This window comes from Thermothelomyces thermophilus, chromosome 4, assembly GCF_000226095.1.
Source record: "Thermothelomyces thermophilus ATCC 42464 chromosome 4, complete sequence".
Lineage (NCBI taxonomy): Eukaryota > Fungi > Ascomycota > Sordariomycetes > Sordariales > Chaetomiaceae > Thermothelomyces > Thermothelomyces thermophilus.
This window is the reverse complement of record NC_016475.1, coordinates 948,244-1,013,101: the sequence shown is the minus strand read 5'-3', so window position 1 is coordinate 1,013,101 and position 64,858 is coordinate 948,244. Positions and strand designations below refer to the sequence as shown.

General features: G+C 44.7%; 10 protein-coding genes across 10 annotated transcripts; 5 read left to right on the top strand and 5 right to left on the bottom strand.

Moving 5' to 3' along the window:
* The first annotated feature begins 25,917 nt into the window (after positions 1–25,917).
* On the top strand, positions 25,918–28,128 carry MYCTH_2306081 (uncharacterized protein). Its single transcript, XM_003663816.1, has one exon. The coding sequence runs from the start codon at positions 26,163–26,165 to the stop codon at positions 27,750–27,752; it is 1,590 nt and encodes a 529-aa protein (XP_003663864.1). The 5' UTR covers positions 25,918–26,162; the 3' UTR covers positions 27,753–28,128.
* Positions 28,129–28,421: 293 nt separating this feature from the next.
* MYCTH_2127665 (uncharacterized protein) lies at positions 28,422–28,962 on the bottom strand (the record flags this gene model as incomplete). Its single annotated transcript, XM_003663815.1, has 4 exons — positions 28,422–28,600; positions 28,656–28,726; positions 28,843–28,864; positions 28,926–28,962. 4 exons carry the CDS (start codon positions 28,960–28,962, stop codon positions 28,422–28,424), a joined length of 309 nt encoding a protein of 102 aa, XP_003663863.1.
* Positions 28,963–30,062: 1,100 nt separating this feature from the next.
* MYCTH_2065658 (uncharacterized protein) lies at positions 30,063–31,884 on the top strand (the record flags this gene model as incomplete). Its single annotated transcript, XM_003663814.1, has 4 exons — positions 30,063–30,436; positions 30,460–30,631; positions 30,881–31,011; positions 31,131–31,884. 4 exons carry the CDS (start codon positions 30,063–30,065, stop codon positions 31,882–31,884), a joined length of 1,431 nt encoding a protein of 476 aa, XP_003663862.1.
* A 161-nt stretch (positions 31,885–32,045) lies between these two features.
* MYCTH_2306078 (uncharacterized protein) lies at positions 32,046–33,903 on the bottom strand. Its single transcript, XM_003663813.1, has 4 exons — positions 33,686–33,903; positions 33,574–33,625; positions 33,228–33,495; positions 32,046–33,111 (listed from the first exon to the last, which is right to left on the bottom strand). The coding sequence occupies exons 2-4, from the start codon at positions 33,593–33,595 to the stop codon at positions 32,382–32,384; spliced, it is 1,020 nt and encodes a 339-aa protein (XP_003663861.1). The 5' UTR covers positions 33,596–33,625; positions 33,686–33,903; the 3' UTR covers positions 32,046–32,381.
* Positions 33,904–37,591: 3,688 nt separating this feature from the next.
* MYCTH_2080893 (uncharacterized protein) lies at positions 37,592–39,918 on the top strand. Its single transcript, XM_003663812.1, has 4 exons — positions 37,592–37,914; positions 38,001–38,537; positions 38,641–38,728; positions 38,790–39,918. Exons 1-4 carry the CDS (start codon positions 37,720–37,722, stop codon positions 39,710–39,712), a joined length of 1,743 nt encoding a protein of 580 aa, XP_003663860.1. The 5' UTR covers positions 37,592–37,719; the 3' UTR covers positions 39,713–39,918.
* Positions 39,919–42,111: 2,193 nt separating this feature from the next.
* On the top strand, positions 42,112–43,097 carry MYCTH_2306072 (uncharacterized protein). The gene is made up of 3 exons (XM_003663811.1): positions 42,112–42,280; positions 42,452–42,594; positions 42,751–43,097. The coding sequence occupies exons 1-3, from the start codon at positions 42,244–42,246 to the stop codon at positions 43,006–43,008; spliced, it is 438 nt and encodes a 145-aa protein (XP_003663859.1). The 5' UTR covers positions 42,112–42,243; the 3' UTR covers positions 43,009–43,097.
* MYCTH_2306070 (uncharacterized protein) lies at positions 43,097–45,281 on the bottom strand. Its single transcript, XM_003663810.1, has 3 exons — positions 45,069–45,281; positions 43,470–45,002; positions 43,097–43,359 (listed from the first exon to the last, which is right to left on the bottom strand). The coding sequence occupies exons 1-3, from the start codon at positions 45,242–45,244 to the stop codon at positions 43,185–43,187; spliced, it is 1,884 nt and encodes a 627-aa protein (XP_003663858.1). The 5' UTR covers positions 45,245–45,281; the 3' UTR covers positions 43,097–43,184.
* Positions 45,282–46,976: 1,695 nt separating this feature from the next.
* MYCTH_2306068 (uncharacterized protein) lies at positions 46,977–49,079 on the top strand. The gene is made up of 4 exons (XM_003663809.1): positions 46,977–46,994; positions 47,071–47,143; positions 47,237–47,579; positions 47,759–49,079. The coding sequence occupies exons 3-4, from the start codon at positions 47,303–47,305 to the stop codon at positions 48,673–48,675; spliced, it is 1,194 nt and encodes a 397-aa protein (XP_003663857.1). The 5' UTR covers positions 46,977–46,994; positions 47,071–47,143; positions 47,237–47,302; the 3' UTR covers positions 48,676–49,079.
* A 98-nt stretch (positions 49,080–49,177) lies between these two features.
* On the bottom strand, positions 49,178–50,812 carry MYCTH_2127657 (uncharacterized protein; the record flags this gene model as incomplete). Its single annotated transcript, XM_003663808.1, has 4 exons — positions 49,178–49,261; positions 49,350–49,555; positions 50,531–50,633; positions 50,717–50,812. The coding sequence occupies 4 exons, from the start codon at positions 50,810–50,812 to the stop codon at positions 49,178–49,180; spliced, it is 489 nt and encodes a 162-aa protein (XP_003663856.1).
* Positions 50,813–51,376: 564 nt separating this feature from the next.
* On the bottom strand, positions 51,377–53,682 carry MYCTH_2306064 (glycosyltransferase family 1 protein). Its single transcript, XM_003663807.1, has 4 exons — positions 53,467–53,682; positions 52,711–53,324; positions 51,849–52,595; positions 51,377–51,762 (listed from the first exon to the last, which is right to left on the bottom strand). Exons 2-4 carry the CDS (start codon positions 53,268–53,270, stop codon positions 51,465–51,467), a joined length of 1,605 nt encoding a protein of 534 aa, XP_003663855.1. The 5' UTR covers positions 53,271–53,324; positions 53,467–53,682; the 3' UTR covers positions 51,377–51,464.
* Between the last annotated feature and the right edge of the window lie 11,176 nt (positions 53,683–64,858).

Sequence of the window (64,858 nt, the reverse complement as noted above, 5' to 3'; positions counted from 1 at the left end):
CTTTAATATATATAGCAACCTTAGCGTTCTTTAATACTAGTTCGAGAAGTAAAATATAAAAAACATCTGTCTATAGTTATATAGATAATGGTAACGATAGTTAGTAGTTAGATATCGAAATTCGTTCTTTAATAATAAAGGGTCTGACCTTCCTAAAGTCTAGCTTTATACTTAGTCGTTTAGTTTATAAGTTTTGTACAATTAGGTAGACTTTATTTCCCCTCTCTAGGTAAGGTCCCTTAAGCCTATATTTGTTATAGTAGTTCTTTATTCTAGTCTTGATAAACTCGAGTTCCTTTTTAAGCTTCTTATATAGTATGTACATTTGTTCTACTTTGACTGCTGCTCTTGGCACTATAACCTCTAATCCTTACCTAAGGTCTACTTTATATCTATAGTTCGCGAAGAACGGTGTGACTTTAATCGTTTCTATTAGTGTTATATTATAAGCGAGTTATACTATTAGTAATAGTATGACCTAGTCGTCTTATTAGTAGTTAACATAAGAGTAGAGGTACTGCTTAATAACTTAGTTTAGTCACTCCGTTTGTCTATTAGTCTGTAGGTAATATCCTATTAATAGCTTACTATTGACCCCTAATCGTTATATTAACGCTTTCTAGAACTTTAATACAAACTTAGTGTCTCTGTCAGTGATCTATTCTTATAGCTAAGCGTATACTAATGTAACTTGCCGATAGATCACTGTCACGAGCTAACCATATACCGCGACCCGGTAGGGCACAGAAGGCTAAATGAGCCACTAATCAAGAAGGGCACAAAGCGAGGCTAACATAGGATCGCCAGGGAGCGCAGGCTACCACGGGCAAACGATTGCCAAAAAGGGAAAGATAGCAGAGGATAGCTAGCTACCAAAGGCGATCTAAGGACAGGATAGAAGGGGACTATAAGCGATCGGCAGAAGTATATATACATGTAAATAGTCACTCGTTATAGTAGACTCTAGGAGTTCACTAGTGATAGTAACCTAACCTATAATTATAAGTACTTATACCAAGCATCACTAACTATTATAGGAGATAACTCTAGTGTTATTATAAACCCTTTGGCTTTACCAAATCCCTTAGACAACCTATACGCTTGTCCTGCTTAATTTACCTCCGTCTAAACCCTTTCAGAAGAAGTCTAAGTTAGGTTCGTTACACGTTACTATCACTCCCTTTGTTCTATTATAGCTCAGAACGGAGGTGATTTCGACCTCGATATCGACATAACTACTAACGTCACGGCCAAACAGCTACTTGCCTAGCTTGGTCAACTCTAGCAGCAGATTTAGGAGTTAGACTAGAGAGACAAGGTTGCTTAAGCTCGGATCAAGGAACTCGAAAACGGCGAAAAGCACTTGTAGAAGCTGGTTAACGAGGCCTACACTAAAATCAAGGCACTCGAGGGCGCTAAAGCGAGCTGTATTAAGATCGAACTACCTAGCAAATACGGAAGAACTAAGGAGGATCTTATAGGATTCCTAACAAACCTCTGATCCTACTTCCGGCTTAATGACGACAAGTTTCTAGACGATAAAGCTAAAGTCCTCTATATAGCTATAAGACTAGAGGGTAAGGTACTTAGATAGTTCGAGCCTATATAGAATAACTATCTTATTAAGGAAGATAAAGACGACCGAGATATATTTATATAGGTAGTCTTTCGATCCTATAACTATTTTAAAGAAGAGCTTTGGAAGGTTTTTAATAATAAAGATAAGAAGATTTATATGTAAGAAAGACTTACTAATCTCCGAAAGACTAAGTTAGTAGCCTCTTATATTATATAGTTTAGATAGGACATGCTTAAGTCTTAGCTTAATAACAAGGTATTAATATAACTATTTTATAATAGCTTAAAGGAAAAGGTCAAAGACAAGCTATATAAGTATAACTAGTCTAAGACCTTAGAGAAATATATCGTATAGGCCATTAGAATTAATAATCGACTCTATATACAAGAGTAATAAAAACAAGGTCAGATAAACAGAACCATAGTCAAGGCTAATAATAAGAAAAAACAAGTATATATTAGCACCTTATATAGGATATATCCTAGAGCTATAGATATAGATATAGCATAGAAGTAAGACTAGAAGAAGACGGCCAAAGACAAGTCTAATATTACCTACTATAACTATAGAAAGAAAGGACACTATAAACAAGAATATTAAAGCCTAAAGAAAGACTAGAAACTAGTCTCTAGAAAGGAAATTATAGCTATTAATAAAACCGCTAAAGATATTATCGAAGTAGCGGCTACGAGCTACAAAGATAGGGATAGTAATATAGACAGTCTTGGACACGACGGCGACGGTAAAGATAAACAAGCACCGTACTCCAAACTGGTCACGGTAGACCTAGAGATAGGTCTTGCCGAATAGGACACGGTAGGAGAGTATATACTACTAATTTCGATTCTCCCAGCCCTAAGGCAGTAGGGTTTCATAGTTATACAGAGGCAGGATAGATTATAGACGACTAATACCTAAGGAATCGAAAGACCCGGACCTAATATTCTATTCCTCTAGGAACGAATCGAATAGTATCGTAACGAAGTTTTCTGGCTTAATACGGAACTACGCGAACGGGATAGACGCTTGATTCGACTTGCCTAGTAGAGCGATAAGATAAGGGATAAGATAAGGAAACTCCGATATATCGTAGAAACTATTAAAGGGGAATAGCCTGTGACATATAATAGGCCCGATAGCTACACCAAGCATTTTGATGATTAGCAACTTAGCTATGACGTACGGAACCCTAAGTACCAGTTTATATATACGAACCATAGAAAAGATAAGCGTACGTAGGGAAGCTACTAGAAGAAATACTCCTACCTTAGCATTAGAGTATCTATAGTCTATATATAGTAAGAAGGATTTGGAAAAGAATTCTAATACCTTCTAGGCAACGCCACGTAACTACACCCGCGACACGAGGCATATATACAAGTGCCCTAGTTCTAGTATATAGTATATAAATGCTAATACTATTTTCATAACAAATTTAAAAATAATTACTAGCCGACCTGACAAGGAAATGAGGATAGGAGCCTCCGCCCTATGGAATAGGTCTATAATATAGGAAATAGAGCGGCCAAATTGCTCTAGAAGATCAAAGCCTGTAATCTAAAAGGCATTACGGTAGTACTAAAACGAGCCTGGCCTAGGTATTATAGAATAGGATAAGACATATAGGACTTGTGCCGAAGTAACGACTGCCTCTACCACGCGGACGAAAAGAAATCACGGATCTAGGAGCTTCAGATGAAGCTATAGCACGTATGACAAAAAACAGAACAGACCTAATAGTAGGAAGCTATAGGCACTTAGTGGCTTATAGAAATAAGCACAATCGACGAAGCCGCTATTAGCCGAATAACCAAAGAGGTCAGTACTAACCTAGGAAATAGGTTAAGGCCCTTCGAGAGGCCCGAAAACCATTAACGCCTATATAGCGGCAAGTAGTAGCGTAGTATAGGAGGAACTAGCATAAGAGACCACTATATCAAGACCTCCTAGCAGAAACATAGAAAATTGCTACAATCTTTGGATAATGGTGGCAAGACAAGCGATTATAGACAATAGCACAATAGAAATAGCATGAAATACTCGTACTAGTAGATAGTAGAGCAGAGAAAAACCTAATTTTGCTGACACTTATAAATTAGCTATAGATACCCTAGAGAATGAAGCGGAAGTATAGCATAGTCAAAGGGCCATTTCCGATATAATAGGTACGTAGGGAGACTAAACCGATTAATATCACTATAGTAGGGAAAACCACAGTAGTTATATTTAGTATTGTAGATATAGGCGATGACAAAGATATAATATTAGGATTACCATGGTATGAAGATTATAACCTAGACATTAGCTAGAAGAATAGTAGCTACCTACAACCCCGAACGGAGTTATATTCGACTAGCAAGATAGGGAGCGCGTAAGGATCGCGAGCAGACGATGCTCAGGGGAAGGCATATCCTACGGATCTACTACAAGAGATGGACAGTGGCAGGCAGACCACTACAGACTCTAGAAGAAGCGGTATAACGATACTAACGTTACGATAGAAGAAACGAGCTAAACCGTTAATAGCTATTCTCTTTATTAACGAATGTAAAGCACTATAACTAGAGTAGTAGGTTAAGATAGGAGAAATCGCTAGTATCGCTATAGACGGAACCAAGTTCGTATACTATTAGAAAATCGAGAAATAAGATGAGACTAGGAAAGTACCGAAGGAATATAAAGGACACCTAGCATTCGAACCAAAGTATCTAGAAGGATTATTAGAATACGGCCTATAGGATTATAAGATTAAGCTTAAAGAAGGAGCATAACTAAAGTTCTTTAAGATTTACTATACAAGCTAGATATAGAACGAAGAACTTAAGCGATATTTAAAGGAGAACCTTCGAAGAGGATATATCTGCCTATCGACATCGCTAGTAGGCTACCTAATCCTATTTGTACCTAAGAAAGACAGAAAGCTATAGTTATACGTCGACTATCGGTAACTTAACGAACAGACCGTGAAAAACCGATACCCGTTACCGTTAATCTCACGGCTCTAAGATCAGTTAGCAGGAGCCTAATATTTCACGCGTCTTGACTTGCTATTGGCCTATAACTATATATAGATTAAAGAAGGCGACAAGTGGAAAACGGCCTTTAAGACACCCTATAGCTACTACAAGTACCTTGTCATGCTATTTAGACTTACGAACGTGCTGGTAACGTTCTAAGCCCTAATTGATTAAGCTATCTAATCCTTTTTCGACAAATTTACGGTATGTTATCTCGACGATATACTTATCTTCTCTAAAACGATAGATGAACACCAGAAGCACGTAAGAGTAGTGCTAGATATATTATATACGTATAAGCTATTAGTTAACAAGGAAAAGAGCAAATTCCACGTTAGGAAGACGGTATTTTTAGGATACGAGATATCCCTAGGACAAATCCAGATAGAACCTTTAAAAGTCGAAGCCATTAAGGATTGGCTACGACCGACGTTAGTCACGGAAGTACGAAGTTTTATCGGGTTTACGAACTTCTACCGGATGTTTATCAGGAACTTTAGAGCGATCGTACGACCTTTATACGAACTTACCAAGAAGAACGCTAAATTCCAATGGGAAGAGTAATACGAGTAAGCATTTACGTAGATCTGTGACGCCATTACTAAAGATCTAATACTAGTGCTACTAGACCCTAAGAAGCCATTTGAGGTAGAAACGGACGCTTTAGACTACGCCATCGGAGGATAGTTAGGATAACAAGATAAACAAGGGAAGCTATATCTTATAGCCTTCTTTTTAAAGAAGCTCGATAGATTATGTCTTAATTATCCGATCTATAATAAGGAACTACTTATAATTGTTAAAGCTTTTAAGGAATAGCGACTATACCTTAGCAGTATAATTAAACTAATACGAGTATATATAGATTATAAGAATTTACGATACTTTATAATAATAAAGGAGCTTAACAGACGACAAATATAGTAGGCAGAATTCCTTACGGAATTCAATTTTGAGATCTGCTATAAGAAGGGTAAAGAGAACGTACGAGCGGACGCCCTAAGCTGACAAACGGATCATATAGAAGGACGAACGGAAATAACGCTACCATTATTTAAGGAACGAACAGACAGAATGCTATATTACAAAACGTAAATACCTATAGAAGACAATCTACTTAACTCGTTCCTAGAATGCTATACAATCTTTCGAGAAGAAAGGATTGACAAGGCATAGTATTAAGTAATACCTAGACTAGCGGTACCTGACAAAATAGAAGAAAAAATAGGAAACTCTAGTACCGAGGCAAAGCGTATATCTATAATAAAGACCAATAGCTATGAATGATTTAAAAACTCTATAAGTCGAAACTCGGAGGATATAAAGGAGTTATAAAGACTATCGTATAAGTTAAGAAACACTACGACTTTCTATAGTTAATGATACAAGTTAAGGAAGTCGTACGGAGCTACGACATCTGCAATCGAAGCAAAACGGTACGATATAAGCCGTATAGGCTACTTTAGCCACTACCAATAGCCGACAAACTATAGAGTTTAGTTATAATAGACTTTATTACGAAACTACTAGAATCTAAGGACACGGCTATAGGGGTAATCTACGATAATATTCTCACTATAGTAGACTGCCTAACTAAATAGGCATATTTCTTTCCCTACAAGGAGTCCTAGATAGCGGAACAGTTAGCAGACGTAATCTATCGGCAAGTCATATTAATATACGCTTAGCCATAGGAATAGATTACCAACAGAGACACCAAGTTCGTATCGAAGTTCTAGCAAGTGTTAATGCAACGATTAGGCGTTAATAGCAAGCTATCAACGGCATATTACCTACAAACCGACAGACAAACAGAGCGACTAAACCAAGTTATCAAGCAGTACCTTCGTTCTTACGTTAACTATCAGCAGGACAACTAGGTCATGCTATTGCTAATAGCATAACTTGCCTATAATATAACGCTAACAAAAGCGACTAAAGTTATACCGTTCTTTACAAACTACAGATACGAAGCAGACCTTAGGCAAGGACTAGAGGTCATAGTGCCGAGAGCAGCAGTCAAAGCGAAACAAATACACGTATTATACGAGAAGCTTAAAAACGAACTTAAGTTTATTAGAACTAGAATAAAGAACTACTATGACAAATATAGGCTCGAGGGACCTTGCCTAGAGAGGGGAGACAAAGTCTACCTAATTATACAAAACTTACAAACCAAACAACCAAGTATAAAGCTAGACTTTAAGAAGGTTAGACCCTTTATTATCAAGGAATGAATTTCGATATCTAACTACCGACTATCGTTACCGTTATCTATATAACTATAGATAGATGTTTTTTATATTTCACTTCTCGAACTAGTACTAAAGAACGCTAAGGTTGCTACACACATTAAAGCAAAGGACGAAGAGGAAGAATAGGACGTCAAAGAAATTCTAGATTTACGTATTATTAATAGGGAACTATAGTATCTGGTCAAATAGCTTGATTTTGGACTAGAAGACAACTTATAGGAACCTATTAAGAACCTAAATTGCCTTAAGAAACTAGAGTAGTTCTACTAATAGAATCCTAACTAGCTATAAGAACCGGCTCTAAAGCCTATTCCCTAACAGAAAAAGAGGGGAACCCGCCAGAATTAAGACCGGGATCTAACCTAATCGACTCCCAATCGAACACGTCAAAAGCACCTAACGCCTAAGCCTGACCCGCGAGGGTCTGCGTCTCTAACATCGGCGGAGGAGTATTTGGTTCTTCCTCCTCCTCCAGACGAGCTACGCCACGACGAAAAACTTCGGTACCACGGTCACGTAGGGATTGCTATAAACAACGTAATCGACTTAAACGGCTTAGCGTCTAAGCAAGCAGCGCCTTGGTCTTAGTAATCTCCCTCGAAACCTTTTCCTGCTCTGATAAATTCGAAAGGACTAAGACAGTTAGTAACCTAAGACTACAAAAAAAAAAAAACGAACAAGGAACCTATAGGCATCTATAATGTTCAGACTACTATACTTCTTGCCTATGTAAACACAGTTTTAACACTTGTTTAAACCCTCTATTATTATATAATGCTTTCGCGGCTTCGCATTCTAATAATACTCACAAGGTATAGTAACCTTGTAACCCTCTTGCTTAATCTTAATTATAATAGTATATCGTTCGCGTTTAAGATCACGATAATTCCTAAGAACACGATCAGCTATAACGAAAGAAAGTTAGTAGAAGAAGGACGTTACCTACTAGAAAAAGGGGGTATTAGTAATATTTAAAACAAGCTATAAGAAGCTTTCGGGTCAAAAGCCCTAAAGAGGGGGCATCGTGTCACGAGCCAACCATATACCACGACCCGGTAGGGCACAGAAGGCTAAATAAGCTACTAATCAAGAAGGGCACGAAGCGAGGCTGACATGGGATCACCAGGGAGCGCGGGCTACCACAGGCGAACGATTGCCAAAAAGGGAAAGATAGCAGAGGATAGCTAGCTACCAAAGGCGATCTAAGGACAGGATAAAAGGGGACTATAAGCGATCGGCAGAAGTATATATACATATAAATAGTCACTCGTTATGGTGGACTCTAGGAGTTCACTAGTAATAGCAACCTAACCTATAATTACAAGTACTTATACCGAGCATTACTGACTGTTGTGGGAGACAACTCTAGTGTTGTTGTAAACCCTTTGGCTTCACTGAATCCCTTAGACGACCTATATGCTTGTCCCGCTTAATTTACCTCCGTCTGAACCCTTTCAGAAGAAGTCTGAGTTGGGTTCGTCACAATCATGTCTACTAGCTATTTAGCTATCTAGGACTCCTTATAGGGAAAGAAGTATACCTATTTAGTCAGGCGATTTACTATAGTAAGAATACTATTATAGGTTACTCCTATAGCTATATCCTTAGATTCTAGTAGCTTCGTAATAAAGTCTATTATAACTAAGCTCTATAGTTTATCAGCTGTTAGCGGTGGCTAAAGTAGCCTATATAGCTTGTATTATGCCGTTTTGCTTCGATTACAAATATCGTAGTTCTATACGACTTCCTTAACTCGTACTATTAACTGTAGAAGGTCATAGTGTTTCTTAACTTATACGATAGTCTTCGTAACTCCTTTATATCCTCCGAGTTTCAACTTATAGAGTTCTCGAATCATTCGTAGCTATTAATCCCTATTGTAAATATATACTTTGCCTCGGTACTAGAGTTTCCTATTTCTTTCTTCTACTCTATCAGGTACTAGTGGTCCGGGTGCTGTTTAATACTATGCCTCGTTAATCCTTTCTTTTTAAAAGATTATATAATATTCTAAGAATAAGTTGAGTAGATCATCTTCTATAGATATCTACGTTTTATAATATAGCGTTCTGTCTATTCGTTCCTTAAACAACAGTAATGTTATTTCCGTTCGTCCTTCTATATAATCCGTTCGTTAGCTTAAGATGTCCGCTCGTACGTTCTCTTTGCCCTTCTTATAGCAGATCTCAAAATTAAATTCTACAAGGAATTCTGCCTATTGTATTTATCGTCTATTAAGCTCCTTTATCATTATAAAGTATCGTAAATTCTTATAATCTATATATACTTATACTAGTTTAATTGTACTATTAAGGTATAGTTACTATTCCTTGAAAGCGTTAATAATTGTAAGTAGTTCCTTGTTATAAATTAGATAATTAAGATATAGTCTATCAAGCTTCTTTAAAAAGAAGGCTATAGGATATAGCTTTCCTTGTTTGTCTCGTTATCCTAATTATCCTCCGATAGCATAGTCTAAAGTGTCTGTTTCTACCTCGAATAGCTTCTTAGGGTCTAGTAATACTAGTATTAGATCTTCGGTAATGGCGTTACAGATCTACGTAAATGCTTGCTCATACTGTTCTTTCTATTAGAATTTAGCGTTCTTCTTAGTAAGTTTGTACAAAGGTCGTATAATCGCTCTAAAGTTTCTAATGAATATCTAGTAGAAGTTTGTAAATCCGATAAAGCTTTGTACTTCCGTACCTGATGTCGGTCGTAGCTAATTCTTAATAGCTTTAACCTTTAAAGATTCTATCCGAATTTATCCTAGGGATATTTTATATCCCAAAAACACCGTTTTCCTAACATAGAATTTACTCTTTTCCTTATTAACTAATAGTTTATATATATATAGTATATCTAGTACTACTTTTACATGCTTCTAATGTTTATCTATTATCTTAGAGAAGATAAGTATATTATTAGGATAATATACTATAAATTTATCGAGAAAGGGTTAGATAGCTTGATTAATTAGGGCTTAAAACGTTGCTAATGCGTTTATAAGTCTAAATAGTATAACGAGGTACTTATAGTAGCTAAAGGGTATCCTAAAGGCCGTTTTCCACTCGTCGCCTTCTTTAATCTATATATAGTTATAGGCTGATAGCAAGTCAAGACACGTAAAATATTAGGCTCCTACTAACTAATCTCGGAGCCATAAGATTAGTAGTAATAGGTATCGGTTTTTTACGGTCTATTCGTTAAGTTACTAATAGTTAATATATAACTATAGCTTTCTATCTTTCTTAGGCATAAATAGGATTAGGTAGCCTACTAGTAATATCGATAGACAGATATATCCTCTTCAAAGGTTCTCCTCCAAATATCGCTTAAGTTCTTCGTTCTATATCTAGCTTATATAATAAATCTTAAAGAACTTTAGTTATACTCCTTCCTTAAGCTTAATCTTATAATCCTATAGGCCGTATTCTAGTAACCCTTCTAAATACTTCGGTTCAAATGCTAGGTATCCTTTATATTCTTTCGGTACTTCCCTAGTCTTGTCTTATCTTTCGGTTTTCTAATAGTATACGAACTTGGTTCCGTCCATAGCGATACTAGCGATTTCTCCTATCTTAGCCTACTACTCCAATTACAATGCTCCGTATTCGTTAACAGAGAGAACAGCTATCAGCGGTTTAGCTTGTTCCTCCTATTGCAATATCGATATCGTTATACCGCCTTTTCTAGAGTCCGTAGTGGTCTATCTACTACTATCTGTCTCTTACGGTAGATCCGTAAGACATGCCTTCCCTTAAGCATTGTCCGCTCGCGATCCTTATATACTCTCTATCTTGCTAGTCAAATATAACTCTATTTAGGGTTATAGGTAGCTACTATTCTTCTAGCTAATGTCCGGGTCGTAATCTTTATATTATAGTAACCCTAATATTATATCTTTATTGTTACCTATATCTATAATACTAAATATAATTACTATAGTCTTCCTTACTATAGTAATATCGATTAGTTTAGTTTCCTTATATACCCATTACGTCAAGAATAGCCCTTTAACTATACCATACTTCCGCTTTATTCTCTAGGGTATCTATAGCTAATTTATAAGTATTAGCGAAATTAGGTTTATCTCTGCTTTACTATCCACTAGTACGAGCATTTCGTACTATTTCTATTATACTATTATCTATAGTCGTTTATCTTACTACTATCGTTTAAAGATTATGGCGATTTCCTATATTTCTACTAGGAGGTCTCGATATAGTAGTCTCTTACACTAGTTCCTCCTATATTACGCTACTACTCGCCGCTATACAGGCGTTAATGGTTTCTAGGCCCCTCGAAGGGCCCTGACCCGTTTCCTAGGTTAGTACTAACCTCTTCGATTATTTAGCTAATAGTGGCTTCGTCAATCGTACTTATTTCTGTAAGCTATTGAGTGCTTACAGCTTCCTACTATTAAGTCCGTTTTGCTTTTTGTCGTATATACTATAGCTTCATCTAAAGCTCCCGAATTCGCGATTTCTTTTCGTCTATATAATAGAGACAATCGTTACTCTAGTATAAGTCCTATATATCTCGTCCTGTTCCGTAGTGCCTAGGCTAGGCTCGTTTTAGAACTATCGTAATGCCTTCTAGATCGCGGGCTTCGATCTTCTAGAGCAATTCGGCTGCTCTATTTCCTATATCGTGGACCTATTCTATAGGGTAGAGGCTTCTATCTTCATTTTCCTATTAGGTCAGCTAGTAATTATTTTCGAATTTGTCATAGAAGTAATATTGGCATTTGTATACTATACACTAGAACTAGGGTACTTATATATATACCTCGTGTTAAGGGTATAGTTATATAGCGTTGCCTAGGAGGTATTAGAATTCTTTCCCGAATCCTTCCTATTATATATAGACCGTAGGTACTCTAATGCTAAAGTAGGAGTATTTCTTCTAGTAGCTTCCCTATATATACTCGTCTTTTCCGTAGTTCGCGTATATAAACTAGTATTCTAGGTTCTATATATTGTTACTAAGTTACTAGTTATTAAGGTACTTGGCGTAGCTATTAGGCCTATTATATATTATAGGCTGTCCTCCTTTAATAGCTTCCATAATACGTCAGAGTTTCCTTATTTTGTCCCTTATCCTATTACTTTACTAGGCAAGTCGAGTTAAGCGTCTATTCCGTTCACGTAGTTCCGTATTAAGTTAGAAAACTTCATTATAGTACCATTCGATTCGTTTCTAGAGGAATAGAACATTAGGTCTAGGTCTTTTAATTCCTTAGGTATCGGTTGTTTACGATCTATCCTATCTCTACGTAATTATAAGACCCTACTACCTTAAGGCTAGAAGAATCGAAATTAGCGGTATATATTCTCCTATTATATCCTATTTAGCAAGACCTATCTCTAAGTCTATAGTAACTAGTTCGGAGTATGGTGCTTATTTATCTTTACCGTTACTATTATGTCCGAGACTGTCTATATTACTGCCCCTGTCTTTGTAGCTCGTGGCTACTACTTTGATGACGTCTTCAGTGGTTTTATCAATAACCGTAATTTCCTTTCTAAGGACTGTCTTTTACTCTTTCTTCGGGCTTCGACATTCTTACTTATAGTGCCCTTTCTTTCTATAGTTATGGTAGGTAACATTAGACTTGTCTTTGGTTATCTTCTTCTAGTCCTACTTCCATGCTATATCTATATCTATAGCTCTAGGGTACGTCCTATATAAGGTACTAATGTATGCTTACTTTTTCTTATCGTTAGCCTTAACTATAGTTCTATTTATTTAGCCTTATTTCTACTACTCTTATATATAAAGTTAATTATTAATTCTAATAGCCTATATAATATATTTATCTAGGGTCTTAGGCTAATTATACTTATATAGCTTATCTTTAACCTCTTCCTTTAAGCTATTATAAAATAATTATATTAATACCTTATCATTAAGCTAAGACTTAAGTATGTCCTATTTAAACTATATAGCGTAGAAGGCTACTAACTTAGTCTATTAGAGATTAGCAAGTCTTTCTTATATATAAATCTTCTTATCTTTATCGCTAAAAACCTTCTAAAGCTCTTCTTCGAAATAGTTATAGGATCGAAAGACTACCTATATAAACGTATCTTAATTATCTTTGTCTTCCTTAATGAGGTAGTCATTCTATATAGGCTTAAACTATCTAAGTGCCTTGCCCTCTAGTCTCGTAACTATATAGAGAACTTTAGCTTTGTTATCTAGAAACTTATTATTATTAAGCTAGAAGTAAGATCGAAGGTTTATTAGGAATCCTACGAGATCTTCCTTAGTTCCTCCATATTTACTAGGTAGTTCGATCTTAATATAGCTCGCTTTAGCGATTTCAAGCGCCTTGATTTTAGTATAAGCCTCATTAACTAACTTCTACAAGTGCTTTTTGCCGTTCTCGAGTTCCTTAATTCGGGCTTAAGTAGCCTTGTCTCTCTAGTCTAACTCCTAGATCCGCTAATAGAGTTGACCAAGCTAAGCAAGCAGCTATTTAGCCGTAATGTTAGTAGCTATGTCGATGTCGAGGTCGAAGTCACCTCTATTCTAAACTATAATAGAACAAAGGGAGTAATAGTAACGTATAACGAACCTAACTTAGACTTCTTCTAAAAGGGTTCAGACAAAGGTAGATTGAGCAGGACAAGTAGGCAGGTCGTCTAAGGGATTCGGTAAAGCCAAAGGGTTTATAATAATACTAGAGTTATCTCTTATAGTAATTAGCAATACTTGGTATAAGTACTGTAATTATAGGTTACTATTACTAGTAAACTCCTAGAGTCTACTATAACGAGTGACTATTTATATATATATATACTTCTGTCGATCGCTTATAGTCCCCTTCTATTCTGTCCTTAGATCGCCTTTAGTAGCTAGCTATCCTCTGCTATCTTTCCCTTTTTAGCAATTGTTCGCCTATAGTAGCCTATGCTCCCTAGCAATCCTGTGTCAGCCTCGCTTCGTGCCCTTCTTGATTGGTGGCTCATTTAGCCTGCTATACCCTACCGGGTTATGGTATATAGTTAGTTCGTGACACTACCTTAGTAGTTAATAGGGATAGATATTTCCCTAAGGGTTCTTTGGCTTCTCTAGCTAGAGGGAGCTATTAGGTAGATAGCCTAGAGCTATCCGGATTATTTCAAGCTAGAGCATTAATATCTTGTTCTTAGCCTCTGTTATTTTCAGCCCTATATATAGATAGCCCTTCTACTAGGGGAGCTTAAGCTATACCTTATCTCTCTATTGTATCTCCTAAAAGTAAAAGCGATAGAACTTAGTGACCTAGACACTATATTCCTATTAACCCTTTTACTTTAACGTTACCTATACTATCGGCTAATATATATAACCTCTAGGCAGTGGAAAAAGAAAGCTAGGGAGAATGACCTTATCCTATAGAGTCTTAAATAGATCTTTTCGACTCTACTTATCGGAAAGATAGGAATCTATATAATAAAGATAAGACTTTATCTAGTCATATATAGCTATAGCCTAGTATAATTATCATAAGTGGTAAAGGATTACCTAGAATCGTTTTCTAGCTATATCCTTCCATTTTCGTAAGGGCAGTACCGACTACTTAGGCTTCAAGTCGCTAACAGCCTCTAGAAAGATATAAATATATAGCTTATAAGATACTAATATATATTAAAGCAGGTTTAGTAGGTTATAGCCATTTAGGTACTCCTTTCTTAATATAAGCCCTTTAATATTATATAGGCTTATAATAATATTGTACTAACGCTAGCTAAAGTATATCTTCCCCTAGCTATACGACCTAGTATATAAGGGAAATAGGTAATTAACGATCCACTCGTTAGTCTCGAGACCAGGACTTATAAGCTACTCTAGCCTTCTAGCTATAACTTCCCTAGGATAGGGGATAGGCCTAATGTATAGTTTATTAAAGAGCTTCTAGGTATTACCGTTCCCTAGGTAGTTAGCGATTTCTTCCCCTAGAACCTAAATCGTAAGGAGGTACCAAAGAAAGAGTCTTAGAGTTTTAGGGTCCTCTCCCAGAAGGAGTAAAGGTAGTCCTACACTTGGTTAGCTCGGCTCTCTAGTCAGAGGGAGAGGAACCGATCCTTCTCTTCTTCTTTGATCTAACTCTCTAACGTTATCCCTATACGTGTTTGCTATTAGGAGACTTATATAGAGTCGCTTAAAACCTAGACTACTAATATTTAGAAAAGAATCGCTTAGTAGAATACTTACCTAATGGCGTCTAGCTATCTGACTAGGTAGAGAAGACATTTTGTTTGGCGGTTTTATAAGTTAGCGATTTATAGTTTATAGTTATTAGTTATAGAAAAGAGAGAGGAGAAGAGGGTTAAGTTAGGGGTATTTATAGACCTTCTAGTTCCCCCTAGATGCCTTCCTTATCTAGCTATTCTAGGCTATATTTACCGGTTCCGGTGCTATCCGATAGGTAACTATGTTAGCCCCTATATAACTAGGTCATTCTTTATTATAACCTTAAGGAATAACCTTAACTTACATTTCATCTAGTAATAACAAAGGAGTATAACCTATTATATAATAGGTTATTCTAGCCTAGGCGTACCTTCTTCGAATAGAAGTCTAGTAGTTCTAGTACTCTAACTATTAAATCATTTAAAGGATAAGTATCCCCTATTTCTCTTTAAACTTCTTCCTACTTTTCTACCCTTCTAACTAACTCCTACTTATAATTATCTTCCTCCACTTAGACGGCTAGTATTGCTTCTTCCTATATTACTTCCCCTTCGAACTTGTTATAAGCTCCCGTAAGCAAGTTCGACCACTATATCTACCGAAAGAGTTAAGCGCTAGAGATACAAATCCTCTGTCTAGGAAGACGTAGAGATCGACAAGGATATTAAGCCTATACTTCCCTTAATAACTAACCGACCGGTAGATTTGACGACTACCTAGGACAACCGGTTCCTTACGCCTCCTAAGTTTATATAGGTAGTAAGAGTAGCCTACCTAGAAGATCCCCTAATGCCTTTAGATTATCTGGAGGTAGCCTCGATATAATACTAGTACGAACTATTCCTTTTATACTATATATTCTTCTTTATCAAGTACCTTAAGATATAGGTAGTCTTATATATTCGCTAGGAGCTAAACCCTAATCCTAACGCCTTAGAGCAGATGTTTAGAATTCTAAGACTTGCTCCTACCTATATAGAATTCTTCTATACCTATAGGGGAGCTCTAGCGAAGCGGTTATACCTGGTTTTCGCGGAAATCAATAATAATAGTCCGTTTAGTCGGTAGATTTATACCATGGTTACCTACCAGGCCCGAGTCCTTGGTTTGTTTATCTAGGTATTCGGGGATATATAAGAACAACTTCCTCCCTCTAGTTAGAGGAAGAGCTAATTAGGGATATAAGAATCCGGTACCGTACTAGGCTTACAAATAGTCCTACTAAAGGTTAACAACTAAGGTTACCCCTCTAAGGAATAAGAAGCCTATTACTATCTACGCTATATAGCCATTCTATAGCTACATTTTAATAGGTCCTATCCTAGATAGACAGTACGGAAACTGCTACTAGAGTGATAAGAAGTGCTCGTAAGAAGATATAGTTAACGATAGCTCCTAAGATCCTAACCCTTGGCTTATAGGTCGGGCTAAATTTGACCTTAATAGCTAGCTAAAGAATATCTAGCTAATAACGTAGAAAAAGAGCTCTCTAATTTCAACGGATTTAGACAGTATAGTTAGGGATTAACGGGTAGCTTATAAACGGGGTAAACGGCAATTATAGGTAGGAAACTAGGGATTTAGGGAAAAAGGGGCAAAGGTAGTATAGAAAAGGGGTAATTAGGGGTTTAGGTAATAAAGAGTAAATAGAAGTAAAATTAAATAGGGTTAACTTGTATTTCTATTAATAGCTCGAGGGTCAAAATCTAGGTAGTTTCCCTCCAATCAGTTCGACTATAAGTTCTTACCATTACCGTTATTACTCTTGAGCTTTAGATCTAGTAAGTTAGTCACTTGGTTATAGTTACCTAGTTTGTCTAGGAGCTTCCTCTTCTACTATTACTTCTTTAAGCATTTTTGGTAGTAAAGAACCTACTTCCTAGTTCTAAAGGTTCTACTTACCTAGAAAACTATCAGATCTATCGGCTTTAAGCTAAACTCTATCCTACTTAAAAAACTTCTTAACATGGTTCGCGGAATATAGTATCTATATAGTCATATCGTTAAGAGTCTCTAGGTAGTAGGTATTTCTATTCCTAACTTCCGAGACCTAATATAGACTATGTTACCGGTACTAGAGTTTTTAAAATAAGCTTATATCGATCTACCGAATATTGTTATATACTAGAATAAGATCGCCTACTTTGACTTAGGCATCCTCGGCTTCAAATTTGCAGTAATAGGCTTTGTTTCGGCATTTAGCTATTTTTTATCTGGCTTTAGCAACTTTTTTAGCGGTAACTTCTAGATCAAACTCCGTATCGAGCAGTACCTTAGTATAGAATTCTAATAATCGTAGACGGGCTTCCGCTTGATTTTCCCTGTCTAGTCGGACGGCTATAGAATCCTAATAAAGAATTCGCTAGGTAGGAACATCATTTTCAATCGGGCTAATAGGATTATAGTTATAGATAAGGTTAAAGGGTAAGTGGCTATAGCTATTTCGAACGGTAATACGGTTAGTATATAGGACGTAGGGAAAAAGCTATCGCCAGTTCTTTCCAGTCCCTACGGTTATCTTTACCAAGGTAGCTATAATAGGTATATATCCAGCCTTATCAATACCGTTAGCCCTAAAGTTATAGGGAGAAATGATAATACGTTTTACCTTTAGTTTCTCTAAGATAGCTTTCGCTTCCCCTTTAAATTTAGATCCCCTATTAATGACTATAACTATTAGGAGTCCCTAATAAAGGAGAATGTTACGGTTAATAAAGTTCTTTACTACTCTAGCTAACTTGTTAGGTAGGACTTCGGCTTCTATAAATCCTAAAAGATCGTTATATGCCTCGAGGAGGAAATAGGGCTTCCCCCTCTAGTTAGAGGGCATAAACTAGATATCTAAGTACCATTTTGTAAATAGGATTAGGGAAGGTTCCGAATGTGAATATACCTCCTCAAATCTTTTAGTATCCTATACCTAATACTCTAGGCAGGTACGAATCTACTCTACTATATTAGTATATACTCCCTTCTGGTAATAGTGGTTAATGACCCTCTAGTAAGTAGCTTCTCTACCCTTATAGCCTATCTTATCGTAGCAAGCCTAGAAAATTCGTTACCTTTCTTCTAGGATATCTACTATATAGTAAAGATTCTAGGTATCGTTCGCTAGCCGAAGGAATAGATAGCCCTTATCTACCAAATATTTAAGCGCTTCCTTCTTAAATAGACGTCGCCGCTAGTATGGTCAGATGGCTATAGGTTCCTCTAGAGTAGCCAAGTACCGTATGATAGCTCTAGAGTGTTCGGAGTATCCTTCCTTAAGGTTTAGGTCTATAGGTTTAGGAGGATCGCTAACATAGTTAGTATAGATTTACATATTAACCTAATTATCAATATCCTCTTCGTTTGCTTTCTCTATCTGGTCAGACGGACTAGGAGGCTTCCGTAAAAGCCTATTAGTAATAGCATTTTTAGAACCTAGAATATACTTGACCTTAAAGTTAAATAGCCAAATCTATACGATCTACTATATCATTAAGGCTCCTAGTATATCACTAGCTGTACCGTTCAACTAGTAAACTAGGACAAGAGCGTCCGTCTCTATAATAAAGTAAACGCCAAAGAGGTACCATCGGAAACATTTTAATAGGAAAAGCAGTCTATAGAGCTTCTATTTAGTAGGGTCGTACCGCTTCTCTACCTTAGACTATATCCTACTCTTAAACTAGCACGGGTGCCTCTTCTTATTAGGGCTAACTTATTTAATGACTCCTCCCTAACCGAAAAGATTTATATCGGTTATTAGGTATATCTGACTATACCTAGGGTTATCGAAAATAAGCGGTACGAGGACCAGGGCAGTGGTTATTAGAGTTTAGAGTTCCTTTATAGCCTATTATTAAATAAGGCCCTATTCCTAATAGGCGTTTTTTTTTATTAGGTCGTATAACGGCTAAGTAATAGTAGCAAAGTGCTCTATCTAGATCTGGTAGTAGCTAACGATCCCTAGGAAGGTACGAATATCCTTTAAATCCGAATAGGAAGTCTACTTAAGGATTTTCGTGACTTTAGCATTATTAGGCAGTCACCCTTTAGGTATATAGAGGTAGCTAAGTAATACTACTTACGGCCGACACTAGTAGGATTTCCTAGCTACAATAGTAGCTCTAGTAAGTTTAGTGTTTAGGAGAACTACGTTAACATTTTAGAGGTATTTAATTACAAACTTCCATAACCTAAGGATAACTTCTTCTCTATTATAGTCAGACTGTAGCCCCTTTATATAGATATTGTCTAGGTAAATACGGTAGATATCCGGAATCAAGTTCTAGAAGATCTAGGTCATCGCTCGTTAAAACTAGGCAATAGAGTTCGTTCTACCTATAGGGAGGGTATATATCCGGAAGAGGCTAATAGGCGTTTAAAAGGTTATAAGGTCCTAGCTCTATTCGTTAAGGCTAACTTGGTTATACCTAGAAAATAGGTCTAAGAGGGAGATAACTTTGTAACTACCAAAATCCTTACTAAATTCCTCTAAAGCCGGCGGTACGAATGTATCTTATATAGTTATAACGTTAGCTTTCTAGGCGTCATTGATTAGCCAGAGACTACTATCCTTCTTAAGGACTAGGAACTAGTTATTATAGTAGCTCCTATAGCTAGGCTCGATAATCCTACGCTAGATCTACTACTTTAGGAGGTTAATAACCTTCGGTATTAATAGCTTTGGGATAGGGATACTCTTTGATTACTATGCCATATAGGGAATGGTCTAGATAACCTAAGGAGGAATAATGTTAAGGTAAATTTATCTATATTTAGTAAAATCCTATATTAGGGCGGCCTCCCTATTCCATAGAACCTATATAAAGAATTCCTTCTCCTAGTTAGATAGATAGCTTCTTATAGACGTAAGTGGCATATTAAGCTGTTCGGCTATAAGCCGTATCCTAGGCTCTAGATCCGAAAATCGTAGCGTAATAAGGCTATCCTACTTTAACCTAAACTTCATTTTCTTGGTAGCTTCCCCTAGGCGCCGTTCCCACCAGTTAGGGTTACCGTTAGGTACTAAACTATTGCTACCGGCCGTATCTACAGGGTGAACTTTTCTAGCTATAGACTTTTATATAGTAAACGTCTATACCTCCTATAACCCTTTTCTAACCTCTGATGTAAGTTTCTTAAGCATTTTCCGTTTGTCTAGACGGCCGAGCTCGTCTATTTCGCCCTCCGTTTCCTAGTGTCTCCATTTTAAAGTATCTTATCTAGTAAGACAAAATGTCAAAACTTTAGTAAGTATGTCGATAAGAGGTAGACGAGAAATCCTTAGTATTATATTAAAAATAGCTTTATTAGCCTAATTATCAAGAAATCTAAGTAGAATTTTACCGTCCTAAATGTTAGCAAACGTAGGGGTAGTGGTAATCGTTATAATTAGATACTAGAGTTTATCCCTTGTAAGTTAATATTTTCTTTCGAATATCGTTTTAGCTATAATATCTAAGATAACTAACGCTTTAATTAATTTTTTTTTAGCGATAATGTTTACTATAACCAGACGGCTAGCTTTATGGTTCAATATTAGGTTTATATTATAGATAAATAGTATACCTAGTAAGATTTAGTAACCACTGGTATCTCTATCTAAAACAAAGAAATGCTTATAGATTAAGATAGCCCTTAAGATGATTATACTAACCGTTTCCCTAGTAAACGGCCTACTATTATAAAGACCTTAGGAAATTACTATCGTCGTCTATATAAAAAGATAGTATCTCTATACTAGGCTAAGGGTAATTATATTATACTTAGATCTAGTATTAATTAGAGCAAGTACCTTTTTACCCTTTAGGTTCTCAAAGTTATAATAGAGTGTTAGTAGTATATATATCCGTATAAGTATACCTATCTAGATCTTCTAGCTAGTGGAGAGTATATAGATTAGAGCCTAGAAGAACGTTTTAATCTCTTATAAGTCTAGCTAGTCTTGCCGTCTAATGAGGTAGTTACTCTAAAACCTATCCATTATAATAGCCTACTAGCTATTACTAGTAACCCCTAGAAGTGCTAGAATCGTAATCGTAGACTCTTCTCTCTTAATGCTACTTCGTCTGCCTAGACGGCTAAGGTACGTCTTAACCTCTTATAGCGCTCTCCCTCTTACTTATAAAGCCGGCTTATTAGGGAAGGGAATAGCTAAGCCCTTATACTCGATTACCTCTTAAGGACTTTTATAATCCTGCTTAAGGAATATAATTAGTACGTTCTTAAACATCAGGGAGATCCCTAAGACCTTGTTAATAGTAAATATCTTCGCTTAAAGAGCCTTACTAACTAGAGAGAGTACGTTATAGGCTATATTCTCCTTAGTCGATTTCTCTAATTCCTTAAAGCAAATAGTTCGTTTCTATCTAACTAGGGGGAGAGCTCCTTTACTAGCTAGATTGGCAACCCTTTTAGTAATAGCTATAACCCCTTGGCTTATAGCTAGAGGGTTAGTTCCTCTTACTTCTATATTCCTTTTTAGTAACCAAATAGTCTTTACTTTATTAGTCCCCTCTTACTAGATAGGATCTTATATTAGCTTATCTTCCGTTTCTATAAAATGGCGCTTCGTAAAGGTAGTACTTTATACTATAATTACTATATTACTATCCCTATTAGAAATATCTTTACTATTAACCTCTAACTCGATAGTATTAAAAGCTTATATCGCTATCTAGTCAGACCGTAACGCGTCCGTCGGTAAGCCTTTGTAATCGGTGGTAAAAACGGGGTCGTCTGTCCGAGACGCCGTCCGTTTTACCTATTAGATAAGAGTACGTCTACCTTACTTACGATCTATCTAGAAATTGATCTCTCTAGCCTTAGTTTAGTTATGGATTAACTTTGGGGAAACTCTCTTAGTATTAGTAAGGTGGTTAAGAGAGGTTATAACTACTTCTAATAGGTATAAACCTTTAGTATATTAAAGGAAGGCCTTATTAGTAATAAGGTTTAGGTCTAGATAGTACTCCTAACTATACTCCTTTTAGTAGCTCTCTATAAACCGTTAGTATAACTCTTAATTAGGAAGATCTAGCTAAAGAGAGGTATAAATATAAATAATATATTACTAGGTCCCCTAATTAGCTATAGTAGCTATATCCTTACCAAGGATTTCGACCTACTAGCTTTCTAGAAGAGTAAGATCTCTCTTACCTAAGATTTACCTAAAACCGAGCCGATGGATAAGACTATTATAGATATCCTCTACTAGGACTAGACATCTATAGGTAAAGTATGTCTAGTTATTATAGTAGTAGTAACTATAAGGTATAGCCAAGGTTAAACTCGGCTAGAATCTACCGCTCTTCTTCTTCTACTAAGACTCTTAAGTAGCTAATAGGTAAGTCTAGATCTCCTTAATCTCGTCGTCACTTAGGTCGTCCGTCTAGTCACAGGAACGTCTACCCCTATCTAAGGATTTATAGCTAACTTTGCCCTTATTGATCTAAGGCTTATATAAGGCATCTATAAGCCCGTTAACGATCTTATCGAAGGTAGCGTCTCTTTAGGCAGATGAACCTAAAGGACTCTCCTATATCTAGGGAGCCAAAGGACTTTTCTCGACAGTCTAGCTTACCTATAGCTTGACCTCTCCTCCTTTCGGATCTAACTTATAATATACTAACCTAGCGTTGACTCCCTTATATAGATACTCCTATATAAAATTATAGAAGTCCTCCTACTCTATATTATTGACCTACAAATTACCCTTCTTATAGACCTAAAGACTAGTCTAGAGAGTAAAGGGAAATCTGTCCTATACCTTCTAGATAGCCGACGATTAATAGACTACTTTCTTTCTCTTTAGCACTTGGGTAAGTAGGACATTAACGTACTCTAGGTAGTCGTAAATAGACTTAGCTAAATCTGTATACTAGGAATCTAGAAGACGCTCTAGCTCCTAAGTAGAGGTTTCCTAGCAAGGGTCGTTCTACTTCTAGCGTTCCTTAATAGTAGCTTCGAAAGTAGCCTAATCCTTCTTCTTTAACTCTGGCCACTAGTCTAAGATTTCCTAAAGGTCATCTATATACTACTACTCGAAGTAGGAGATTTTATTAACGTTATCTCTACTAAAGATCTTATAAGCCTTTTCGAAACGCTTAAGGTATTTAGTAATATTATAACTAGAGAAGAGACTAGGTAATCCCTTATCTATCGGTAAAGAGAATATAACCTAAATAACTTTAGTAAGTCTATCTACTATAATGTCTACTTAAGTACGATACTTGACTTCCAAGTCCGAAGTAAGGTTTCTAAACTCTAGTAATTAAGATAACTCTAATAGTATCCTTCCTAACAAGGTTTCGGTATATCTAGATATAAAAGGCGTTAAGAGTAATAATTTCAATTAAGGTATTTACTAAACTAATAAGAAGAGTAATACCTAAGGTTACTATCCTTAATTATACCTTCCTATTTAAGTAACTTCCTTAAGGATAACTCTTCTATCTAAGTAATTAATCCAGAAAGCTTTCCTCCTTTCCTTTAAGTCTTCCTATAACTAGTAAGATTAAATATAAACTTAGTCTACCGCTTTTACTCCTTTAGAGTATACCTAGTAAAGCCATTCCTAAACCTTTTAATAGGGGATACCTTATAATAATAACGTTCTAACCCCTAAAGTTAGAACTCCTAAAACAATAAGACAAACCTATACCAGACTGCTAAAGAGTAGCAGTATATAGGCAGACACGTCCTCATTAGTAAGCGCTAATACCAAGGTATCTAGGGCTAGGATAGCCGTAAAGCTCTCCTTTAGTGCCTACATGACTCTAAAATCTCGTTTTTGAATCCTAAATAGCTCTAGTATTACTAATCCGTATTTCGGAGTTTCTGTCCCTCTAGACAGACGTCGAACTCCTTTAAACTTATCGTCCTACGATTCCTGCTATCTCTACTAGCAGTATTATTATATTAGGGCAAAAGTAGTTCCCTAGCCTACTACTAAACATGCCGATCTCTTAGTACCTATATTCGCTCTTCTTACTTTCCTAATAGTCTTACTATATACGCCTCTACGTATATATCTTCGCTCCTCTATTACAAACGTTACTATCCTACTATGCTTAAAGTCTAGTAGTCTAGTTTAGACTTAGAGCTAAGCTCTTCCCTAATTAAGCCCCTAAAATATAAGCTAGTACCAACCCTCTAAGGCACTACTTAGCACCTCTAGAACTAAATCTCTATCTAGTTAGATAGGGAGGAGCGTTAGCTTAAAATGTCTAGGGCATCCGAGTATTCGCAGTCATAGTAGGCAAGTCCGACCATCTAGATGGTAACGACGATAGAGGCAAAGGCGGCGACCGTAATGTCCCTCTAGACAGACGTAAAAGAGTCTACTTATATAGAAAAAGATACTTTAACTTATAAAAGAAAGAAGAACTATATCCTGTCACTCTAATCTATTAGAGTAAACGAGTATCGAAAGCTATCTATTATCCCCCTTTTTTTTTTCCTATCTATCTAGTGCCCCTAGATAGGTAACCCCTATTTATACCTATTGTATATAGTAAAGCTCTATAGAACCGGAAAAACAAAACCATACCTTGTATCCCTCTGGTTATATTAAGAACTTCTAGCCCTAGTCTAATAAATTGGTTTAAGTAAGTTAAGTATAGTATAGTAATTCTTTTTAATATTTCTAACTATCTTAGATTATCTTTTCTGACGAGTATTCTTATTAAAATAATACTTTAAATCTAACTATCTAGATATTCCGTTTTCCTTTTAAGAAGTATAACTATAGATTTGTTGACTTAAAGAACTATATAAGAGTAAATATTGTAATTATAGTATAGGGGGTAATATAGGTAGGTAGTCGGAGTAAGCTTATTATCCTAGAGAGGGATCTAAGCACTCTATACTATAGATATATAGCCTAGTTATATTAGAAGGCTCTAGAAAAGGACCTTCTACCTTTTTACGATAGAACTTAATACTTTTAACAAGATAACGCTCTTATATATATCTATAAATCTACTAAATAGTAGCTCTTAGTATAGGGGATTTCCTAGATTAAATAGCCTATATATAACCCTAATTTAAACCCTATTAAATATATATAGGCCCTTCTTAAACGGAGGCTATATACGATGTTCCCAGATCTATAGAATTTAAGGTAGAACAGGCTAGATATTAAAGAGTTTACCAAGTGCCTATAGGAGGCGTGGTAGGCTATTGATCAGGGGCTAATCGACAAGCTAATCTAGGGAATGCCATGTCGGCTGGCCGTAGTCAAAAGAGCCAGGGGGTGGTATATAAAATATTGAAGCTTAGAACCAGGGCTACTATCTAATGTAAACAGTTTTCCTATACAATTTGTGGCTGTTGAGATATCCTGTATTAAAGTCTGGTGGTAAAAATGTAGATGGCTGGGGACAGGTGGGGTGGCATGAGACTTTTGACACCCCACTGTAACTGCTGTGGAGCTCTACTCTTAGTTCTAGGCGGACCGCTCGCTCGCTGTTCCGAGACAAACATTGAACGCCAGGTCAAACGAGGCCCGACAAACCATTCACTGACACTACCATGGCGCCTTCATCTTATCGATTTACTTATGGTTGTCTTTGCCAACATGCGCAAGACACGCATCTATTCGTCGTCACTCCATAGAGGCAAATGCGAGCCGCACTTCGCTTTGCATGTGCCAGACTCGAGACGTGCGTTGACAGGTTTGCCGTGAGTCGGTTTTGGTTCATCATTATTTATTAAGCCAAAGTAATCCGTATAAATGTAAAAGCGTCCTCCCCCATCATTCTTCGTCTTTTCTTCAATTTTCCGCTAGTCCAAGTCGGCGATCGTCATCGCTTTTCTCCAGGACGCTGAACGCGCTAAACGGTCCCCAATTCAGTTAACTAGCACCGAGCCTACAATTTAGTTAATTACTACGGAATCCCAAGGAGTTCTCTCCAGCAGCAGGATTACCTACCCCGCGGATCGATAAGATAACACACACCCCACCAAAAATTCAACGTTCCGTCCTCAAACGTCGCCGTCCTCAACCGATAGCTTTCTTTCCGACCTGCCCAGCTACATTATCCCCTTCATCCCATATCACACAAGTTCTTCTTCGGGTGACCCTGGTTTTGTCCGTGCTCTACGATTTACGGAACGCTTTACAATTAGGTCACGACCATGACTGCAGCCGTCACCGACCCAACCGACGTCACCCCGCCCAACGCGGACTACTTGTACGAGGACGACGATGATGACCTGGAAGACATCTTCAACTCGGCCGACGAGCTCGACGACGATCTTTTGGAGAACCCTTCTGCCGACCTCACCAAGTCGTACAACCGTCAGCGCCAGATCCATGGCGCCGCCTCTCAGTCCGCCGCGGGCTTGCCAGCTTCCAATTCTCAGAAGCCCAAGGCCAACACGTTTGCGAGCATTGACGACCAAATCGCCGAGCTGTCCAAACATGCCGCAAAGATTCGCCTCGATAATGTCAAGCAAAACCAGGAGCGCGACAAGGACAAGGCGGACCGCGCTACCGCCGAGTTGGTGCTCGACCAGCGCACCCGCATGATTCTGCTTCAGATGATCAACCGCGGCGTCGTAAACGAGATTCACGGCGCCATCAGCACCGGTAAGGAAGCCAACGTCTACGGCGCCGTCCTGTACCCGGATGGCGGCGGCGAGCCCATTCAGCGTGCCATCAAGATCTACAAGACGGCCATCCTGGTCTTCAAAGACCGCGAACGCTACATCACGGGAGAGCACCGATTCAAGGCCGGTGCCGAGAAGGGAAACAACCGCAAGATGGTCAAGCTCTGGGCCGAGAAGGAGTTCCGCAACCTGCGGCGGCTGCACGCGGCCGGTATCGCCTGTCCCGAGCCGCTCATGCTCAAGTTGCACGTGCTGGTGATGGAGTTCCTGGGCGACAGGCGCGGCTACGCATACCCGCGTCTGCGAGATGCGCGGTTCACCGGCGACGATGTCGACGAGCGGTGGCGGAAGCTCTACATCCAGCTTTTGGGCATCATGCGCCGTCTCTACCAGGTGTGCAGCCTGGTGCACGCCGATCTGAGCGAGTACAACATCCTCTACCACGACAACCGGCTCTACATCATCGACGTGTCCCAGTCGGTCGAGCACGACCATCCACGGGCCCTCGAATTCTTGCGCATGGACATCAAGAACGTCGGCGACTTCTTCCGACGGCAGGGCGTCGACACGCTGCAGGACCGCACCATCTTCAACTTCATCACCGCTCCGGACGGCCCGGTCGATGAGCCAGAGATGGCAAAGGCCATTGAGCATCTGTACGAGGTCCGCCCCCCCGTGGCGGATACTGCCGAGGCCGCCGCGGAGCTCGAGGTCGACAACGAGGTGTTCCGCAACCAGTACATCCCTCAATCCTTGGACGAGGTGTATGACATTGAGAAAGATGCCACTAAGAAGGTGGATGAGTTGGTGTATAGGCACATGTTGGCGGACAGCGTCGTCCGTAAGAATGAAGATGAGGAGGAGGCCGAGAGCTCGGACGCGAGCTCGGATGCGGGCTCGGACGACGGCGCTGCTCTGAGCGATGGGAACTCCGGCGACGAGGATGAGAGCCGGTTTGAGAAGAGGAGGCCAAGGGGGAGGAAGTTCGAGGACAAGGAAGAAAAGAGAGAGCACAAGTGGTTAGTCAAGGAGGAGAGGCGGGAGAAGAGGAAAACGAAGATGCCGAAAGCTGTCAAGAAGCGACTCGTGGCTACCACGGCGAGGAAGAAGAAGTGATGGGTAGCACACCTGTCGTCTCCGGTTGCGGAAGATATCGATGATATAAACGGCGGAGCACAACCGGATGATGAAAGCTGAACCCTGCTGGGGAGGATCCGGGCCATTGGAGCGTTTTGTCACTACGGACTGAACCCCTGGCCATAGTCTCCCGATGGGCAGGTCTGAGCAAGCCAACGGGGCTGGCGATGACGACCAAAGAGAGCACTGACGGTTGTGGGCCAAGCCAGGGATATATAGAGGTGGCTTTGCCTATTAATTAGACATGGTATCTACCTATTACTTTCTTCCTTATACGGGGTGTGCTCTAAAGAAAGATACCGTATTTATTTAGCAGCGCTGGTAGGCAATGAAGCGAAGCTTGATGTTTTTGGATAAATTCTCGACTCACGGTTATGAGTTGCAATTGTAGTTCAAGGTCCAGTTCCCATGCACGGAGCCATTATAGTGAAGTCGCGGTACGATCAGCGTAGTATCTCTTGAACTTGGTCTTCAATGACATGTTCGCTTTAAGTTGAGTCAATAGGGCAGCAATCCGTTTTCACAGGTGCTAGTATGATTACTATGGCCAACAAATCCTTTCAGAGCCTGGCTCTAAACAGGTTTTGCGGCAGTTTGTTTTATGTATTATGTTCCAGAAGGAGGTTGCCCCCCTGACATAGGCGCTGCCTAGAGGGGGACATAACTGTTGGGCCTCCACCCGCTCGCTATCGTGCCGCTTACGCTGCGGAAGTATAGGACGAGCGGCGCGTCGGGGATCTCCTTGAGCAGACCGAAGTTGACAGTCTCCTTGAAGAGCTCGTTTGGACTTAACCCTGCTTGCTGAGCCAGCAAGGCGTCCTGGTTTGCTAGATAGGAGCCGAGAGGGAGAATGTGCCCACGCGTCCAGGCTCTCCCTGTCACCGGAGGGCATGCAGAAAAGGGTGATGACCTGACGCTGCGCGAACCCAAACTGCTCCGGCATGTTAAGGTCCCTGAACCAGGTGAGCATGAATTCGTGCTATTATAGCTAGCATGCCATTGGAGAGGAGAAATAATCACCATCACGCTGAACTGGCTGAGATAATTAGACGGCGAAGCGGAGACCAACGCTAGGCTCAAGACCAAGCTGGCTGAACGCAGGTCAGTGCACTCCATGTTTTGCGTGACTCGTTGAACTCAATCTCTCATTACAGCCCAGTGATGGGGTCGCCGCAGTCAGCGACTCCATATTGCCGAGGCGGAAACTGAGCGGAATACAGACAAGGGACAAGACTGATGCCCAGTACAAATCCTGGATTGATTACACACTTCCTGGAGGCATTGCCTACATGCCATGAACGTTTTTGCGACTTTGGCCCCAACGAGTCTTCCAGACTTGACTGCCATGACCTGGGTGGGCGCTCTAATTAACCATGGGTGTAACTCAAAGTTGCATGCTCATTGTCTCGCACGTTGATTCTTCTCGTCTAGGGCTGCCGGAGATGAGGGTCGAGATCGAGGTCGTCGCGCATGCGCCGCGGCAATGAAGAGGGAAAATAGAGTTTTTGACTACTTCGGTCGAGAAAAAAGTTGTCAGCGGATGTTGCCGAGTCCGCGTGGAGAGTAAAGACTGCGAGTCGACCGGCCCAGGTGATGTTATCTTTGATCGCGAATTCGAGAACTTCTAGGAACTCTAACAGGTTCCATAAAGGAGATCGCTCGCGTTATGGGCTTCTTTGCAAGCAGAGTGGGAAACTCAATTGGGATGTTGTGGCCAATCAAGTCACCGAATATTCGCTGTCAATATTGCGAGATGCGGTTTGAAGCCTTTTCTCTCTATGGGCAAAATTTGAGGATTGGGAGGCCGCGTCATCCAGAGTTTCTCTATTGGGAAACAGGAATGGGGATTGAAACGCGTTGTTTCCGGCTACTGTCTTGGATATGCCTACTGAGCAGGCACTTGGGTTACTCCGTTCCTGCAATACGGAGTAGATTCCTTGTAAGGCAGCCAGCTCCACATGCGGGACCCCTGAAATGTTTTGTGGGGGCGTGTTGCGTGGCTCGGTATCTACGTAGTTTAGGGAGGGAGTTGATTCAATCGAATGAGGGATGTCAGTCCTACAAATGACAGTGAACTACCTGCGATCACAGAATTTCGCTGCTCCTCTTCCAGTCTAATAATATCTTGGATTCCGACACTGAAATATTTTTTTAGCCCATACATACGACCGAACTTAGCGTAACAGCACTGTAGCACCCTTTGGGACGGGGACGGGGGCATCGTAACCTGCAACTTTCGTGCACCATCCAATCACGCCAGTAGCCGCGCCGGACTTGTGCTGAAATGAGATGACGGAAAACCCGCGACGGCACTGCTGGGAATGCCTCAGGCGCTGCCTTGTTTGCGATTCAACTAGACCGGCATGCAACAGGTGCGCAGCAACCGGATATCCGTGCCCCGGATACGGCGACGTGAAGCCAACGCGCCTAGTATGGCTCGCGCCTGGAAAGGTAAAATCTCGTACCCGAAGGAGAAAAGAGGCCACGACTGTGTCCGCCAAACCCAACGAGCCCCGTGATTACCGACAGCCCTCGGATTCGGATCCACAAACATCCACGCCGGCATTATTCGATCCCTCCGACGCGATATTACGCATCTTCCTCTCCCGCTTCGGTGTCTACACGGACGCCGACGCCCTTGTTCACGGGGCCGAGTACTGCAAGTTCTCCTTGATGAAGCCCGTAGTTTCCATACATTACATGCCATGCTGACGCGGCCCGAACAGTCAATGGTTGTATTTACCAAGACCTATGTCCTATCCTCCAACTCGGGGACAATCCAGCCATATATCGCATATCGTCTGCCCTTGTTCGCGAATCGGTTTCGCTCCCAGACTACATACGCCATGGAATGCTTTGTATGATCCTCAGTCACCGGATGAATCGTACCGCCGACGACTTTGGAGGAAACCACAGGGTTTTAACCGAGAGGTTCTACACGCATCGAGGCACCGCCATCCGCTCCCTCAGAGTGTCTTTGAACCACGAGAGCCATTGCTTCTTGAACGATGTTGTTATTGCCGGGATCGTAACGCTCTTGCTGGTTGATGTGAGCGCCAACCCCCTTTCGTTGTCGATGCCTAAGCTCATCCTTCTCTTCCACACAGCTTCAGCAGGGCGCTTCCCTCAACTGGAGGCCTCACGCAGATGGAGCCATCAAGCTGGTCCAACTACGTGGCGGATTTGCTTCCATGGCCACTTGCAAAACTCTGGGGCCGCAGCTTCTGATCCTCTTCTTGTAAATGCATCCTTTCCCATCCTTTTCTCCCCATCCTCCGAGTCTGTTTGACCAACCATGGACGGTTGGACAAGTCGGAAGCGCAGAGTTTGATGCTAACTTCAGAACCCATCCTGTAGCGTGGCAGTGATCGGCAACACCACGTGCCCCGCCTCCGACCTCTCCATGACCCAAGCACACCTGGCTGCGCTCGACGTCGTTCAGCAGCTGTCCAGAACGGCCGCCGTTCCGTTCCAGATGTGTCCGGCCCCGCTATTTGCGGAGATCATCAAGATCAACCACCTCCGGCACCGAGCCGCAAAGTACGCCAGCCGCGGACTCGTCTTGCCGCGCGAGATGGCGCAGGAAGCACTGGAGACGCTCGAGCGGGTCCGCGCCTTCTCGCCGGACCACTGGGCCAGCACCAAGCCGCGCTCCCGACCGGATTGGGCACTGATCGGTCACATCTACCACGCGGCCGTGGCGCTGTACTGGGCCTCCTCCCTGCAGAGCCTCTCCGTCCTGCAGGCCGCGGCTCCTCCTCCGCCCCTCTGCGCCACCGCCCAGGCCCGGCTGCTCCGGGGCCTGCTCGTGCGCGCCCTCGCGTGCCCGCATCTCAGGCACTTCATCCTCTGGCCGCTCGTGGTGCTGGGCGTGCAAGCGGCAGGCGAGGGCGGCGCGGCCGCGCGGGATTTCGTCGCGGCCGAGCTGCCCTCGCTGGCGCGGTCCGGCGGCACCCGCGCGCCGCTCACGGCGAAGCGCGTGCTGGAGCGGTTCTGGGCCTTGGGCGAGACGCGCTGGGATGCGTGCTTCGACCGGCCGTACGCCTTCGTCATGCAGATCGCGGCGGACACGAGCCGGATCGTGAGCGGGGGGGGGGGGGGGTGTTCGTGACATGTAATTAATTAATTAGCCTCGATGCTCGTATTCTCTTGTTCCTATTACCCCAGTCTCGGGATTCTCTGAGTTGGGGAGTTGGGATGAGAAGGCAACATGTGTTTGCAGTGCACATTTAAATATATAACGGGTTGCTTACTTCGTTCTTGTGGCCGAACTTGCAGCCGCATATAACAAACTGGGGGTGAAACTTCAGAGCTACTCTTAGTTACGGTATTACCTTTCTAACAGTTGGTAGGTAATACGCTTGTTAAATTCATGGCGAAGAGGGACAAAGAACAAGATTAGGTAATTAGCCAAAGAATCCAGAACAATTTCTTCAACCAAAACCCTTCCACAAGCGTCTTCCCTTCCTCTTCTCCTTTCTCTGCTGTAGTTCTCTCCTCATAGATTAACACTGTATTACAGCAAGGCACCGATCCACAATTCACCTGGTCGATTTGGTTAGAACCTGGTGCCTCCAACTCACAGCATGATAAAGATCCCCGGCCAGTTCAAGGAAAACGCCTGCTACTGGGCGGATACTCGCTCAGTTCCTGCATGCGGTGGTGACCGCCTTTGGTCTTGTTGCGGAACAGGATGCCAAAGGTCAGCACATGGGCCGTCCTGGCCAGCAGGGGCCTCGAGTCTTCCTCCCTCTCGCCCGTCACCTCGGTCCCGTCCTCGGCGAGGTAGACGTGGTTCTCGCGCGGCAGAAGGCGGCCGGGGTGCCAGGTGTTCCACAGCCCCGAGTTGAGCAGCATCAGGGTCGCCTCGAAGACGTAGAAGTAGGCCTCGTGGCGCAGCAGCGGGCTGAGTCGCCTCAGGGCCTCCATGTCCTTGAAGTCGACCTCGGTGTTGCCCGTGTGCTCGACTAGCCGGTAGACGCACCGCGCAAAGATGAGCGCCATGCTCGCGTACAAGACAAGGAGCGTGGTCCGGACGGCGCGGGAGCGGAGGTGGGTGCGGGCGAAGCGGACCTGGAAGAGGGCGGCCAAGGCGACGAATGCAGCAATGATGATGACCTGTATCGAGATGGCGGCGATGGTCATGTTCTTTCCGAGCGACTGCGAGTTTCCGGACGGGTTCACGCCCAGGGACACGCCCACGGCGTTGAGCGCCTCCACGGCGGCCATCAGCCCGCCGAACGTGGCCAGGACGCGGTTGGCGGGCAAAGGGGCGCAGTAGGGAACGTAGTAGAACACGCGGCCGAGGATGTGGTAGTTGGAGAGCTCGAGGAGGGGGCTGGAAGGGATGCTGTGTTAGCGCAAATAGAAAGAAATGCAGGATTCGGAAAGTAAGAGAATGAAAGACAAAGCAGCGATAGCGGGACAGTCTTAGGATAGGAATGCAGCACTTACGGGCAGACGTAGATGAGGACCTGGCTAACGATGAAGATAATGAGGGGCGTTTTGTCTGTAGGACTGTACAGATAGTTGTACGCTCCCCATTCTCGAAGCGCGTATCCGATCGTAAAAAAGACAGCGCAGAGCGAGTGCAGCCACATCAACTTCCATGCTTTGTGACGAAAACACTGCCATATGTGGAAGATAGCGGATATTCCATAGGCGATTGCGAAGAATACCGGCGCTACTTTGTTGGGAGCGTAGACGTACAGACTCCACAAAACTGCGTCGTGTTAGCATGGTGCCGCTGACAGTGCAGCAGTTTTGGTTGCTCGTGAAGATTTCGGCATCGATATCTCACCTGGCTCTCCGGAAGGTGCCATTTTGAGGCCTCAAGGCTGATTCACGGGTTTCTAAGTCTCAATCAGCACCCAAATCACATGCAATCTTCTCGATCTACAGAGAGGACACACTCTCGCGGTGGCGGCGGGTGAAGGCACAAGACCCTCGAGGTTGTGGAAAGAAGTCTTTCGCCCGTTCAACCATGTTGGGCTCCATGGCATTATAATTCCGGATCCCAAGAAGGACGTCCCTTCCATGCAAACTGTCTTCAGGGGCTCTGAGCAAAATTAATTCACTTCGGCGGCCAACGGACCTCTCTGCCATTGAAACCTGCCAGACGCGTCATCTGCTGAGCAGTTCCAGAAGCATGGCAACTATTCCCAGTTAGGATAATACTCTTGCCAAGAAGACCAAGACAGTGGAGCTGGGTTGATCGCCCCCCACAAGGAGCTTTGACAGGGCTGAAGGCTCGCTGGGGGTTCCGGGGCGGGCCGAGTGCTGCCAAGCCGCCGGAAGCCCACCAGCAAACTTTGTAATTAACAACTGTAAACCCGCTCACCCAAGTAATTATGCGGATTAATTATTTCGGGCGGGTTGGCCACCGCAGCCAGACCTTCAAGGAAACTGCGAACCTCGGGGCGCCGTTCAATTCACATCAATGTATGGCTGTAGAAGAGCCAAAAATTCATACTTCAAACTTCCAAGGACGCCATATCCAGTCCTGGTCCCTTTTCAAAGCCGCAAGGACGCAATATCAGGCGAGTCCGCTTCCGTTGGGAATCAAAAGTTGGAAAAGTTTCTTCGGACGCCCACGTGCGTTGAGAACCAGTTATAGATCGTTAGTGAGATTCTGCCGCCATACTCGTCCATCCTCGGAGATCTCCATCGGAAGGCTCTTGCCCTCCTAAGTCTCAGCGAAGCCATTTTCTCGGCGCCTAAGCCAGTTCTACAACACTCCGTTGACCATCTGCGCGACGATCGGGAATCTACACCAACCCTGGACAACCTGTACCAGCAGAGGAAGCTGCTGCCACAATTGGAGGGCAAGATTGCCGGTAAACGACCCACCGAAATGGGCAGATACCCTATGCAGCATTATGCGGCATTAGCGGATGACCAATGCCCCGACACCACCGGCCGCTTGGAACAGTTTCACACGGTTCACAAGAGTATATTCAACCCTCCCGCTGAGCTTCCGGAACGAATCTCATCCAAGCCTCCCTGAATGTATAAGAGGCATAGGAGGTTGGCAAAACGAGGTAACCCAGATCCGTTCCGGCTACGGCCGTGACAGCGGCTGACTTTTCCACTGCGTAGGAGTTCGATAATCTCCCTCGGGAAGCAATTTGGTGGCCAATGTGTGCTTGCGGGCAGATATTGGCAACATGTATATGGAATCATCGACCATCGTGTTCTCCTTTTGCTGGTAGAGAGTACCGACGACCTGATCCAGCCTACCCGGCAGAGGCCAGCACAGTGTCGGTATGCCCAGCCACTCGCTAATTAATTACACACCAGTTTTCGAAGAGCTTGACGACCCCCATTAGGGACGAAAGGTGTGCGCGCGTAATTTCGCGGAAGGTTGGCTGATGGCGGCGATCGCGAGGGTCTGCTTTTCATGAACTGGCCTCGACAGGTACAAGATGCAGTACCTCGGCGAGCAGGCCTTTTACATCTTCGACCTGGAATCCAACTTCAGTGCTCTGAGGAGAAGCTCTAATAAGACCTTTGGAAAACGCCGAGCAGACCATCTTTCGCGCGCTGCACGCCGTAATGCACGTGGCATACGTGGCCACGCCAACAAGTTGACCGAGGATTCAATGGGATGGTGGCGGGGAGATTTTGGCTTAGAAGTTGTCAGCGTTGATGGCTGCAAATGGACGCGACGAATCAGAACAGCTCTGGGCAAGCTCTCCTAGCTCAACACGGTCCGTGCTAACCCGTGAGCAATCATTTAATGTTCAACCTGCATCCCCGAATGCGAAGGCGTACATTTATAGGGCATATAGGTTGCGCCCTATACCTACCAGCGTAGGAGGAGAGATGGTGGGATTCGGTTGGCTCTCTAATTAGGTATGTTAAGTTCTGATTATCAATGTGCTCGCCACTCCAAACTGCATCATCACACACAAACTAACTTTCCCACCCCTCACTCTTCGAACTTCGTGGTTTTGATTCATTTTGTTGGACATCAGATACCAAGGTTTAAGAAGACTGGCCCTAGACTGGTATGCAGATAACCCATTTCAAACGACCGGCTATGGGAGTTTTCCATTAAGATTCGTAAGCATCGCAACCCCCATGCGGAAGGGAATTACCTTCTAGTAATGCTGACTCGTAATTGACCATTCAGTTCCCACTTCAGTTTTCTGTGACTTGACAGGCAGGAACGATTTGCCACAACCTTCTACAGAGAGTTTCCTAACCCGGCTGGCGTCGGACTTCACCCCGCACAGCTTTCCCTCAAAGTGCAGCACTGATGGAGGACTCGTTGCCAATGTATATACCGCTAACTCCGCAAAGACCCCGCACCCGTATTGGGCTCGGTACCCGCAACCTGATTAAACCTACCTCATTACCTCGTTGAGGGGGTAGCTACCGAAGGTTTCTTAGTTACCAGACAGACGGGTCTCCCCAAGACACAGAACAGTACAATCCTACCGACTGAACTAAAAGGCTCTACTGAAGTTGGACAGCGTAGTACGAGGAGGTGGGCCCATGGAAATGTAGAAGAGCAACGCATCAGATGTTGAGCACCTTACCTGCCTGCCTGCCTCGATGCATGTTAGGCCCTAGGTACCTTTGGGAGGCGTAAGGCATGAGTGTCATACCTGGCCCTGCATATTCCCTTCGCCCCCAGCCTCTCTGCGGAAAGTGTTGTTAATGAGGGCGTGCAACACAAAGTAAGTGAACTGTGTCATTACCTACATTTGAGCCGTGACATCGGCGACTAGGCTTTGTCAGCATCGGCGTTAATACTTCGGCCGTCCGTTGCCGATGACTCATGGGCTTTCAAAGATCGAATAAATACATACCAGAGCACTTTGAAATGCACGGTACCGAAATTGTGTCGATTTGGCTTCAAAAAAGACTTTACGGGCGGTACACGCCTCGAGTCGACATAACAGGAAAAGAGGTTGGGAGGAGCGTAATTATGAGAAGCTGTTGACGCGTCTCTACTGTGTAGTTTGCTCATGCACAACACTGCGGCCCGAGCAAGCATTTTAGTGCTAAAATGGAATTGCCCTATGCTGCAGACAGTAACTTGAAGTGCTAATGCTATCTACACCCAGTACACAACAATTGGGTTGCTCCAGGGACGCTTGCCGAAGGCTCACCACACCATTCTTACAAAATGCTACGGTGCCTCTTCCGGGCCGGGCGACTCTTCGGCCAATGACTGAATGACCAAGGACGGGAGCTCGTACCCGATCGGGCTTTGCTGACTCCGGAACCCCGTGTCGAACAAGAAGGGATCCGCGGGGCCCCATTCCGCCTCGAACACTGAGAACCTTCCAGATTTTCTCGCTTGCGGTTCGCCCCGATCATGTCCGGAGCCGTACTTGCACATACAGAGTAATGCAGAGTAATGCAGAGTAATGCACGCAGGACTTGCACTAGGATATCAAAATGTCTTGTACCTAAGGTAAGGTGCCTCATGCATAATTACTACTAGAATGTCCTAACCCACGTATGCATCTGACCCATTCCGTACCTGCCCCCAACCTGTTCCGTTCCATTTTTGACGCCTGTACGGATATACATACATCCATGAAGCATTGCACCTTCCCGAGAAATCTGAGGCTTCGCATTGACCGTGCAAACACGCAACAGCAGGCGGCTAGTCCACAACCGCTTCTGGATTTAGCATTGGTTATCTCCGGGTCGGCAATATCGGCACCACGAGCCCTGCAAACTGCAGCCCAATGCGACGTAGATCAGCCATACCCTTGTAGCCGCAGAACAAAAAAAAATCCCAGGCACGCCTTCCACCTTCTTCCTCTTGGCCTTTCTTGGCCTCCAAAGTGCTGCAACTCATCGTGCGCACGTTCTGTGGGAGAAAGAAGAGTGGAGGTTCAAGGTGGAAGGCTGTTTCAACAACACGGCAGTCCACTGCAGAAAAAAAAGATTGAAAACGAGAAACGCCAAAGGGGAGGGCACCGACATGGAAACTGATGGCGCCAAGGAAAAGCAGGAGAATGCCCTCTCCGATTCGAGCTCGACGGCCGCCGCTTCAATTCACGCAGTTAAGGCCGATGCAGAAACAAAAACGGCAGAGGGCCGTGGCGACTCCAAGACTGCTCATCCCAGGGACGCCGAGTCGGATGCCGACGATGTAGACGTCGAGCTTGGCGCGCAGGTTAGAGCCCCTCCCCATCCAGCCATTTAGATTTAGGAACCTCGGTTTTTGTTGTTCACTTGCTCATTGCCCTCCGTCACCCTTAGTCGCGCGATGGCGACGGTCTCAACCTCAACCGGACCAGCACGCGCACCAGCGTGAGGTCGCGTCTCTCTCGCGTCCTCTCGCGCAAGCGCACGCCCCAGCAGCGCATACCGCCGACTCCCATCCCGGTGTCGGACCTGGACGCGGGCGTGGTCGGCTGGGAGTCGCAGGACGACCCAGCGATGCCTCTCAACTTCCCGCAGCGCAAGAAGTGGCTCATCGTCGGCCTGCTGTCGGGCATCACGCTGCTCACTCCCCTCGCCTCGTCCATCCTGGCCCCCGGCATCACCACCCTCAACCGCGACTTCGACAACCACAACGACGTCGTCGGTACCATGACCGTCAGCGTCTACCTGCTGGGCTACGTCATCGGGCCGCTGTTCCTCGCCCCGCTGAGCGAGCTGTACGGCCGCCGCCCGGTGCTGGCTGCGGCCAACATCTTCTTTTGCATTTGGCTGATCGGGTGTGCGCTGGCTCCCTCGATCGCGTCACTGATCGTATTCCGGTTCTTCAGTGGAGTCGGTGGTTCCGGGTGTCTGGTAAGTACCTCACAGAAGTCGTCCCTTCTTTCTCTTTCTCTCAAAGCCGGAGAAGATGGCGGACATCAGATCGGTGCCCTGACTGACAAGCGCTTCCTGCCAGACCCTTGGCGCGGGAATCATTGCCGACGTCTTTAGAGTTGACCAGAGGGGCACGGCCATTGGCATTTACACGCTCGGGCCGCTGATTGGTATGATATAAAGAGAATCAATACTAGCAGTCTTCTAGGTTGATGCTGACCGACCCACCAGGCCCGACGGTCGGTCCCGTCGCCGGCAGCTGGCTCTCCCAAACCATCGGCTGGCGCTGGGACTTTTGGATCGTCTTCATCGTTTCCGTTATCGTCGTCGGCCTGTATGAGCTGCTCACCACAGAGACCAACCCGCGCATCCTGATGCGGAAGAAGGTTGAGCGCCTGAAGAAGGAACTCAACCGGACCGACCTCCGCAGCTGCTACGAAGACCCCGGTGCCGAGAAGCTGAGCACGTCCCGTGTCCTCCTCAACGGCCTCATCCGCCCAACTAAGATGCTCTTCCTGTCACCAACCGTCTTTCTCATCTCGCTGTACCTTGCCTTTACATACGGCACGCTCTACCTCCTCTTCACCACCATCCCCTTGGTCTTCCAAGCGACGTACGGATGGAGCGTCGGCATCACTGGGCTGGTGTATATCTGCCTCGGGCTTGGCAACTTTACCGGCTGGGCCGTCGTCACGGCGACGTCGGACAGGGGCGTTGTCAAGCGCACCAAGGCCAACGGCGGCGTCTTCGAGCCCGAGATGCGCCTGCCGCTGACCATCATCTTCAGCTGCTTTCTGCCCATCACCTTCTTTTGGTACGGCTGGTCGACCTACTATAAAACCCACTGGATCGTCCCCGTCATCGGCCTGTTCCCCTTTTCGCTTGGCATCATCGGCCTTTTCCTGCCGCTGACGACGTACCTGGTCGACTGCTTCCCTATGTACGCGGCCTCGGCCATTGCCGCAAACACGGTGTTCCGCAGTTTGGTGGGCATGTTGCTGCCCTTGGCTGGCCCGGCCATGTACGAAAACCTCGGTCTCGGCTGGGGAAACACGTTGCTGGGCTTCATCTGCATCGTGATGATTCCCGTGCCCCTACTGTTCTTCAAGTATGGCGGGAAGCTGAGGAAGATGGGATTGCAGCTTGTGAACTGAGCGTGCGGAGGATGCGTCAAAAGACCCTCCAGGGAGCGACAGCTCCACCGGCTCAGGAGGGACATAAGTTGCCTGTCCCTTGTTCTTCGTCGTTTTCTCATGATAATCATTCCTGCTGTACTCATACCCATTGCGACGTGTCTCTCACGCATCTAGATTCTAATGATCATCTTTCTCGGAATGATAAACTGATTTCAGTAGTGTTCACCTGTGCTCTTCACATCCCATTTGTGTCCCTGAGCGAGTGCATCATGAGGTCTCGCAATGTTCGCCGTCTTGAGCTACAAAAGCTGTGGACATCACCCGGGCATCTGTTTTGGTCGGACCTTGCCCATCCTCTCTTTGATCACCTCACACAGCACTGGTACAGCAACATTGGTCGTTGGTTGCCCGGGCTGCTTGGTTGAGTCTGACCGCAGAAAAAGAAGTTGCCTACGAGCAGCACAGGCTAGAGCAGCGGCCCATCTTCAGTCTACGATTGGCCAACTCGATGCCAGGACAACTTCACAAGCCGTACTTTCATTGCAGATCTAACATCGCCATCAACGGTACGAAAAATGGCAACTTCCGAGATCTGGCGATACCCCCCAGAAAACCTTACCGAGTCGGTCCTCTCCCGCCTAGTCGAGATTCTCACTTCTACACTGACCAAACCTACACCTGGATGTGGCTCCGACACCTCTGGGCTATCAAAATCGGGCCATCGAGGGGCGCTTCCGGCGCTTCTGGCTTCCCAAGATGAGCATCACCCTCTACGCCGGCGTTTGCCACAAGTTCGGATACGTCTTAATTAATAGACGACAGCAAGGGGCTTTCTTAGGATCCTGGTACCTCCCCCTTCCCCGCCGCTACCGCCATCGCTGCCGACGTTACAGCCGCCCGCTGCAGAAACGATGACGACGAAGACTGAGACAAGGCCATTTTTGTTCGTGCAGAGACCGCTATCTGCGGGAGGCGTGGGCAGCGTACGACGCCGCGGGGCACAGGAACATCATGGTCCTCCTCGGAGAGAGATATCTGGGGGGTGTGGGTGCAAGGCCGCGTACATCCTGAACGACGCCGACCTCAAGTGCCCGGGGGTGCTGGGGAGTGAGAAGACCTTGTTTCGCTGGAAGGAGGCGGTGAGCGAACTGCTCCGCGAGGAGATGTATCTACGCAAGATGGGAGAGGATAAATATGGTCTGTCTCGACTCTTCTCATCTCCTTTCTGTGGATGTGATGAAGGAGCGGGATTCATTTGGTCTGTGCTTCGTTGCTGACTTTTGCGTCTTCGTAGTTTCCTGAAGCCTGTGAGAAGTGGTGTGCCGCCAATCATCTCGTAGTTCCTGGCGCGGATGAGGCGCCTGGTAATAGCGCGCCGCTCGAGATGCAACTCAGCATCTGGCGACGCCATGTGCGGAAGGCCCGCGGGATATTAGCGGCTTCCCAGGCGGCGCGTGGAGAAGTTGGGACGCGTTTTTCCCCCGTCAGTTAAAGACAAATTCGGGGTTAAGTTGGCGAACTCTCAGGAACGACTGCCGGTCAATTACCGCAGCTATTCGCAAGAGGGAATAATTACTGGTCACTCTACCTCGACAACAATCGGCGGCCGCAGCCTGACACCTTCCAAGTGGTCGACGATAAAGAATAGGTGGTGCCGCTGATGAGAGTGCTCCAGACCTGAGTTGCCCAGCACCTTGGCAGGCTGCAAGAGGAACAGGGCGACAGAGTTGAACTTGGCACCACCGTTCACGTCTATTGCCATGAGTACGTGTTGCGCGGTCACAAGAACGGATGGGTCCTCACGGTCAGACTGCAAGGTGGCTCGGATGACAGCCAAGGCGAAACCAAGTTCTCTTCCGGCAGACCACGAGGCCAAGGAACGCGAAGCCCAAGCTGGAGTTAATTCTGCTGGGGAGCTTGAGAATCAGGTGAGAGGATTTGCCTTGGTGATGGCCAAATGGACTTGTAGAGTGGGATTTCTCAATTGACGCAGAGCCTATGGAATCGCATTAAGGTCAAACTATTTGCGAAGAGTGAGGGTTTGCAGGTTGTGGACACTAGAAGAAAGTCTGCAACGCTCGTCACTCAACGAATAATCCATTAATTATAGCTTGAATTATATGAAAACTTCTATTATCGTGCAGACAATCATCGGGCTCTATCCATCCAAACTCCATCAGGCATGGGCTTAATGCCTCAAATGGAGAATGATGCTAGTTTATTCGTCTATGAAGTATCTTCGTGCAAGTTCTTTGTTTCGGTTAATGGAGGCGTGTGTTGTCAATTCAAGGGAGCAGTAATTAGCAGCTTCCTCCCAGCATCGCGACTTCGCTCTAACCCTCTTTTCGCACTGTCCCCACTTTTCACTTTCTGGTCACTTGAACTTGTGCGCAACCGTGCTCGCCCAAGTAGCATGCATCGTCAACTCGCGATATGAACCAAACCTAATTGGCAGCCTTCGGTTGTCTACAGTTTATATACACATACAAGAACAGAAAACAGCTTATCTCTGTCGGCATACACAACCGCAATCTCGTTACGATCCATTCATGGATCGGGATGCGACTTCGGCCACCAACCTCCTCGGTAAGTCGCACACCCAGCTGCACTCATGCCATGTTTGTCATTGGCGCATGAAGGAGCCTTGTTGGTGCATCGTGCATCAATTCAGGTCGGACCCTTCTCGGTATTGTCCTAATAGCATGAGATCTCCTCCTTAAACTTCTCTCTTAGGAGACAGAAATTAACCCGGAACAGAGAGGAAAAATATCCTCATCGCCGACATTCTGACCTCGGTGCGCGACTACTTCAACCTCGCGCTCGCCCCAGTTGATGACACGGCCTCAACTGGGCAGACGGCCGAGCGGAGCCTGGCAATGGAAACGAAGTTAAGCGCAATGGTATGTATATCTCGCCGGTCCGTTTAGTTCCGCGATTGCGCGCATTTGGCTGTTTAGTCTTCTCGCATCGCTCACAACCCCCCCACAAAAAAAAAAAAAAAAAAAAAACCTTCCCCATGGACTGGGTAATTACTGATCATATACATATATATATAGATCAAATCGACCGAAGACCTCGTCTCCCTGAGCCGCAGGATCCGCGAGCTGTGGATCATCGGCGCGCTCAAACCCGTTACCGGCGAAGCTGACCAGGGTATGGACATGGACAGCGAGCAGGTATTCTCTCTCCTCGGCGCCCTCCGCGAGCGGCAGCGGCAGAGCTTGCTCCAGCACGCGGCGGCGGCCGGCGGTGGGTTCACATACGAAGTGGGCGGACTGGATGGGCCAGCGGTGCCAGGATCAGAATCAAAATGATTACCTTGTTATTAAGTGGATAATAAATAATCGAGCGAACGAGATCAGTGTCACAATATCGCGTTATGGAGAAGATCAAGACATAGTATTTTGATTTCCGGCGCCTCGTCTGTCTATCAAGGGTAGAGGAACATGCGAGGCTAAGCTCGAGTGTCGTTTTTGTTTATTATAGTGTTTTATGTGCCCACCTCCTCCACGCCATCCGCTTCATCACCCAACTCCGTCTCCAGCGCCTTGGGTACCTTCTCGGTCCGCTCTGACCGCTCGTGCGACGCCTCCACGCCACCGGCAGTCACCCAGAGGAAATAGTCTGTCCGGAAGTTGTCGACCTGGTTAAAGAAGAGATGGAATCTGGCCGCGGAGCGCACAATTTGTTAGCACAATCTCTTTTCACCCCCCTTCTCAAACAGTTAGGTAGCATAGTGAGTTTGTATGTGTGTGTGTTCATCAAGCAGACTTACGAGTTCTCCTTCTCCTCCAACTCAAACATCCTGCGGTAGATGTGCTCGTCCTTGAAGGCCGCGATCTTGTCCTCCCACTTTGAGAAGTCGATGGGCTCCTTGCCCAGCGAGGCGGCCTTCTTGTTGTACTCGGTGAACATGGGCCGTTCCAGCATCAGGCCGAGCCCGGGCGCCTTGGGGATGCTGATCCGCCTGGGCCCGTAGCTCTCGGTGATGATGGACAGGGGCGCGCCGCAGCGGACGACCATGACGGCCATGGCGACCATCTTGCGGATCTGGTGCATCATGAAGGACTGCCCGTGCACCTTGAGCGAGAGCCACTCGGTATCGCGGATCGTGATGGGCGTCGGGTTGACCTGGAACGACTTGATGTGGCGCTTGGCGGAGGGGTCTTTGAAGGACTTCATGATGGTGTAGTTGTGGAAGTTGCGCGTGCCCAGGTAGAGGTCGAGCGCCTGCTGCAACCTCTGGATGCGCACGGGCGAGACGCGGTACCGCCGCTTGGCCGCGACATACGCAGCCTTGATCTCGCGGAGCGCGCGCTCGACGGGCGTGAGGACCGGCTCGGCTCTCGGTCCTCGGGCAGCAGATTGGCCTTGTGTTTCGGACGCGCTGTTTTCGAGTGGGGCCCCTGCTTCGGCACTACCCCCCTCGGCATCCTCCTTAGGTTTCTCCTTCTTCTTCTCCTCCACGTCCTCCTCCTGCCCTTGCGCCTCCTTCATTTCTGTATCCTCGCCGGCGTTGGTGGCCGCCGCTGCGTCAGAGTCGGCTTTCGTCTGCGCCCCCTCATCGCCGAGATCCTGGTCCTGCGTGTCGTGGAGCTTTCGCAAGACCTCGGCCCTGACGTCGGGCTCCAGCTTCTCGAGAATCGGTTGGATATCGTTCTTCTCAACTTGTTCCCAGAAATCCTTGACGTCGTTGAGGCGCTCGACGTACTCGTCGTAGACTCCCTTCTCGTTGGCGGACTCGGCGAGCTTCTTGCCCAGGAAACTGCGGGGCAGCGGCGGCAGCAGCGAGTAGCTGGGCATGAGGTACTCGTACCAGCGGGAGTCGCAGGCCTGGTAGCAGCTGAAACCGTTGCTGGTGCGCTGGATACCCCACACCCTGATCTGGTCCGGCAGGTGCGCGTTGATCTTGTCGACAATGTCCTCGTCCTCGACGATCAACTTCAGCGAGAGCACGTTGCCGGCCGCGTGAACTCCCTTGTCCGTTCTCGCGCAGCGCACCAGGCTCGACTTCTTGGGGTCGTCGGCGTTCGCCTTGGAGATGGCGCCGGCGGCGACGAAGGCGGCAAAGATGTCGCCCTCGATCGTCTTGTCCTTGTGGTTGATCTGGATGCCGTGGTAGCCGGTGCCGGCGTACCCGATCATCACGGCGACCTTGCGCTTCGGCCGGCGTCCCTCGGCGGCGATCTCCTCGGGGGTGAAGGTAATGCTCATGTAACTGCTACCCTTGTTGTCCTCGTCGATCACCTTGCGGCGTTTGGCATTGCGGTCGTTCTGGACTCGCTCGCGCTTGTCCGGTACCGGGCCTCTGTTACCTCGTTAGGTGTCGGCGTTGGGAAGCCACCAAGCAAATGGCAAATCACGGGCGACCTACTTTGCGCTCCCGAAGCCGGAATGCTTGCGCTTCTGCTTGTCGTTGCCCCGCTCTCTGCCGCCGCGGTTTCCGCGGTGGCCATTGTTCGTCTCGGCAGGCGACCCAGCGGCTGGAGCCGCGTCTGGCGCGCCGGACTGGCCATCTGCCACGGCGCTGGTGGTTTCGTTGGCTGCCATTGTGCGAGTCGGCAGATGAATCTCATCGCGGTTGCTGGCGGTCCTGCAATCGAATTTTTGGCGCGCGATTCTGACTGCAGACTCCAGCATGCACGCGCCAATCGTGGCGGGGCATGGTGGGGCATATCCTGCGTGGCTACGCCTTTAGTTAAGCTTGTATGTATGTTCCCCCCACTAAATGAACTACAGAGAACTTTGCTCACCATCGTCTAAGATCTCCAGGAACATTCTTGAATCGTGACAAATCTTTCGTCATGTCTATTCTTTTGCGTTCAAAGATGTGTTCCTGGTGGAGAGTCTCCGATCGATTTCCATCTCATATTAAACGACGTCATCAGCTTTAAACATCGATCGGGGCCAGGAGTTGATGGAGCCAAAAAGCACCGTCTTTACGAATCGCATTTCTGGCATCTTGCTTGTGTTGTAACTTTGACATGTGTTGTCGCCCCTAGATGAACTATTGATGTGTTTTGGGATTCATTTAAGGTAATCACTATTAAGTAATTGCTCCTGGCGAAATCATGGGAAGCCCTGTGTTTGCCTGGATAGCGAGAATTGAGAATCGTTTCACGTCGCCCTGTTTGTCCGCCCTGCTGTGGTGATGATTGCAAACTCTGGTCTGTTGCAGGTGAATTCTTTCGAAGGTGGGTATCGTAGTCAAACGATAATCCCAAAGTGGCAGAACTCCGGGTTAGCTGAACCGATGGGGCCGTACTCGATGCAACCTTAAGGCATGTTGAATCAAATCTTGACCCTGCGCCCTTCGGTTCGCGCGGCGCGGCAGCAAGCGACATCAAATTTTTACACCTAGACTGCTGTGCACTATTTTGTATGCCAGGTTGAAAAGTTAGATAACTGTGTAAACCCGAGGGTAGTCCCATGATGATTGGCAAGCTGACATTGACCTTAGACCCGAGAAGTGAGAGGTGGATGAGTCTTGCTTTTTTACCAGGGAGAGTTCAAGGCATTAGGGATATGGACTGGTTCCCTTCTGTTACCCTATGACAAGCATAACTACTCACTTGGGTAGTTTGGCCGCAGAGAAATGGCGCACGGAGGAGCAGATACAGGGGCAAGCGCTTAGGGGACAATGACTAATGCCGTCGCCGACCCATTTCTCCAGCTAAAGCGCCAAGGAAGGGGTATTTGTCGATCAAACTAGCGGCGGCACGGACGCCACAAGGCGAGGTCCATGCAGAGCCGTCGTGCGGCGGAACAGTCTCGCCCGACGTGCGTGGGCGGCACAGCACTACAACCGAGTAGTGTACGGACCAGGCAACAGAAATTGGTGTAACCTTGGCAATCTCACCAGCTCACCGGCTCACGATCAAAAAGACCCTTATCCGTATACTAGTTTCCTCATGACACACGCTCGATACCACGTGCATGCAAGCGCGTACCTCCCTTACCTCCGTATGTACAGTACATACCTGCTTTAGGTAAGTAACATGGCATGGATATACTGTATGTACAGTTTTACTCTGTATGGTTCTGCTGAGAGGTAGGGAGGTTGTGTTAATTACACAGTAGGCCACAGCCTGGAGGCTATTCAAGGTATGTATGTATGTACAGTATGTATGTACGGATACAGTACTGTACATACCTAATCACCCCAGATGCCGTGTAGCAACGTATGGACAGGGGATTGCACCACGTCGTAGTGTACGGCGCAATTTGCTGTCAAACGCCCCTGTTTCTGCACTACACTACACGATTACAACACTAAGTTCCCCGCAGGCCGACTACCACAGTACAGCATTCCGCACCTGGTCCCTTATCTCCCGAGGCAATTCACTAATTAATTACCTACTCCGTACCGTACTTAGCTACCGGCTTCCACTAGCCCGCCATGATCTTACTTTTCCACGGTTTCGCCCCGTCCGTGGTCTTCCCGTCACCGTACGTACTTTTTCCTATCAATGCGTATGCAAACAGCCTAATTACATGTTGGCTGACCCATAGCGCACCTCCCCCATCTTCAGGAACACATAGGCGGTCATACCATCCTCTCGCAGAGGGTCCGGCTCGCTGAGCCGATTGCTTTTTTCTCTGACGACGATGTTGGAGTATTATTACATCCTTCTCTGGGCACCTCTCTACGCAGCCCTTGTCGGTGCTGATACAGACCCTCTACTGATTGACTGCTACCGATGGGACGGCGGGGTGACTGCCAACAACACCAAGTGCCCCAACTCCAATGCCTGCTGCGGGCCGACCGCCACATGCCTGTCGAACCGCCTTTGCCACAACGTCGGCGACGGGCCCGACCTGTTTGTGCGGGGGCCTTGCGCGGTCAAGGGATGGGATCCCGACTGCGCCCAGATCTGCAAATATGGTACGTACGCCCTTCCATCCCCCCCCTCTCTCTCCCCCCCGCCTCTTCTCAACCTTTTGGTGGTCCTCTTGTCATTGCGAAACTGGCGACACGTGAGGTCTGTGTCGTCAGGGATACTCGCTCCAGGGACCTAACATTGGAATACCCTAAATTAACATGCATGATACCTCTCCGAGCAGATGAGCAAGGTGGCGTTTTCCCGCGCGTCACGATATGCGCCGACGGCAGCCTCTGCTGCAACAACGACCCGCAGTGCTGCCAGGACGGTAAGGGGGTATTTCTCGACGAAGCCGGAAACATCGCTTCGGCCAGGGCGACGGCCGCCACAACAAGCTACCCCCCCTTGGGCGGCGGGCCATCGAGGTACACCCTCACTCCGTCCGCCAGCACGACGACGACCCCCACCGCCCGCAGCGGCAGCAGCACCAGCAATAGCAACAACCCTTCTTCCATGCGCGCATCGTCGTTCACGTCGGAGCCGGGGGAAACGGCCGCGGCGATCGCGTCTTCTGCGTCATCGACAGCCACCCGGACCACCGCCATCGACCAGCCGCCCTCGGGCGTATTAGGTTCTTCTTCGAACTCGGGCTCGATCTCGGAAGATGACGACAACGGCGGCGGCGGCGGCGGGGGCAACACTACCGGGTTCAAGATCGGCCTGGGGCTGGGGATCCCGCTCTCTGTGCTGGTGACGGCCTGCGTCGTCTACTACCTGGCCGCGCGCCGCCATCGCTCCCACTTCGTTAGCAGCAGCAGCGGCAGCGGCGGCGGCGACTCGCCAGCCTCTTATTATCAACATCCGTCCGTGCCGCCGCAACAACAGCAATATCCGGGCTCAGCAGCGCACTCGCCGGGGCCGGGGCCGGCGTATTACGTGTACGGCGGCACCGTCAAGGAGACGGGAACCGGTCCGGCGGGGCAGCAGCCGACGGTGGCGGTGGTGCCGGTGGAGGCCCAGGGCCAGTCGGCGGCCGAGCTGGATGCGGTTGGTGCGGGTCGGAACGGGGCGAGGGAGGAGAGGTATTATAACCACGGTGTCGAGATGGCCCGGGGGTGGTATGCGCCCGGAGGGCCGGGCGGGGTTGTGAAGAGTTAGGTGACTGGGTATGCAGGAAGTGCAGGCAGGTGAGTTCTTACTATCAGGAGTTGAAGTGAGGTTAAATATCAGGTACAATTTACTTCGGCATGGAGAGTGGAACTGTAAAGTGTTTGCTGTGTGCATATTCGCCGCTTAAAGAAGCGGTTGCGGTGGTTTTTTTTTTTTTTTTATCAAGTTCTTTTCTCAATGAAGTTCAGGCACCTATCTGGGCATCTCGGTAGCTTTTGAACACTCTTGGTGACCAGCGATTATTAGCTGAGATTGTAATTTTCGTCCTGCCCTAGTGTCCTTCCTTCCTGCACTCTGTTTCTTGCCTTTCATTACTCACAATGACGCTTTGCCACGGATTCATAAGGTTGTTAGGTACCTTTGTTTACCATTCCCTGGCCATCCCGTGTGCGTATTACCAGTGGTGCTGCCGAAGTTCACCTATGCCCATGTATGTCCGTGTATTTACCTGAAAAGAGATTGGCCCCTGAACGCATCAAAGGATATCTAATTAATCTGACGGAGCCTCGCAGCCCAGGGTCTCGACGGCCCAATCCTGGACCGCCTGCTCGGCGCAGCCGTAGCAGGCGCAGATCTATTTCCTTCAGGTCAGACACGGACTCTGGACAACAGAGACCACGAACGAATGATTGAATCAACAAGATGGGAAAATAGGAACTCACCGCCTCCTCGGCCTTGGCCAGGTCGTTGACGTCGACGCACTGCAGCACCTGCTCCTTTGTGCCGAACACGATGTAGGCGGCGAAGCACGCGTTGGCCTGGATCACGGGCCGGCAGGCCTCGCTGTAGGCGTCGCACGGCCCGGCGCGTCGGACGACGGGAGCAGAGCGTCCCACGGCGGGCGACGACGGCGCCCCGAGCGCCGTGGCTGTCAGTGTCGCGAGGGTCAACAAGAGGCTGGAGCTGCGCATCTTGCTTTTCTTTTCTTTCTTTCTTTCTTTCTTTCTTTCTTTCTTTCTTTCTTTCTTTCTTTCTTTCTTTCTTTCTTTCTTTCTTTCTTTCTTTCTTTCTTTCTTTCTTTCTTTCTTTCTTTCTTTCTTTCTTTCTTTCTTTCTTTCTTTCTTTCTTTCTTTCTTCTTCTTCTTCTTCTTCTTCTTCTTCTTCTTCTTCTTCTTCTTCTTCTTCTTCTTCTTCTTCTTCTTCTTCTTCTTCTTCTTCTTCTTCTTCGTCTTCCTCCCCTCTTGTTTGGTTGCCTGGTCCTGTGGTGGGACTAGAATCGAGGTGAGTTGGGGGTTGGACACTTGAACGATATTAATTACCTTTGTCAGTCGGTACGTCTGTAGTTAAATCGCTAAATCGCTCCCCAAGTGGCCGATGATCGCTTCGGATTTGAGTGACAAACCCCCGTCGGGCGGTCTTTTATATACTGCCACCTCCAGGTCTTCGAGCATGCCCCGAGATGGCTGAGGTTACAATGTTAATTATTACACTCTCGGCTTCTCCCACGCCTTCTAGAAAAAGTCGCTCGGCCGATGAACCAATATAATAACTGCATCGAATGTTCCACAGAAAATGAAGCGGCTCTTCCCTTCCAATCATTAGCCCTGACAAGTTCTTGGTATTATTCGTTTCCTTTTTTTTTCTTTTTTTTTTTGTTGGGGGGGGGGGGGGGGTTCCGCGGTCTTGGGTCCACTCTACGGATAAAACATGCGATGAGGGAATGTGTCCTATCACGGGCGGCAATCATATTGCAGAGCAATATCCAGGATATCCATCTATTTATTCTAAGGCAAAATTGCCTCCCCTCCCAAACTTCTCGGCCGTCTGCACAGGGTCCTTTTTGATTTCCTGAACCCACCAACCACACAACACCGTCGACCGCTTCGAAACGGGAGGCGCTGACCCAGCACGTCATCAACCTTGTCCTCGAGCGCCTGGTTGCCGAGACCGAGGAACTCGTTGTGGCGGACCGGAAGTATATTGCCGAGTTCGGCCGGGTCCGGCAGCTCGGTACATGGCAGAAGGGCACGTCGAGAACCGGCTTCACGGCCAGCCCGGACAAAGGCTTCTCGTTGCAAAACATACCTACCATACCATCCGTACCGTCGTCAGTGACTTCGCTAGCCCCTTCGTCCGCCGTGCTGAAGCGGACGCCCAAGAGCCTGCGGACGGCGGTGGAGAGCATGGAGGACAATGGGAGTTTTCTGCCGGCCATGTACCATTCGTCCACGAGGATTCACATGTTCTGACGACTCGGCTATGTGAGGGGGCATCATGAGAAAGAAGAGGTTTTTTTTTTGTTGGGGGGGGGGGAGGGGGAGGGGTTTCATCATAAAGGGGTAATTAATTAGGTATCATGGCCTTGGTCTATCGAGAGTGCTCTGACTAAGAAAGTTCACAGTAATTAGATAATTAAGTCAGGTTGTCCCTCAAGCTCATCTTCATCCTCTGATAGAGGCAGACATAACACCCCCTCTAACTCCTAGTATTATGTACAATTACCCTCCTCCCGCGAGTTACATCTCAAGGGGATTCCCTCCTTTCCTAGGTCCTCGTAGCCCGAGGTCAAGACCACGGGAGAAACATGAGGTCAAACAGAATGTACTAAGTCATATACCTAGGTATTCTGTATCTCTAGCAGCCGTCCCATCCAACTATTAATTAACCCACTTCAGGTATCCCATCATTCTATCGTGACCATAGGTATGTTATACCGGAGCATATAGAGCACGTAGGTATTATTAGTAATTGCAACGTATGGAGAGGAGATGATCCCCCTTGTAGGTAGAAAGAGAACGTTGCCCCTCTTGCCGACTCTGGAATAATTAATCCAGCTTTCACTTCTCGCCCTCCTCGCCCTCGTCGTACGACTTGAGCTCATCCAGGATGCTGGAGGCGGCGACCGTGGCGCCCGGCGTCTTGGCGCACAGGTCCGCCAGGTCCCGCACCCGGGCCCTCATCTCGGCCGCCCGGGGGCCCAGCACCACGTCGACCAGGATGGGCCCCAGCTCGGCTTCGGCGCACGAGGGCATGGCCTGCTTGTTGCCCCACCGGCCGATGCCCAGGTATTCGGCCCGGTTGGCAAAGTCGTAACAGTCGAGCCAGGCGGGGAGGATGACTTGCGGGACAGCGGAACTGCGAACATTGTTAGCTTTTTTCTTCTTCTTCTTCTTCTTCTTCTTTCTTCTTTCTCTGAAGAAACTAAGGGAGGGAAAACGTACGTCAAGGCGTCGTGGAACGAGTTGGCGCCTCCGTGGTTGACCGAGCAGACCACCGTGCCCGCCTGGAGCACGGCGGACGGCTGGGGCTTGACCCAGTCGACGATCCGGACCCGGTCCGCCTCGATCTCCCGCCGGAGGATTCCGTGGACCCTGGTGCCCGGACCGACCTCGTACATGGCGTCCTGGCCGGGCTTGTGCCGCTTGAGCTTCCACAGCACCTGCAGCTTCCCGGGCACCCCGCCGACGCCGACGTTGCTGCCGCCCTCGCCGCCCTCGCCGCCCTCGCCGCCGCGGCGGCGCAGGGTGTCCTCCCACGCCTCGACGGCGTCCAGCAGCACGCGGAGCGCCCGCGCCATCTCCACCGCCTCGTACTCCTCCAGGACCCGGTGGGTGCCGAGGCTGATGAAGACGGTGGGGCCGCGGCGGAGCCAGGCGTCGAGCTCGCCGTCGTCGTCGGCGACGGGGGCCACGGGGCGGATCAGGGGCCCGCAGGCGGTCAGGTGGCCCGGGATGACGAGGGGGAAGTCGATCTCGGGCCGGTTGGAGACGAGGATCTTGAGCCCCGCCGGCGGGTTCATCATCAGCGACTCGAACGTGACCAGCTCCGCGCCCAGCTTCTGCCGGGCGCGCGCCCGCGTCTCCCGGAGCCGGGTGTCGGTCAGGGAGAAGTAGATCTGCGCCAGGCCGTACACAGTGTTGGCGGGGATGTTCCGCCAGGGAACCAGGAACTCGAATGCCGAGCCCATGCTAAATAATAATTAATTAAGAATTGTTTCAGAAGGAGGTCGAAAAGTCGACAAGAGTCCAAAAACGCCAAGGGAAGAAAAGGAACGAATTCGTCAGGGAGGGAAAAAAAACGTACATGGGGAACTTCCACAACAGCGCGGCGCGCGGCTGGAAGGCGACGGCAAAGTCCTTGAGCGTGTTGGGCGACAGGACAATGTGCCTGCGCCCGAGGGCGCGGCAAGCGGTCAGGCCGGGGGCGAAGAGGCTATCGACGACGGTGATGTCGGGCTGGACCTCGTCGAAGATGCGGACCAGGCTCTTGTAGACCAGGTCGAACTCGGGCTGGTCCCAGGGCAGGAACAAGTGCACGAGGACCTTCATCATGGCCATGATGGACGAGAAGGTCGGCCGCTGGCCCATGATCCGCTCGAGCGCCGTGCGCGGCCCGTCCTTGTATTGGATCGCCTCCATGAAGCTCGGCCCGTCGAGCAGGTGGAAGGTCCAGGGCGCCGCGCCCGGCGTGCATTTCACCGAGTACTTGGACGACGTGGCGACATCGTTGGCGATCTGCTTGAACGACGCGAAGTGGATCTGCACGTCCTTGTCGAGGGCCTGCAGCGCGTGGCCGGCGGCGAGGAACACGTTCGCCTGCCCGTATTCCGAGTTTACCACCAAGAGGACTTTCTTCGTCGTCATGGTGGGACTTGGTTAGAAGTCTCCCCTCTCGGTGATTAGGTAGTCCTCCTCTTCCTTTAGGATGTGAAGCTGCGTAGTTGATAAAATACGTCCCTCTTCTTGCTCTTTTCACTTCTCTTCGATTTTTCTTTTATTCGCGACTTCTTAAAAAGAAGAGGGCGCGCAACTTGACGGTGTAAATTTCGGGTGTTCGTACCACCAGAGCTAAGTTCAGCTAATCGAGGTTATCATGGGACAAGACAAGCCGCGTCAGGCGGGCCTGTGCAGCTTCTCTACCGAGTATTTAGCTTCTGTTGGGTGTACATCCGTATAATCAGATGGATGGATTTCTGTGTACGGATTAGATATGGAGCCTTGTGCAGGCTCCGGGGTTTAAATGGTATGTATGTACAAGGGCCGTGGGAAAACTGAGATCTGATCGGGGCTTGACGAACAACAGGGGGGTTGCCTGGAGGCTTATGGTTTTTTTTCCCCCCTCCAAGCACGAGATACCTGATAGGGGGTTGTTGATAGGGAAAATCCCGGACCCATTAACATCAAAATGAAATTACGTGCCTACGTATATCCTTACACACGTACGATTTCCGCAGACTGAGGACTGTGTAGTATTTACACTGCAGTTATGTCAATTTCTGGAGTAGTTGTCCGGTAATTTGTAATGGCTCGTAATGATGGGCTGACTACCCTCCCCCCCCCCCCTGTTACAAACGGAACGAGGTGGGTCTCCAGGGGTTATAAAGGATGAAAGGATGATCCAACATGCACTGACCCAATGCTGGTTCTGCTGGTTGGTGGGCGGTTCAAGGACAAATTCAGAAAAGCAACGCGAGGTGGCATGCGAACAAACCCTGAGAGTCTAACGTGAGAGAGAAGCGAGATTAGCGGGGAATTTCAGCTCACCGACAACACTATACCGCTGATTTGCCTCGTATGTTTGTTGCGTTATGTGAGGTGGATGTACCTTGTAATGAGTGCACTTGATTGTAATTTTATTTTTTTTAAAAACAGAACGTGTATGTGCGTGTACATACAAGGCGCATCCAAACGTATAATGCAGCATTGTAGGGCGCTTTTAACTGCCTCCCTACCTACCTTAACTATACCCTAATCAGGGTACTGTACACTCGTCGATTTGCGGTTATGATAAGACTGCCGCGGGCCTGCCTTTAGTGTCAGAAACCGCTGGCTGATCAAACAGGCCAAAACTTGTCTCCCTCTCGGTCTAAAACCCAAGCTTGAATATGTTCCCGTATTTTTTCTTTCCTTTTTTGGATTCCTTTCCTTGCAGAAGTCAAAAGGAAAGAGACCCTGTTGGCGTACTTCGCCTTGTACGCATTACATACGACACAGCCGTCCCTGGACTTGCGGTGCTTCGTGTGTGTTCCTGTTAGCAAGGCGCCGTGAGGCGCCGCCTGTTGCCACCAAACTGAACGGGAGGACTCAAATACCCGGCTCAAAAAGTGTCGCCGCGTTTCTTGTCTGAAAATGCACTCATTGCCTTGAATAACCTAAGCTTTTCGGACGAGGAATAAATTCTCGATTTCTTTGGGCAGGAACTTGGGCCGCTGTGACTCGAGATGCCATCCTTACCTTGTCTGTACATGATCTAAAGGGGCAAACAAGCCTGGCAAAAAAAGGCAGAGAAGCTCTGCTGTGTCGCCACCTCTGGTCAATTTTGATGCTGGCGGCGGTGAAGCTGACAATGGCAAGGGGGCAGACCTTCATATCATTAGATACCGACATCTTGGCCCTCGTTTGTCCCCCTTGGAATTTACCACCATTTAGTTATCCTCAACAGTCAGTCTCAATAACGTGGCTCCTGAAGACATAGACCATGACCTTCTGCCAAGTCGTGGTACATCACTCTCTTAGATGTAGTGACGCATCATTTACACGTGTTAGGGACTGCCTTCATACGTGTCGGAAGCTATAGAGCTTCCAAACGTATTAGCCACGCGTTTGCCACAGCTGTATAAGGCTGTTCAACGCTTTGGCCAGCTCCTTTATCTATAAATAATCAGTCGTTTTATCTCCTTTGTAGATAGTTTAACAAGGCACTCTTTCCTTCGTATAGCCACCTACTACAGACTGCTTTCAACGCTCCTAGAAGCTCATTACTACGTTCGGCAGTTATAAGCCTGGCGCCTTGACTACTCTTCTACCGATATATCTTTAATATTAGTAGTAGCTTCTTCTATTACGAACTCTCTTACCCTGCTTTAATATACTTTCGACGACATGTCTATTATATCTAAGATCTTAGTCAAGACTTCTATATACCTTATAGGGCCTAGTTCCTGGAACTTATAGTATATCGAACTATAGTTATAGGCTAAATTTGCTAGTATATAGGGATTTGTTGACCTTAATGGTAACTATAAGCTAGATTTAGAAGTTCTATAGTACCTAACCTATAAGCAAGCTAGAGATAACCTTATCCTAGCTTCCTAAGAGTAACTTCCAGAAGGATTATTATCCTTAATATCTATAGACTTAATGCCTTCTAATATAGTTATTATAGCCGAATTCGTATAACTATAAGACTCCTTTTATGAAGATATTATATATATTATAGACGTTAGTAAGCAGATAGGATAGCTATAATACTAGCTAGTATATACTATAGATCCTAAACTCTATAAAGCTATAAAAGTATATAGGAAAAAGAATGTTAACCTTATTAGGGGGATTATCTAGGTGCTTTGCTCTATACTTATACTATTCATTGTAATACTCTATATAATAGTTATAATATGATATATAACTAGTCTTAATATAGTTAAGCGTTTAGGAGTTAATCTATAGTACTAGATTTATAACTTTAATATTACCTTCTAGTAAGCTATCTAATACGATATCTTAGAAATATAAGGTATATAAGGACTTTATACCTTTCTTAATACTATTACTATATATATTTTACTAACCTAGGTAACGAATAAGAGGATAGAAATCGAGCTTATTAATAGTATAAGATAGCTACTTCTAGAGCTTAGTACTTTTATTACGATAGCTAAGATCCTAATTAATAATAATATATAACTTAGAGTCTCTTAGAAGTATAGAATCTTTTTAATAACTTATATATTAACACTTCCTATAGCTTAGAAGAGTAGTAAGGAGAGAGGTAGAGACTTATATAGAGACTCTTATAATGGTTAGTAACGTAATATAAGATATCCCTATAAGCGCCTAAGACATCTATAGGATCTAGTAGACTACTATATACTTAAGTAAGCCATCTATAGTAACGAGTAACGCTTATACCTTTCTGATAAGGAGTATAAGAAGATTTACTAGGTGCTTGATAAGCCAAAATAGGCTAGACTAAAAAATTAACTTATTACTAAATGGAGGGAGCTATCCTATTCTAGGTAATTAGAGGTAGAATACCTTAGTTCCCTTAATATATTAATTATTAGCCTTTAGCTACTTGGCAAGCTCTTAACTTACTATAAGGCATTTAGTATAGTTACTCTATAACGTTATCCTCTTTTAGAAAGCACTCTACTAGACTTATATAATATAACCTACTTAGTTAATAATAAGAAGTTCCTTTTGCCTAGGACGTTTATTAAGGTAGATAATCTTAAGTTTGTTAAAGCAAGTATAATAACCTTTCCTATTAGTAAGAGGGGCACTTAGGTAATTAAGAACGTTCTAGATAGACTATATAGACTATATACTAAGAGCCTAATACTTAAAGATATTACTATCGTCAAAGGATTCTATATTAATATTATCTTAGAAGCTCCATTACTTAAGGTAAGCGCTTAGTACTATAGCTTAGATTGCTTATTATGTTTTAGAACATTAGAAAATAACGTTATCTTTTATAAATTAGAATATAAATATAATCTTACCTTCCTTAAATATAAGCTACTTTCCTACTACTTAAGCTTCCTGGACTATATCTTAATTAGTAAAGCAGGTATCGTAAACGTTTATATATTCTTATAGAATATATTCACTATATATAGTAGAAGGTCCTAGATGTAAGCATTACCTACTATAAGAGAGGATACCGAGGATCTTTAGTACTTAAGAGCTAGCTACCTTAGACTAAAAGCGTTAAAAGCGCTTATTAAGAATGCTATAAACGTCTATATTAAGGGGATAGTATATGTTAAGTATAAGAGCTATACTTATACTTATATAAGTAAGGTTATCTCTAGGAAAACACTATCTAAGTAAAAGTCTATATACCTATTTTAATAAGTAGCCTAGGATCTATTTGACTATCCTAAAGTAATTAATAGATTATAATAGCTACTTATAATTATTAACTATGACGAACCCAGCTCAGACTTCTTCTAAAAGGGTTTAGACAAAGGTAAATCAAGCGGGATTAGCGTATAGGTCGTCTAAGGGATTCGGTAAAGCTAAAGGGTTTATAACAACACTAGAGTTGTCTCTCACAATAGTCAGCAATGCTTAGTATAAGTACTATAATTGTAGGTTACTATCACTAGTAAACTCCTAGAGTCCACTATAACAAGTGGCTATTTATATATATATATACTTCTGCCGATCGCTTATAGTCCCTTTCTATCCTATCCTTAGATTGCCTTTGGTAGCTAGCTATCCTCTGCTATCCTTCCCTTTTGGCAATCGTTTACCCGTGGTAGCCCGCGCTCCCTAGCGATCCTATGTTAGCCTCGCTTCGTGCCCTTCTTGATTAGTGGCTCATTTAGTCCTCTATGCCCTACCGGGTCGCGGTATATAGTTAGCTCGTGACACGATACCCCCTCTTCAGGGCTTTCGACCCGAAAGCTTCTCATGACTTGTTTTAAATACCATCAACACCCCCTCTTCTTTCCCTATAGGTAACGTCCTTCTTCTGCTAGCTTTCTTCCGCCATGGCTGATCGTGTTCCTAGGAACCTTCGTGATCTTAAGCGTAAACGACATGCTATTATAATTAAGATTAAGCAAGAGGGTTATAAGGTCACCATACCTTATAAGCGTTATTAGAATATAAAGCTATAAAAGCATTATATAATGATAGAGGGTTTAAATAAGTGTCAGAACTATATTCGTATAGGCAAGAAGTATAGTAGCTAGAATGTTACAGATACCTATAGGTTCCTTATTATTTTCCTTTATAGTCCTAGGTTGCTAACTATCTTAGTCCTTTCGAATTTGTCGGAGTAGGAGAAGGTTTCGAAAGAGATTACTAAGACTAAGGCGCTTCTTGCTTGGACACTAAGCCGTTTAAGTTAATTACGTCGTTTACAATAATCCCTGCGCGATCGTAGTGCCGAGGTTTTTCGTTATAGCGTAGCTCGTCTAGAGGAGGAGGAAGAACTAGATACTCCCCTGCTAATATCGAAGACGTAGACCCTTACAGGTCAGGCTTAGGCATTAGGTACTTTTAATATACTTAATTAGGAGTTAATTAGATTAGATCCTAGTCCTAATTCTAGCAGGTTCCCCTCTTTTTCTGTTAGGGAATAGGCTTTAGAGCCGGTTCTTATAGCTAGTTAGGATTCTACTAGTAGAACTACTCTAGTTTCTTAGGGTAACTTAAGTTCTTAACTAGTTCCTATAAGTTGTCTTCTAGTCCAAAATCAAGCTATTTAACTAGGTACTATAGTTCCCTATTAATAATACGTAAATCTAGAATTTCTTTGATGTCCTATTCTTCCTCTTCGTCCTCTACTTCGATATTTGTAGCAATTTTAGCATTCTTCGGCGCTGGTTTAAGAAGTGAAATATGAAAAATATCTATCTATAATCATATAGATGATAGTAATGATAGTCGGTAGTTAGATGTCGAAACTTGTTCCTTGATAACAAAGGGTCTGACCTTCTTAAAGTCTAGCTTCATGCTTAGTCGTTTGGTTTGTAAATTTTGTACGATTAGGTAGACTTTGTCTCCCCTCTTTAGGCAAGGTCCCTTAAGCCTATGTTTGTTGTAGTAGTTCTTTATTCTAGTTCTAACAAACTTAAGTTTGTTTTTAAGCTTCTTATATAGTACGTATATTTGTTCTACTTTGACTACTGCTCTTGGCACTATAACCTCTAGTCCTTGCCTTAGGTTTACTTTATATCTATAGTTTGCGAAGAACGGTATGACTTTGGTCATTTCTGTTAGCATTATATTGTAAGCGAGTTATACTATTAGTAATGGTATAACCTAGTTATCCTACTAGTAGTTAATATAAGAATAGAGGTACTACTCGATAACTTGGTTTAGTTACTCCGTTTGTCCGTTAGTCTATAGGTAATATGCCGTTAATAGCTTGCTATTAACGCCTAATCGTCACATTAACGCTTACTAGAACTTCGATACGAACTTGGTATCTCTATTGGTAATCTATTCCTATAGCCAAGCGTACACTAATACGACTTGCCGATAGATTACGTTTACTAGCTATTTAGCTGTCTAAGACTCCTTATAGGGAAAGAAGTATACCTATTTAGTTAGGTAATCTACTATAGTGAGAATATTATTATAGATTACCCCTATAGCCGTATCCTTAGATTCTAGCAGTTTTATAATAAAGTCTATCGTAACTAAACTCTATAGTTTGTTAGCTATTAGTAATAGCTAAAGTAGCCTATACAGCTTATATCATGCCGTTTTGCTTTGATTGTAGATATCATAGCTCTATACGACTTCCTTAACTTATATCGTTAACTATAGAAAGTTATAGTGTTTCTTGACTTGTACAACAGTCTTCGTAACTCCTTTGTATCCTCCGAGTTTCGATTTATAGAGTTCTTAAATCATTCGTAGCTATTAATTCCTGTCATAGATATATGCTTTGCCTCGGTACTAGAGTTTCCTATCTTTTTCTTCCACTCCATCAGATACTACTAGTCTAGGTGTTACTTGATACTATGCCTCGTTGATCCTTTCTTCTTAAAAGATTACGTAACATTCTAGGAACGAGTCGAGTAGATCATCTTCTATAGGTGTCTACGTTTCGTAATGTAGCGTTCCGTCTATTTGTTCCTTAAATAACGGTGGCGTTATTTCCGTTCGTCCTTCTATATGATCCGTTCGTCAGCTTAAGGCATCTGCTTATACGTTCTCTTTGCCTTTCTTGTAACAGATCTCAAAATTAAATTCTACAAGGAATTCTACCTATTATATTTATTGTCTGTTAAGCTCCTTTATCGTTATCAAGTATTGTAAATTCTTATGATCTGTATATACTTATATTAGTTCGATCGTATTACTAATATATAGTTACCATTCTTTAAAAGCTTCAACAATTATAAGTAGTTCCTTATTATAGATTAGATAATTAAGATGTAGTCTATCGAGCTTCTTTAAAAAGAAGGCTATAGGATATAGCTTCCCTTGTTCGTCTCGTTGTCCCAATTGTCCTCTAATGGCGTAGTCTAAAGCGTCCGTTTCTACCTCAAATGGCTTCTTAGGGTCTAGTAGTACTAGTACTAGATCTTTAGTAATGGCGTCGCAGATCTATATAAATGCTTACTCGTGTTACTCTTCTTATTAGAATTTAGTGTTCTTCTTGGTAAGTTCGTATAAAGGTCGTATAATCGCTCTAAAGTTTCTAATAAACATCCGGTAGAAGTTTGTAAACCTGATGAAACTTCGTACTTCCGTAACTAACATTAGTTATAGCTAATCCTTGATAGCTTTGATCTTTAAAGGTTCTATCTAGATTTGTCCTAGGGATATTTCGTATCCTAAAAACACCGTCTTTCTAACATAGAATTCGCTCTTTTCTTTATTAACTAATAGCTTATATACGTATAATATATCTAGTATTACTCTTACGTACTTCTAGTGTTTATCTATTATTTTAGAGAAGATAAGTATATTATTAAGATAATATACCGTAAATTTGTCGAGAAAGGGTTAGATAGCTTGATTAATCAGGGCTTAGAACGTTGCTAGCGCGTTTGTAAGTCTAAATAGTATGACGAGGTACTCGTAGTGGCCATAGGGTGTCCTAAAGGCCGTTTTCTACTCGTCGCCTTCTTTGATCTATATATAGTTATAGACTGATGGCAAGTTAAGACGCGTAAAATATTAGGCTCCTGCTAATTGATCTTGGAGCCATAAGATTAGTAGTAACGGGTATCGGTTTTTCATAGTCTATTTGTTAAGTTACTAATAGTCGACGTATAACCGTAGCTTTCTATCTTTCTTAGGTATAAATAGGATTAGGTAGCCTACTAGCGATATCGACAGGCAGATATATCTTCTTCGAAGGTTCTCCTCTAAGTATCGCTTAAGTTCTTCGTTCTATATCTAGCTCGTATAGTAAATCTTAAAGAACTTTAGTTATACTCCTTCCTTAAGCTTGATCTTGTGATCCTATAGGCTATATTCTAGTAATCCTTCTAGATACTTTGGTTCGAATGCTAGGTATCCTTTATATTCCTTTAGTACTTCCCTAGTCTTATCTTGTCTCTCGGCTTTCTAATAGTATACAAACTTGGTTCCGTCTATAGCAATGCTAGCGATTTCTCTTGTCTTAACCTACTACTCTAGTTATAGTGCTCTACATTCGTCAACAGAGAGAACAGCTATCGGCGGTTTAGCTTGTTCCTCCTATTGTAACGTTAATGTCGTTATACCGTTTCTTCTAGAGTCCGTAATGGTCTGCCTACCACTATCCGTCTCTTGCGGTAGATCTATAGGATATGCCTTCCCTTGAACATCGTCCGCTTATGATCCTTATATGCTCCCTATCTCGCTAGTTAAATACGACTCCATTTAGGGTTGTAGGTAGTTACTATTCTTCTAGCTAATATCTAGATTATAATCTTTATACTATAGTAATCCTAATATTATATCTTTATCATTACCTATATCTATGATATTAAATACGACTACTATAGTTTTCCTTGCTATAGTGATATCGATTGGTTTAGTCTCCCTATATACCTATTACATCGGAAATGGCCCTTTGATTATACTATGCTTCTACTTCATTCTCTAGGGTATCTATAGCTAATTTATAAGCGTTAGTGAAATTAGGTTTATCTCCACTCTACTATCTACTAGTACGAGCATTTCATGCTATCTCTATTATACTATTATCTATAGTCACTTATCTTACTACTATCGTCTAAAGATTATAATGATTTCCTATATTTCTGCTAGGAGGTCTCGATATAGTGGTTTCTTATACTAGTTCCTCTTATACTACACTACTACTTGCCGCTATATAGGCATTAACGGTTTTTAGGCCCCTCGAAGGGCCCTAACCTATTTCCTAGGTCAGTGCTAACCTCTTTGGTTATTTGGCTAATAGCGGCTTTGTCGATCGTGCTCATTTCTATAAGCCATTAAGTGCTAGCAGCTTCCTACCATTAGGTCTGTTCTGCTTTCCATTATACATACTATAGCTTTATCTAAAGCTCCTAGATCCGCGATTTCTTTTCGTCTGTATAGTAGAGGTAGTCGTTACTTCGGCACGAGTCCTATATGTCTCGTCCTATTCCGTAGTACCTAGGCCAGGCTCGTTTTAGTATTACCATGATGCCTTCTAGATCGCGGGCTTCGATTTTCTAGAGCAATTCGGCCGCTCTGTTTCCTACATTATAGACCTATTCCATAGGGCGGAGGCTCCTGTCCTCATTTCCTTATCAGGTCGGCTAGTGATTATTTTCGAATTTGTCGCGAAAGTGGTATTGGCATTTGTATGATATACACTAGAACTAGGGCACTTGTATATGTGCCTCGTATTACAGGTATAGTTATGTAGCGTTGCCTAGAAGGTATTAGAATTCTTTTCCAAATCCTTCCCACTATATATGTACCGTAGGTACTCTAATGCTAAGGTAGGAGTGTTTCTTCTAGTAGTTTTCCCACATACGTTCGTCTTTTCCATAGTTTGTACATATAAACTAGTACTCTAGATTCTATATATTATAGCTAAGTTACTAATCGTCAAAATACTTGGCGTAGCTATTAGGCTTATTATATATCATAGGTTGTTTCTCTTTAATAGTTTCTACGATACGTCAGAGTTCCCTTATCTCGTCCCTCATTTTATCGCTTTACTAGGTAAGTCGAATTAAGCGTCCATCCCGTTTACGTAGTTCTATATTAAGCCGGAAAACCTTGTTATAGTACTATTTAATTCGTTCCTAGAGGAATAGAATATTAGGTCTAGGTCTTTCGATTCCTTAGGTGTCGGTCGTCTACAATCTATCCCGCCTCTATATAACTGTAAAACCCTACTGCCTTAGGGCTAGAAGAATCGAAATTGGTGGTGTATACTCTCCTGCCGTATTCTATTTGGCAAGACCTATTTCTAGGTCTATAGTAACTAGTTCGGAGTATAGTGCTTATTCGTCTTTACCGTCGCCATTGTGTCCGAGACTATCCGTATTACTGTCCCTGTCTTTGTAGCTTGTAGCCGCTACTTTGATAATATCCTTGGTGGTTTTGTCGATGACCGTAATTTCCTTTCTAGGGACTGATTTCTAGTCTTTCTTTAGGCTTTAACATTCTTATTTATAATGTCCTTTCTTTCTATAGTTATAGTAGGTAACGTTAGACTTGTCTTTGGCTATCTTTTTCTTGTCTTGCTTTTATACTATATCTATATCTATAGCTCTAGGATACGTCCTATACGATATACTAACGTATACTCGTTTTTTCTTATTATTAGCCTTGACTATAGTTCCGTTTATCCGACCTCATTTCTGCTACTCTTGTATATAGAGTCGATTATCGATTCTAATAGCCTATATAATGTATTTGTCTAGAGTCTTAGGCCGGTTATACTTATATAGTTTATCTTTAACCTTTTCTTTTAAGCCATTATAGAATAGTTATATTAACGCCTTATCGTTAAGCTAAGACTTAAGTATATCCTATCTAAACTATATAATATAAGAGGCTACTAACTTAGTCTATCAGAGATTAATAAGTCTTTCTTACATATAAATCTTCTTATCTTTATCGCTAAAAACCTTCTAAAGCTCTTCTTTAAACCAGTTATAGGATCGAAAGACTACCTATATAAATGTATCTCGGTCGTCTTCGTCTTCCTTAATAAGATAATTATTCTACGTAGGCTCGAACTATCTAAGTACCTTGCCCTTTAGTCTTATAGCTATATAAAGGACTTTAGCTTTATCGTCTAGAAACTTATTATCATTAAACCAGAAGTAGGATCAGAGGTTTGTCAGGAATCCTACGAGATCCTCCTTAGTTCCTCTATATTTGCCAGGTAGTTCGATCTTGATACGGCTCGCTTTGGCGCCTTCGAGTGCTTTGATTTTGGCATAGGCCTCGTTAACTAGCTTTTGCAAGTGCTTTTCGCCGTTTTCAAGTTCCTTGATCCGAGCTTGAGCAACCTTATCTCTCTAGTCTAACTCCTAGATCCGCTACTAGAGTTGACCAAGCTAGGCGAGCAGCTATTCGGCCATGACGTTAGTAGCTATGTCGATATTAAGGTCGAAATCACCTCCGTTCTGAGCTATAATAGAATAAAGGGAGTAATAGTAACATATGACGAACCTAACTTAGACTTCTTCTAAAAGGGTTTAGACAGAGGTAAACTAAGCGGGACAAGCATATAGGTCGTCTAAGGGATTCGGTGAAGCTAAAGGGTTTATAATAATACTAAAGTTGTCTCCTACAATAGT

What these genes read in the sequence shown, in the direction of transcription:
- MYCTH_2306081 (XM_003663816.1), top strand. Translation starts at nt 26,163, where the DNA reads ATGACTGCAGCCGTCACCGACCCAACCGACGTCACCCCGCCCAACGCG.
- MYCTH_2306078 (XM_003663813.1), bottom strand. Translation starts at nt 33,595, where the DNA reads ATGGCACCTTCCGGAGAGCCAG. An exon ending in GGCACCTTCCGGAGAGCCAG is followed by an intron (nt 33,496 to 33,573) that starts GTGAGATATCGA and finishes AACACGACGCAG; the next exon opens with TTTTGTGGAGTCTGTACGTC. An exon ending in GTCCTCATCTACGTCTGCCC is followed by an intron (nt 33,112 to 33,227) that starts GTAAGTGCTGCA and finishes CATCCCTTCCAG; the next exon opens with CCCCCTCCTCGAGCTCTCCA.
- MYCTH_2080893 (XM_003663812.1), top strand. Translation starts at nt 37,720, where the DNA reads ATGGAAACTGATGGCGCCAAGGAAAAGCAGGAGAATGCCCTCTCCGAT. An exon ending in ACGTCGAGCTTGGCGCGCAG is followed by an intron (nt 37,915 to 38,000) that starts GTTAGAGCCCCT and finishes CGTCACCCTTAG; the next exon opens with TCGCGCGATGGCGACGGTCT. An exon ending in TCGGTGGTTCCGGGTGTCTG is followed by an intron (nt 38,538 to 38,640) that starts GTAAGTACCTCA and finishes GCTTCCTGCCAG; the next exon opens with ACCCTTGGCGCGGGAATCAT.
- MYCTH_2306072 (XM_003663811.1), top strand. Translation starts at nt 42,244, where the DNA reads ATGGATCGGGATGCGACTTCGGCCACCAACCTCCTCG. An exon ending in TTCGGCCACCAACCTCCTCG is followed by an intron (nt 42,281 to 42,451) that starts GTAAGTCGCACA and finishes AACCCGGAACAG; the next exon opens with AGAGGAAAAATATCCTCATC. An exon ending in AAACGAAGTTAAGCGCAATG is followed by an intron (nt 42,595 to 42,750) that starts GTATGTATATCT and finishes ATATATATATAG; the next exon opens with ATCAAATCGACCGAAGACCT.
- MYCTH_2306070 (XM_003663810.1), bottom strand. Translation starts at nt 45,244, where the DNA reads ATGGCAGCCAACGAAACCACCAGCGCCGTGGCAGATGGCCAGTCCGGC. An exon ending in TCCGGCTTCGGGAGCGCAAA is followed by an intron (nt 45,003 to 45,068) that starts GTAGGTCGCCCG and finishes ACGAGGTAACAG; the next exon opens with AGGCCCGGTACCGGACAAGC. An exon ending in TTGGAGGAGAAGGAGAACTC is followed by an intron (nt 43,360 to 43,469) that starts GTAAGTCTGCTT and finishes CTCCGCGGCCAG; the next exon opens with ATTCCATCTCTTCTTTAACC.
- MYCTH_2306068 (XM_003663809.1), top strand. Translation starts at nt 47,303, where the DNA reads ATGTTGGAGTATTATTACATCCTTCTCTGGGCACCTCTCTACGCAGCC. An exon ending in CGCCCAGATCTGCAAATATG is followed by an intron (nt 47,580 to 47,758) that starts GTACGTACGCCC and finishes CTCTCCGAGCAG; the next exon opens with ATGAGCAAGGTGGCGTTTTC.
- MYCTH_2306064 (XM_003663807.1), bottom strand. Translation starts at nt 53,270, where the DNA reads ATGACGACGAAGAAAGTCCTCTTGGTGGTAAACTCGGAATACGGGCAG. An exon ending in CTGTTGTGGAAGTTCCCCAT is followed by an intron (nt 52,596 to 52,710) that starts GTACGTTTTTTT and finishes ATTATTATTTAG; the next exon opens with CATGGGCTCGGCATTCGAGT. An exon ending in TCGTTCCACGACGCCTTGAC is followed by an intron (nt 51,763 to 51,848) that starts GTACGTTTTCCC and finishes CAATGTTCGCAG; the next exon opens with TTCCGCTGTCCCGCAAGTCA.